The sequence below is a fragment of the Nicotiana tomentosiformis genome, chromosome 5 (genome assembly GCF_000390325.3).
Source record: "Nicotiana tomentosiformis chromosome 5, ASM39032v3, whole genome shotgun sequence".
In the NCBI taxonomy this organism is placed as follows: Eukaryota; Viridiplantae; Streptophyta; class Magnoliopsida; order Solanales; family Solanaceae; genus Nicotiana; species Nicotiana tomentosiformis.
In genome coordinates this window covers 93,353,901-93,425,989 of record NC_090816.1, presented here as the reverse complement: position 1 = coordinate 93,425,989, position 72,089 = coordinate 93,353,901, and the positions used below count along the sequence as shown (strand labels likewise).

The 72,089-nt window shown below is 37.2% G+C and overlaps 2 protein-coding genes across 5 annotated transcripts; both read right to left on the bottom strand.

Annotated features, from left to right (window-relative positions):
* Positions 1-8,754: 8,754 nt before the first annotated feature.
* Positions 8,755-9,300, bottom strand: LOC138892801 (uncharacterized). The gene has a single exon (XM_070176541.1). It carries the CDS (start codon positions 9,298-9,300, stop codon positions 8,755-8,757), a length of 546 nt encoding a protein of 181 aa, XP_070032642.1.
* A 7,433-nt stretch (positions 9,301-16,733) lies between these two features.
* LOC104118972 (vacuolar protein sorting-associated protein 53 A) lies at positions 16,734-44,830 on the bottom strand. Of its 4 annotated transcripts, none has more exons than XM_070175101.1 (25): positions 44,633-44,830; positions 41,939-42,033; positions 40,673-40,729; positions 40,366-40,516; positions 36,756-36,826; positions 35,826-35,950; positions 34,723-34,883; positions 34,479-34,620; positions 33,951-34,014; positions 22,272-22,457; positions 22,127-22,168; positions 21,388-21,492; positions 21,247-21,306; positions 20,924-21,001; positions 20,339-20,446; positions 20,186-20,251; positions 19,813-19,890; positions 19,601-19,734; positions 19,426-19,519; positions 19,213-19,290; positions 18,931-18,993; positions 18,337-18,405; positions 18,154-18,249; positions 17,269-17,603; positions 16,734-16,906 (listed from the first exon to the last, which is right to left on the bottom strand). In XM_070175101.1, exons 1-24 carry the CDS (start codon positions 44,688-44,690, stop codon positions 17,301-17,303), a joined length of 2,484 nt encoding a protein of 827 aa, XP_070031202.1. In that variant the 5' UTR covers positions 44,691-44,830; the 3' UTR covers positions 16,734-16,906; positions 17,269-17,300. The 4 variants fall into 4 exon arrangements, with proteins under 4 accessions (XP_070031202.1, XP_018634057.1, XP_009628652.1 ...); XM_018778541.3 differs by lacking the exon at positions 16,734-16,906 and adding an exon at positions 43,364-43,442 and having other exon boundaries at positions 17,113-17,603; positions 44,633-44,757; XM_009630357.4 differs by lacking the exon at positions 16,734-16,906 and having other exon boundaries at positions 17,113-17,603.
* Between the last annotated feature and the right edge of the window lie 27,259 nt (positions 44,831-72,089).

The following is a 72,089-nucleotide window of genomic DNA, read 5'->3' as shown; positions in this document are numbered from 1 at the left end:
TACCTAAAATGCACTTCCACATACTTGGTTGTTTATTTATACTTCTAAAATTTATGCTATTGTTTGTAAATGTAAAGCTATAGAATGATATTTTTGGTGTTGATGTTTTTCAAGTTTATAAAAGATCCAGGGCTGTGACTTCCACCTAGGTGGTTACCTAATATGTTGTGGGCTTTAGGGTATGTTTCGTTGGTCGGGGTATAATATAGTAATCAACACACAATTTCCCACTCGATACCTCTTGGTAGTTAGAGTGGTTTTGCCCAATTTGGCTTTCTCAAGTCTAAATGGGTAATTCACAAAACCGTTAATATATGCTCAAGTTGGGTATTACTATCTCTAGATTCAACCCTTTAATTGGGGCTATCAATTTTTTGAGTTCATCCCAATTTCTTGTTAGCCAAGTTTTACTAGACTTAGTCTCCTTTTCTCAAGTAGAGACTAAGTCAATTAGGCATGAATCAATGTTTGCAACCATTAATTCCTAAATTCAAGTAAGAACTAGGCTAAATATCATACACCTAACCTTAAACAAGCCCTAAATCAAACATCCATTAGCTACCTACACTAGGGTTAGGTCATAACCCTAGCTAGTGATTTAGCTACTCATAGGCAAAAATAAAGAAATTGAGGAAGAAAATAAGATTAAACTCATAATAGATGATAAAGGGATGAAAATCCAATGGTAAAATGATAAATTAATACAAAATTTCCCAAAGCAGTAAAGGAAAAACGGCTATCTACTTTTTAGAGTTCAAACTTGACCTAAATTTGACAAAAAGAATTATTTATACACAGATAAAATTATCGAACAAAATTGCCCCTGCAGAGGTTCGGCGGCTGCACAATTATGTGTGCGGTCCGCACTTTGAAGTTGGGCTTGACAGGATGGAATTCTGCGGCCACACAATTCTGGGTTGCGACTGCATGTCTTCATATTCTGTGGACCGCACATTTCTTAGTGCGACCGCACTCTTGAATTTGAGCTTGATAGGAGGGACTTCTGCGGACCGCACATTTCTGAGTGCTGCCGCGCTCTTGACTTCTCTGGCCGTACAATAATTGTACGGTCCGCACTTCTTCATGGACTCAGAACTCCATCTCTCTGAACCTCATCTTCTGCGGCCGCACAATAATTATGCGGTCCGCACTCTTGAATTCTGCGGCCGCACAATAATAGTGCGATCCACACTTCTTCATGGACTCAGAACTCCATCTCTCTGAACCTCTCTTCTGCGGTCGCACAATAATTGTGCGGTCCGCACTTTGAAAAGGCATTCTATTAGAGGTCTTTCATAGTCTGCGGCCGCACTCAATATTGTGCGGTCCGCACTTTGCTCTTTTTTCTTCGTTTTAGTCCTTGTCCAAAAATATTCCTTCTTGAGTTGAATTTCATTGTTTGGCTCTTTTTCCAATGCTCCTACAAGTAACCGCATTTTATCAGTTTTCAGGAATACCTTTATGCATTTTTGAGCTAAAACTAAAGTAAAAAAGTGCTAATAAGTAGTCAAAATCCTTACTTATCAACTCCCACAAACTTAAGCTTTTGCTTGTCCTCAAGAAAATAAAGTAATTCCCACCTCCACAAGAAAATAGCTATTTTAGCTGGCCTAAGTTGCATCAAACACATTGATTGGGACCAACAATTACCCACACACTCATGAATTATCAACAAGGCTATGTTTTGAATGTTAAAGCAAAAATAGCTCTAATATGACACTTGAGCATCAAGAGTTGACTTTACTCATCAAGGAAGTTTGCACTTTCATATAGGTCACTATGGATCCCAAACTCCTCCTCCTATACTCTCCGTAAGCTCATCTCACTCAAGAATGTAGTACTCAATTCAATGATTCGTGAAAGGTTCACTCATCACTCTCAAAAGAATGTCAAAAGTGCGGCTCTAAGTACCATATGCTTGCCCCTCATGTAGATCACCACTAATGTAAGCTTACTCGGCTTGAAATCACGTAGGGATTTTTCGGCATGTAATGAAGGCTTTTGGACTAAGGAGGGAAATGTTAGAATGGAACAGATTCATCTTTCCTTTAGCACTCCATTTTCTCTTTTTCGCTCATACTTTGCCGACTCTTTAAGTCATTTTATTTTTCCTTTGGGGAACTAGAGAGACTTGACATCACTCTTTCTTGGTCATGATATTCATATTATCCTTCTTTTGTTTTCTCCATGCTTTGCACTTTTTCTTTCTTTTGAATCCTTTCAACCCTTAAAATTATTCAATTTCTTTTTGTGTTTTTCTTTTGTTCTTTCTTTCTTTTTCTTTGACTTTCCTTTTCTTCATTTCTTTTCTCTTATTGTGCCTTGATACCACTTTCAAACTCCTCATCTCTCCCCCAAACTTATGTTTTTGTCATTTATTTCTCATGAGTGATAAGGAAAGCTTGGGCCAAGAGAGGGTTACTATAAAATGGGTAAAGGCTTATAACATGGTTATCGAATGAAAAAAGGCTATAGGCTCAAAAGGTTTGACTAAGGATAACATCATTGGTGGGCCATGGAAGGTTTAAAAATGGGTCAAGGAGAGCCTACAATCACTTCTCAAGCCAAGCAAACTTAGAATTTTGCCTAGAAACACATTCGGGGCAAGTTCTAGACCATTCGCACAGGCACTTAGACTTGTAACAAAATATATCACCTCTCAACAACCAGATTGTTAAAGAGGATAGAGTCCAGGGCCCACAACAACTGTATTAAAAATTGAAGATCGCTAATGGTTCAACTAAACCACCCGATGAATGCCTAAGTCAACACAAGAGTCACAAGGTCACTAATTAGAGCCATTTTCTTCCAAAATCTTGTTTTTAACCATAAGCGTGTAGTTAAGTGTGTTGGTACCAAGTGAATCATGCTTGACCCTTTTTTATTCATTAACACTACTGGTTCTATCTAAACATCAAAAACATACTCAATCCCTTAAGAAGGTTGTCACGCCATCCATCGTTGGGAAGAGCCACCCGATTCATACAAAACCCACCTTTGGTTGGCATTAAGAAAACCAAAGGCTTATTGCTCACTTAAATATAAAAAGAAGTTACCTAATCAAAAAGAAGCTATTAACATAAATAAGAAGCTAGACTACTAAGAAAATAAAATATAACGACCCGACCGGTTGTTCTGAACCCCGACGCGTCATTTGGTAGTTCGAAGGCTTGAGTAGTTTCACTTCAGGTATTATGACTTGTACGCGTGGTCGGGATTGAATTTCGGGAAGTTCGGAGTTGAAGTAGAAAGAAAATTCTCATTTCGAAAGCTTTAAGTTGGAAGAATTGACTAAGATTCAAATTTCAAGTAAACGAACTCGGAATCGGGATTTGAAGGTTTCCGCAGGTTCGTATGATTATTTTGAACTTGGGCGTATGTTCGGATCGAGTTTTGGATGCCCCGGGAGAGTTTCAGCGCCTATTATGGAAGTTAGCATTTTGAAAGAATTCCATAAATTTGGGTTGAAGTGCATTTCATTGTTATCGACGTCCGTTTGGAATTCCGAGTCTGGGAATAGCTCCGTATGGTGATTCTGGTATTGGGAGCGTGTCCGGAAGTGGATTTGGAGGTCCGTAAGTCATTTTGGAGTCATTTGGATAAGGCTAGAAAATTTGAAGGTTTTAGAGAAGTTTGATCGGAAATGGATTTTTTGCTATCAGGGTCAAAATTCGATTCCGGAAGTTGGAATAGGTCCGTAATGTCAAATGTGACTTGTGTGCAAAATTTGAGGTCAATCGGACGTGATTTGATAGGTTTCGGAATTGATTGTATAAGTTGAAGTTTCCAAATTCATTAAGTTTGAATTGGGATGCGATTCATGATTTAGATGTTGTTTGATGTGATTTGAGGTCTCGAGCAAGTTTGTCTTATGTTATGGGACTGGTTGGTATGATTGGACGGGGTCCCGAGGGCCTTGGGTGTGTTTCGAGGTGGTTTCGGACCAAAACGGAATGATTTGTTGATGCTGTATCTGGTATCTAGTTTCCTTCTTCGCGAACGCGAATGGAGTCCCGCGTTCGTGAAGAGGAACTTTGAGGCTGCTGGGATTTGGCCTTCATGAACGCGAAGGCTGAGACGCGAACGCGGTGAAGAACTTGAGGAACCTACGAGAACGTGGGTGGTGAGTCGCGAACGCGTAGAAGGAAATGAGGACTGGGCCTCAGGATGTTTGGCCTACACGAATGCAAGGGTGGGTATGCGAAAACAAAGCAGTGAGGGCGGAAAGCTTCGCGAACGTGTAGAGGAAATTTTGGGACAGTGTGTCTTTGGCCTTCGCGATCACGATGGTCTTTCCGTGATCGCGAAGGAGGGCAGACCTGGGCAGTGAAGTTTTATATACGGGATTTGGCTATTTTCCTCCATATTTCATTTTGGTTGGGCGATATTTAGAGCTTTTGAAGAGGAGATTTCATCATCTATTATGAGGTAAGTAATTTCCGCACATTGTGAGTTAAATACATTGTTTATATATGGATTTAGACACGAACATTTGTAGAAATTGTGGGGTTTTGGTAGGAAACCTAGAAATTAGTATTCTTGGATTATGATCACGAAATTGGGCATGAAATGGAGAATAAATTATATATTTGAGTTCGTGGAGTTATGGGTAAAGTTTATCTTCGAAAAGTGTCGGAATCCGGGCATGTGGGCCTGAGGGTGATTTTATGGACTTTTCAAACGGGGTTGGAAATTTTGGTAAATAGGATTATAATGAGTATTTGAGTATATATTAATGGGTTTGCATAATTATTGACTAATTTTGGAGCGTTGGGCATCGGTTTGAGTCGTCGGAAGGGCTTGGGAGCCAGTTATGGATCTTCGGAGCGAGGTAAGTCTCTTTTCTAACCTTGTAAGAGGGAATTAACCCCATAGGTGAATTAAACAAATGTTTGTGCCTAATTGTGGGGGCTACGTACGTACGAGGTGACGAGAGTTAGTACGTAGCTACTATTATGCTATTGTCCGGATAGTTTAGGACCCGTATCATGCTATACTTGGAATGTTTGTGCCCGTACTTGCTAATATAATCACTTAGTCATGATAGAAATTGATAAAAGAATTGTATAAAGTTAAATTCACTTACTTGAAGGTTGGTACGAGATACTTGACTGTAAATGAGAAACTTGTATTTTCTTGAAAATAATTATTATTTGTGGATCGGGCCAAGCGCCTCGGTAGTAAATAGATAAATATATGGTTCATGCCATTCGACCCTCTGGCAGTGAACAATTTAAATTTTTTTTGGATCGGGTCGTACGACCTCGACATGATTTGCGCATGCTTGTATTGCTTGCCTTAAAATTTATAACTAACGATATTGCCTCCCTGGTATGAGATAAATTGATAATTTGATATGGCCTCATTGGCAGAAATTTGTGCGGTTCGCACAATTTTGTGTGTGGCCGCAGAATGGCCTTTTCTCTGCAATTCAAAACTTTAGAGAGTTGAATTTTTGGGTCTCCAGTTGTGCGGCCGCAGATTCTTCTCTGCCGTGGCATACAAAATTGTGCGCCACATTTTTCAACACTTGGCCAATATTTATCGAACATAATACCTACAATGCATACTCATTCTTGCAATTCACTTCAAAACCAGTTAGCTCAATACAATACCTACCTAAAAAGAAGAAAATAAAAAATGAAAAGAAACGTGGGTTGCCTCCTAAGAAGCGCTTGATTTAACGTCACGACACGCTGCAGATTACCATCAATCACTTGAAATGAATTAACGCCACGACGTGGCCATCATCAACTTTGCCAAAATAATGCTTTACCCGATGACCATTGACTCTAAACACTTCATCATTTTTGTTCTTCAAGTCTAATGCACCAAAGGGTGTCACTTTCACAACCTCAAACGGACCACTCCACTTAGACTTCAACTTTCCCGGGAATATTCGTAACAAAAGATCACCTTCTTTGAACTCCTTGTTCCGGATGTACTTGTCATGGAAGTACTTCATCTTGTCCTTATATAAGGACGAACTTGTATAAGCATGGTACCGGAATTCATCAAGCTAATTCAATTGTGCTACCCTTAAGTTGGCGGCAACATCCCATTCAAGATTAAGCTTCTTCAATGCCCACAAATCATTGTGCTCAAGTTCCACCGGAAGGTGACAAGATTTACCGAACACTAAACGGTATAGAGACATACCAATCGGTGTTTTGTAAGCCGTTCTATAAGCCCAAAGAGCATCATCAAGTTTCTTTGACCAATCAGTCTAGTTGGCATTCATTGTCTTTGACAAAATACTCTTGATCTCCCAGCCGGAGACTTCTACTTGCCCGCTTGCTTGAGGATGATATGGGGTCGAGACTTTGTGAGTGACACCATACTTGGTGAGTAGGGTATCAAAAGCTTTGTTGCAAAAGTGCGATCCCCCATCACTAATAATGGCCCTTGGAGTGCCGAATCTTGTGAAGATGTTCTTTTTCAAAAATGCCACCACACTTCGAGCTTCATTGTTGGGTAAAGCCACAACTTCCACCCACTTTGACACATAATCCACAGCTATCAAAATGTAAGTGTTCCCAAAAGAGCTCACGAACGAACCCATGAAATCAATGCCCCACACATCAAAAATATCAATCTCCAAGATGGTGGTGAGGGGCATCTTATTTTTCTTAGATATCCCACCGGCCCTTTGACATTCATCACAATGCTTGACGAGATCGCTAGCGTCCTTGTAAAGAGTAGGCCAATAGAATCCACAAATCAATACTTTTGTTGCCGTTCTAGCTCCACCATGGTGACCACCATATGGTGAAGAGTGGAAAGCCTCAAGAATTTTCACTTGTTCTTCCTACGGTACACATCATCGAATCACACCATTGGTATAAATTTGGAAGAGATACGGCTCATCCCAATAATAGTCTAGGCAATCCCGTTTGAGCTTTTTCTTTTGGTTTGAAGAGAAATCATTCGGTACAATACCACTCACAAGATAATTTGCTAAGTTGGCAAACCATGGCATCCCGGTCATTGAAATGGCTAGAAGTTACTCGTCGGGGAAGAAATCATTTATCCGAAGGTCGTCATGTGGCCTCCCCTCCTCTTCCAAACGAGACAAATGGTTTGCCACTTAGTTTTCACTACCCTTACGGTCTTGAATCTCTAGATCAAACTCTTGCAATAAAAGCACCCACTGCATTAACCTTGCCTTTGAATCCTTTTTTCTTATTAAGTACCGAAGCGCCGCATGATCGGTGTGGACAATCACCTTTGTACCCATCAAGTACGGGCAGAACTTCTCCATAGCAAAGACAATCGCAAGTAGCTCTTTTTCGATCACTGTGTAGTTGACTTGGTCATCTTTCATGGTCTTGATAGCATAATAGACCGTATGGAAGATTTTGTTAATACGTTGCCCCAAAACTGCTCCAACCGCCATATCACATGCATCACACATGAGCTCGAAAGGCAAGCTCCAATCTGGTGCGGTGATAATAAGAGTAGTAGTCAATTTAAACTTGAGCAATTCAAATGCCTTCATACAGTCCTCATTGAAATGGAACTTGGCATCCTTCTCTAACAGTTTACACAAGGGGTTCACCACTTTGGAAAAATCCTTGATGAATCGGCGATAAAACCCTGCATGACTTAAGAAGCTCCTCACTCCCTTCACGGATGTAGGGAGTGGGAGTTTAGAGATCACATTTATTTTGGCCTTGTCGACCTCAATACCATGCTTTGAAATTTTGTGGCCGAGGACAATGCCTTCCTCGACCATGAAGTGACATTTCTACCAATTCAAAACCAAGTTTGTCTTCTCACATCTTGCCAAGACCTTATCCAAGTTGTTCAAGCAATCATCAAAAGAATTTTCGACCACGGAAAAGTCATCCATGAAGATCTCAAGAAAATCCTCCACCATGTCAGTGAAGATGGCCATCATACACCGTTGAAAAGTCGTTGGTGCATTTCATAACCCAAATGACATTTGCGAGAATGCGAAAGTACCATAGGGACAAGTGAAAGTAGTATTCTCTTAGTCCTCCGGAGCAATAAGAATTTGATTGTAGACGGAATATCCATCAAGGAAACAATAGAAAGCTCGATCGGCCAACCTATCAAGCATTTGATCAAGGAACGGGAGTGGGAAATGATCTTTCCGAGCGACTTTGTTGAGCTTCCGATAGTCCATACACACTCTCCACCCGGTCACCGTTCTTGTGGGGATCAACTCGTTCTTTTCATTTGTGACCACAGTTATGCCCCCTTTATTTGGGACACATTGCACCGGAGAGGTCCACGAGCTATCGGAAATAGGGTAAACAACCCTGACATCCAACTATTTTATGATCTCCTTCTTCACCATCTCTTACATTGCTTTATTTAATCTTCTTTGATGTTCAACGGAGGGTTTGGCATCCTCCTCCAAAATAATCTTGTGCATGCAAAAGGCGGGGCTTATACCCCGAATGTCTGCCAATATCCATCCTATAGCTTTATTCCTCTTTGTAGCACTACCAAAGTGGAGTCTACCTACATGTTAGTCAAACAAGAGGAAAGAATAACCGGTAAAGTAGAACATGGCCCAAGAAATTCATACCTGAGATGTGTAGGAAATGGCTTTAACTCCAAAGTGAGAGGCTTCTTGATTGAGGGCTTTGTGGGAGGAGTCTTCCGGTTCTCAAGATCTAAGGACAATATTCGGGGTTCATAAGTGTATAACCCCATTCCTTGCAATGCATTTACACATTCCACATAGCCTTCCTTCTCATCATCATCAGGATTAAGCAATACGGCCTACAAAGTATCATCAACATTCATCATGGCACTAGTATCATCAACAATCACCTCGATCACTATGTCCACAAACGAACAAATGTCATTGCTATTCGGTTGCCTCATAGATTTGCATACATGGAAAACCACCTTTTCATCGCCCACCCGGAAAATGAGCTCATCGGCTTTCACATCAACAAGAGCCTTCCCCTTAGCAAGGGAAGGTATACCAAAGATAATAGGCACCTCATAGTCCACTTCGCAATCAAGAATCACAAAGTCCGTCGGGAGGATGAATTTATCAACACGAACCAACACATCATCAATAATACCCAATGGTCTCTTCATAGTATGATCCGCCATTTGTAACCTCTTAGATGTGGGTCTTGGTTGCCCAATTACCAAAGTTTTAAATACCGAGTAAGGCATCAAGTTGATACTCGCCCCTAGATCACATAGAGCTTTGGCAAAGTCGGCCCTCCCAATAGTGCAAAGGATTGTGAAAGCGTCGGGATCTTCCAATTTCGGAACCATTGAGTGCACAATAGCACTCACTTGATGTGTCATCTTGATAGTCTCACAATTCATTGATATTTTTTTTGTCACCAAATCCTTCATGAACTTTGCATAACCGGGCATTTGTTCCAACGCCTCAACCAATGGCACATTAATGGATAAGCTCTTCATCATGTCAATAAATTTCTTGAATTGGTTCTCTCTATTTTTTTTTTGACGAACCTTTGAGGGTATGGAGGAGGAGGCCTTGGCATTGGTGCCTTGACCTTTGGCACTACCGGTTACGGTATGTCAATCACATGGTCCCTAGACAAGTTCACTTCTTATTGAGTCTCCTCCACATTTTCATCAATATTAATTCTCACTTCGTCATTATCTTGGACCACATCGCTTGGAATTTCCTCTTCTTGAATCACTACATCATCATCCATAATTCTTCTTTGGTTTGAGGTTGTTGCCTCCCCACCTTTTCCACTCCTTGTGGTTACAGCCATGGCATGTCCCATGTTGTTCCCACCCTTCGGGTTTACCACCGTGTCACTACGTAGTGCCCCCTTAGAACGACTGTTTAAAGCTTGCGAGATTTGCTCTAATTGAACCTCCAAATTGCAGATTGAAGTGTTATGAGAGGCTAGTTGAGCATCGGAGTCGGCATTTTTCTCCATCATTTATTTGAACATATTTTCAATCTGTCCCATCTCATCATTGGAAGAGCTAGAACCATGAGACGGATAAGGAGGCGGGTTGCTTGGTTGTTGATACATCGGGGGCTTTTGCAAGCCCGACCCCCGATTCCCTTGGTTATTATTCCAACCCCCTTGGTTGTTGCCTCCCCAATATCCTTGATTGTTTCCACCCCAATTTCCTTGCTTGCCTTGATTATTCCAATTGCCTTGATTATTGTTATTATTCCAATTACCTTGATTGTTGTTACCACCACTCCAATTGCCTTGGTGGTTTTGATTATTCCAATTTCCTTGATTTCCTTGAGATCGCCATTGTTGTTGATTCGGGCCTTGAGAGTTGTTTCTTTGCCCTTGGTAGTTGTTCACATATTGCACTTCTTCCTCTTGCTCATTATATGATTCGTCTTGGTCAAACCCACTATCATCTTGCACAAATTGTACCACACGGTTTTGCACTTGTTGACCATTTTGCCTTTGCTTGTTCTCCATCATGTTGACACCTTCCATTGCATTTACTTGCTTAGGACCTTGAACTTATTGAAGTTGAGCTTTGTCTAATTGATTCATTGTTGTGGTTAACTCAGTAATTGCTTGCCCATGATCATGTAATTCTTTATGTAGGTGAATCACATTTGGGTCACCTTGAGGAACATTAGATCTACTTTGCCATGACGATGAAGTATCCGCCATTTCATCTAAAATCTCACAAGCTTCGTCATATGGTGTTGTCATGAAATTCCCACCGGCGAGTTGGTTGACCATGCATTGATTGGTAGTATTGACCCCCCTAGAAGGTTTGTTGAATCATAGCCTCAGTCATGTCATTATTCTGGCACTTTTTCACCATAGTACGGTATCTCTCCCAAATATTGTACAAAGGCTCATTTGGTTCTTGCTTGAATACTAGAATCTTGTCTCGAAGAGTAGCCATATGCCCGGGGAAAAAGAACTTGGCAATGAATATTTTTGCCAATTCATCCCATGTATGGATAGAATGGCTTGGCAATCTTTCTAACCAATCTAAGGCTTTCCCCCATAGATAGAAGGTAAATAGCCTCAATCTTAGAGCATCCTCGGAGACGTTGGTCTGTTTACTCCCCCAATAAGTGTCCACAAACCCCTTCAAGTGTTTGTATGCATTTGACTCGGAGTCCCGGTGAAGAATCCCCGTTAATCTAGAAATGTGAGCATAATATTGGTGATTTGGAAGTTGCCCGCCCTAATGCGGGGCGGGACTATGGCACTTGCATATCCTTCGTTTGGCAACACCCGGTGTAGGGCCGCCTTTGGTAGAGGTGGTGGAGGGATGGGAATATTGTCCTGAGGCGGTTGGCCTCGCCTATTTTCTTGAGGTTCAAGAGCAACCACATCACCTTAGTCATCGTCCATTTCCTCCCCCAAAGGCAAGTTTCCGAGAGGATCATTGTTGAGAGCCATTTTTGTACCTATAATCGATTCACAAAAAGGTTAGTAACTTATAAAGTAAAGAAGCCAAGTCACACACAAAACCAAATATATAGCTAAATCCGTTTTTAGCTCCCCGGCAACGATGCCAAAAATTGATGTCACCCAAATTCACACCACTTATTGGGATTGTGAAGCGGTCGATGCAATTATAATTACCCAACTTTGAGTCGGGATCGATTCCTCAGAGAACTTATATTGGATTAGGTATATACTTAGACTAGGTGCATGACGTGCCTAAAATGCACTTCCACATACTTGGTTGTTTCTTTCTATTTCTAAAATTTATTCTATTGTTTGTAAATGTAAAGCTATAGAATGATATTTTTGGTGTTGTTGTTTTTCAAGTTTATAAAAGATCTAGGGCTGTGACTTCCACCTAGGTGGTTATCTAATGGGTTGTGGTATTTAGGGTATGTTTCGTTGGTCGGGGTGTAATCAACACGCAATTACCCACTCGATACCTCTCAGTAGTTAGAGTGGTTTTGCCTAATTTGGCTTTCTCAAGTCCAAATGGTTAATTCACAAAATCGTTGATATATGCTCAAGTCGGGTCTTACTATCTCTAGATTCAACCCTTTAATTGAGACTATCAATTTCTTGAGTTTACCCCAATTTTTTGTTAGCCAAGTTTTCCTACACTTAGTCTCTCTTTCTCAAGTAGAGACTAAGTGAATTAGGCATGAATCAATATTTGCAACCATTAATTCCTAAATTCAAGCAAAAACTAGGCTAAATATTATACACCCAACCTTAAACAAGCCCTAAATCAAACACCCATTATCTACCCACACTAGGGTTAGGTCACAAACCTAGCTAGAGATTTAGCTACTCATAGGCAAAAATGAAGAAACTAAGGATGAAAATAAAATTAAACTCATAATAGATGATAAAGTGATGAAAATCCAATGGTAAAATGATAAACTAATACAAAGTTTCCCAAAGCAATAAAGGAAAAATGGCTATCTACTTTTTGGAGTTCAAACTTGACCTAAATTTGACAAAAAGAACTATTTATACACAACTAAAATTATCGGATAAAATTTCCCCCGCGGAGGTTCTGTGGCCGCACAATTATGTGTGCGGTCCGCACTTTGAAGTTGGGCTTGAGAGGATGGACTTCTACGGCCGCACAATTCTGGGTTGCGGCCGCACGTCTTCAGATTCTGCGGACTGCACATTTCTGAGTGCGGCCGCACTCTTGAATTTGAGCTTGATAGGAGGGACTTCTGTGGACCGCACATTTCTGAGTGCAACCGCACTCTTGACTTCTGCGGCCGCACAATAATAGTTCGGTCTGTTCTTCTTTATTGTGCGGCCGCACTTTGCTCTTTTTGCTTGGTTTTAGTCCTTGTCCAAAAATACTCCTTCTTGAGTTGAATTTTATCGTTTTGGCTCTTTTTCCAATGCTCCTGCAAGTAAGCACATTTTATCAGTTTTCGGGAATACCTTTAAGCATATTTTAGTTAAAACTAAAGTAAAAGAGTGCAAATAAGTAGTCAAAATTCCTACTTATCAGTGGGTCCCAAACATATCGGCACGTAGCCTAATCATGATCTTTAATACGAGTCTCAAATCAGTTTCCTAACACGTGAAGAATATTCGGGGTAATAACATCATTCTTTAATTTTACAACTTCACAGAATTTATTCAAGTCACAATTTCTATGCTGCACGTCCACACGCTCGTCACCTATCGTGTGCGTCACCTTCAAACAATTTATATAACACCAAATTCGGGGATTCATACCCTCAGAACCAAGTTTAGAAGTGTTACTTACCTCGAACAAGCCGAATCTGCTGCCGAGCAAGCTAAACAATACTCCGAAAATTCCATTCCGCGCGTATCAACCTCCATATGCCTTCCTATCTCCTCAACTCAATCCAAACGATTTGTATCTATTCAAACAACATGCAAATTAATCAAAATATACTACAATGCTTACAATTTAACAATTTATAAAAATTTCCAACTCCGATCGAAAAATCGGCAATGGGGCTCACGTCTCGGAATCTGACGAAACTCACAAAATCCGATAACCCATTCAATTACGAGTTCAACCATACTAATTTCACTCAAATCCAACTCTGAATCGGTATTCGAATCCCAAAAATTCGTTTTATGAATTATTTTCAATTTCCTCCAAAATTTCATCTCAAAATACTGATTAAATGATGAAAACAATGATATATTCATGTATATTAACCAAATCCGAATTAGAATCACTTGCCCCGATGAATTTCTTGCAAATCCCACGAAAAATCACCACAAACTGAACTCTCAATGTCCTAAAATAAAAAATGAGATGAAACCCTCGTTCATATAGCACAAAATCTGATCCCCATTGTGCTGACCGCACATTTTTTTGTGCGGCCGCACATCCCAGGTTCTGCGGCCGCAATCCAAATTGTGCGGCCGCACTGCAGCAGCTCCGCACTACCAGGCTTCAGTAAATTGACCATAACTTTCTCTACAAATGTCCAAATGATTAATGGTATACCTTTATGAAAACTAGACTCAAAGCGCTACAACTTTTTTTCGAATCATATCCAAATTCCTTATAGAATAAAAGATATAAGCTTCCGAAGTCACACCATCGAATCTGCAGAAATCTCAATTCTGCGGTCCGTACTTTTCCTCTGCCTCAGCACTCCAAAATGTGCCCCCGCACTTCCAAAGTTCCAGAACAACATCAGAGTGCCGAAATGGCCAGTCTCGCTCAAAACTCACCCCGAAACACATCCGAGCCACTCGAGACCCCGTCCGAATGTACCAACAAGTCTTAAAACGTCATACGAACTTAGTCGAGCCCTCAAATCACATCAAACAACATTCAAAACACAAATCGCACTCCAATTCAAGCCTAATAAAAACTAACAATTTTTAACTTCTACATTCAATGTCGAAACCAATCAAATCAAGTCCGATTGACCTCAAATTTTGCACACAAGTCATAAATGATATAGCGGACCTATTCCAATTTCCAAAATTGAATTCCGACCCTGATATCAAAAAGTCAATTCCCTGGTCAAACTTCCAAACTTTAACTTTTTGTTTTAGCCATTTCAAGCCAAGATCAACTACGGGCTTCCAAATATTTTTTCGGACACGCTCCTAAGTTTAAAATCACCATACAGAGCTATTGGAATCATCAAAACTCCAATCCGAGGTCGAATACTAAAACTCAAACTTGGTCAACTCTTCCAACTCAGAGCCTCAAACATGAAAATTCATTCTTCCGAACAATTTCTGAAACTCCTGGAAACGCAAACCAACAATTCACACAAGTCATAATATATCGTATGAAGCTATTCAAGACTTCAAAAAGTTGAAAGGAGTGTAAATACTCAAAACGACTGGTCGGGTCTTTACACAAAATAAAACATACAACACAATAAATAACATCTAATAAGCATTTTATATACATGAGTGTTACCAAAAAGTAAGTCGGAATACCTCAATTTAAAATTTTTTGAAATGTGAAAATTTGATGATTTGGAAGCCGAAACGAGCAATAGACAAGATCCACTACACGACAACGCCTTGGATCCGGTGTTAGCTTGCTAAAATACAGAGAAAACACAATTTTTGGGGGACGGGTGGGCTCCAATGGAGTTTTTGGTTAAAAAATGGGGGGGGGGGCATTTTTTCACCTTCTGCTTCTGTCTGGTCGGGGAAGGAGACAAACCCGATATTTTATATAGGTATAGTGCATATATTGGATGCGCTATATCTACCTATCTTTTCAACTTCTGATATAGCGCATCCTGCATATGCGCTATATATATATATATATTTTTTTTTTTTGCCCGCCAATTTAAAATTCAAATATCGCACATGTAACCCATGCGCTATACCTTAACGGACAAACGTGTCGTTAAGGTATAGAGTATTAAAGAAATGCGTTATATATAAATTGGTCATCAATTCGTTTTTTAATCTATTTTTGTGCTTTGAGTCCAAAAAAGCAATATTTTGGTTCCATATCCTATATTTCATTAATTATTTTTAGTAATCGAAAGAGGTTAGTTGAATTATTATTTAACCGTAGTTAGGAATCGTATGTTACCACTAAGCTTCAATTGTAAACTATGATCCCGATATATTAGGAAGTAAGTTTTAATACACAACATCATATCTTTAGCCTTTAATTTTCTTACTTTTTGTTTTGTAGTGTTTAAATTGACCTTATTATATATGTTATTAAAAGCGGAATTTAAAGATTATATACTTCTGATATAATTTCAAGGTAATATACTTAATAAACGAATTTACAGTCAAATACTTATAAATATTTAATAAATTTTTTAATACAAATAAAGAGTTTGAATAAAAGTTATTAAATTCGTGTTCTAAACATGCCCGGGTTATAGCTATAATTTTTCGAAACTTATTAACATTTTAAGGCACTCTAGCGCTGTAGAATGTCTGTCATATTTATTACCGTCATCATTTATAAGAAGAAACTATTAGGTAGACTGTACGGTTAAGACTGGAGAGCACAATTTGCTGTGGTCCTGTGGACCATCAAAAGCTGAAGCTATAGAAAATTTGAGTCAGCTAGATCTGGACTTTCAGAATAGCAATTAACGACCCCATATTAGCTCCGTTCAAAATCGAACCCAAATCATTAACCGAATTGATGACTTATTGGCTTATTGATATTAGATTATCGGGATAATGGATGATGAACTAATTGAGATTTTATAATTAACGGCTTAACAGTTTAGGGACGGATTACTCAATTTTCTTATCGGATAAACCGTTAACCCGTTAAGAATTTTTATATTTACATTTTTACCCCTATGTATATAAAGTACTATTGAAATCCTAAATGGCTAAATCCCTAATTTCTATTTTCTAATTCTCAATTGTCTGCAGCCACCGGAGGCAAGAAAATAGTCAGTCTCGTCTCTCTTGAACTGAGAAGTCAAAAAATCAAAATCTCAATAATTAATACGTATATGTCTGTATGAGTAGTCTTGATGGTATTAAAAATTTGATTAATACGTGTATGACAGTATGAGTAGTCTTGAAGACTCTTCAATTAAAAAAAATACCGTTCGCTTAAATCTTAGATGATATTAAAAATTTGGCATTGATTTGAAACTGGTTGGTATTGATTGAATGATTGTTCAAAAAATTTCTATTTGGTTTAAATGATAAGCCGCCCGATATACGCCCAATAATTGTTAATCCGATACTAATCCGCCCGTTGTCTTATTGGATGGTTAGCGGATTACTACATTTATAATCCGATAACTGTTAAGCCGAACCGTTAAGCACCCCTACCGCATAGGCCATAGATCAGGCAAGATCGAAAAATGAAAATGAAAAAAAGAAGAAAAAAAAAAGGGTAATTCTCCTTCACATGAACAAAGTGTTACTCCTCCTCATGAGCATACACCATCAGATTCCATTCCGCAGTGCTAAAAGATGAGCGACAATTGTTAGAAAACAGTTTGTACCAAGACAGAAGCATCTGATCCATGGATGACTTTACAATACTGTCCACAAAAATCACTATCACTCATGAGTGGGAATGAATAAAGTACCTTTCTTGTAGCCAATAGACCTAATTACAAAGTGAAACAATTAAGATTGTCTTGTAAATGAATTTTCCGAAATGTGCCTGGTTGGTTAGGGAAGATGATTTTACTCGAAGAAAACAGTATTCCAGGCGGTACATTTTGGAATTTTTTTGCACTAAAAGTGGAAACAGCTCTGAAATCATTTTCATAATTTTGATAAAACTCTAATTTACAATCTACACCGCAAAAATGTACAATAGCTTTTGCTATTCCTGGAAAAAAATTTAATGAACAACAGTTGATATTACAATAATGGGGAAAGTAATAAAGGAAAAGACCTGCCAAGAATGATGAGCTCAGAAATTGGTACTTATCCATTGAATAGCTTCCTGAATGGTCCATCCTTGCGATCTTTTGCAGCTTCTGTTAAAGCGAGGAATCTCTTAAAGCCAGTAGTAGCTGCACCTCTTCCAAGTGCAGCTGCTCTGGTCAGCACATCTTCTCTTGAAATGATGGCCCCAGGTGATGATGGTACGTTAGTTATGGCCGGTGCTATTGAGGTGTTTGGAGCAGATGGTACAACTGAAGGGGCCATAATGGTCGACTGAGAGATACCTGACCCACGTTTGTTGAAGTCATCCAGTATGCTCTGCTGATCAGCCTTTTTCAGGCCCTGCAATCACAAAGTGCATTCAAGATATTGTGTACAAATGAGAAAAGCATGAGAATCGACCAACAAAAAGTGAGCAGCTAGCACAATAGCTCTCGTACCCCAGGATATGAATGAAAATTCAAGATCACTATAAAGCTTTCTAAAGTAAATTGATTGACTTGTCAGAGCTTCTTGCTGCAACTTATAGCCTTTATACTGAAGATTAGAGTCTCCGTATCATTGACACTAATTTTGGGTTATAATCTCTTAAATAATCTTGAAGAGCACTCTGTCAAAGTTAAAAGCAAATAGAGTATGACCAAGCAAAGCCATGTCTAGGGCATATTCGTCTAGCATGTTAGGCACCAAAATCGTCATTTAGAGTTATATAGAGCACTCAGAGCTGAAGGTAACAGCCTAACGTGATCATCTAATTTAGAAATTTAATCCCAGTCCCATGCTCTAAATGGAAAATAAAGAGTTCCACCAAATTGCTAATATCTTATAGCAACCTCAGAAATAAAACATTTTAGATTGAGAAAACGCGGGAGAATAAAATGAAGAGTGGAACCTTAAGCTCCAAAAGCCGCTGAAACTCTGCAAGTGTTCCCTCTGGCAGCAGTGCACAGTATGTATCTGCCACAGAATCTATTGGAGATAGTATGACCTAAAAGCAAGCCAAATTCAATATACTATCCGGACCTTCAATATACAAGATCATTTTTGAGACTAACACAGCTCATCAATCACTGACCTTCAATAATGCTTCTGCTTTGCTCATCTCACGACTGACAAATTTAGAATAGCTAGCAGCTCCTGCTGTCTGTTCAAAATAGAGAGGTTCACAAAAAGTTTAAGCCAATGTTGTTGTTTTAAGTTTTGTACCAAGGGCATTCAGAGATTTAGCAATGTTTTTAGTGGAGCAATAACTTCAACAAGACGAACTCAGTGCGCAAAATATTAGTGACAATGGAAAAGACTTCCTGCGAGGATTGAGAGATATTATAACTGTTTTTTCTGTAACAGTGTCGTCTCATATTCATCAGGAGACTGAATGTTTCAAACAAGCAATGGTCAGCTTTGCTTATTCAGCTTTCTACGACCAATCATATGGACAGTTTCAGCTATCAGCCACTTTATTTCATCAAAACTACATATTACATTATTACTTCAGGAATGAAGTGCAATTACTTGCTTGCCCTAAAGTAAAGAAATGGAAATTTATAGAGGATGACAGAGCTGGGGAAAAAATGTCAGTTTAAAATATAATTAAACAGAAAAAGAAAAAAAGAAAAAAGGAAAAAAATCAATAGAAGGATCCACACTTCAGAAATGCTGGCAAGCTTACTTGTTTTCCAAGAGAAGGAATTTCCAGCAAAATAGTCTTTACTGCTTGCGTATCCAAAAGCATCTGCAATAATGCCGTGCCAGTTAAATTAAAATTACATTAAGATGATCACCATTTGATAAGCTACAAGGCGCTGACATTGCAAAAATTATTAAGGCGTGCGCTAGTGAGCTCAAACTGCTCTAGTAGTAAAAGAGCCAGCTTGGCTCACCCCACAGTCAAGATTTTTGCTGATGAGTAAAACTTTATATTGAAGTGATAGTAAGTCAAGATTATCAGTACTTGCTGTGCTCCAGTCTCTGATATCTGTTTGCATTTGAATATATTGTGAAAGAACCGTGGACTGAGAGACGACGCAAGCTGCATAATGATGAAAATGTGAGCTTTTTTTTTTTTTTTTTTTTTTGCGAAATGATGCAGAGATCAAGGTATTTACACAGGTAAGCCTTAAAATTTTAAAAATAAAAATTGCTTGAAATTGAAGACAATTTTTACCTTATCCAAAAAGAATTGGAAGTAAATGGGAGAGAGAAGGCTTCCGAGCACAGGAATGCTACTGGTAAGGATCGAATTTATGTCATTGACGTACCTGCAGGAAATTTACAAGCTTCAACAAATCATAAGAAATGTTTTTGTCAGAAGGTGGAAATGGAGGAGGTAATTAACGTACTCGGACTGATCACCAACACTTTCGAGAGTACTCCATGGAACACGAGTCATTGCAGCCATCTCAGAGTCAAACTTTGTTTCTATTCCGTGCACTAGTGTAATCAATGATTTTGTAATAACTGCTGAAAATTCATCCTGAAAATGCATTCAAACACTAAGCAGTGGCACCATCTAAGAAAATTTACAAATCAAACTAGTAGAGCATTTTTGTACCTGTACTTCAGACATATCCACTCTATCTGCAAATTGAGCATCAATCATCTTTGAGACATTATCTGCTAATTCACCACACTGGTAACATGATAAAATGGAGTTCGGCATGAGTTTGAAGAGACAACAGAAAAGAAAAGAGTATTAGGAATTTCTCTGTTAATTTCTATGATGACTGTTCCTCATCACCTTAGCTTGTAAATTATAATTTCATTAACCCTAACGAACTCAAAAAAATGCTTCAAGGAAGGTCATCTAGTTCTGGACCTTTTCTGGTCATTGATTAATGGAATTCTGATTGAGCATGCATAAGACGCATAACTGGATGTGTTATTAAATAAAATTCCTAAATTACCAGTACAAGGAGAAAACTGACCGTTTTGTGACAATACTCTGCAGTATTTACTATGTAGCAGATCACCCTTTCATCCTTGTCCGATGTCTGGAAACAATGTTTCATAAGAAGTAAGTGGAGAATTTAGTAGTAGAAAACGATAACTAAGCCTCCAAATGAGAATTCAGAATATACCTTTATCTGTCCTTCAATACCTGTGGCAGCTGCAACAATTCCTGTACCACCCTTTGGCAATCTAGAGAAAAGCTTGGTAGCATAAGCTTTAAGAACTTTTTGAAATGCCTATTACAAAGAGATCAAGGGTATTAGCTAATGTAGACCCTTGGCCTAGTCACTAATCTGGAAGTGTAAAGCCTCTTCACTCATTCCAGTTTTGGGACATTACATCAATGAATATATTCTAGAGGTATTGTAAATTTATGCTAATGAATGACATAAGGTGTCATTTCAAGTTTAGAAAGGCTAGGGTCCTAACCCTTTGTTACCAAGGTGAATCCATGCCAAACGTGATCATCTGACATTTCATTTGTATGTCAAAATGGATTAAACTCTCCTCCTCAAAAAGATAAACTACCCTCACTCTTCTTTTCCTCAATTCTCTTTTTCCTTCCCTTTTTGTTAGCCTATAAGAGGGAACATGGGAGATCACAATAATTATAGAGAGGTTCTAGTCAGCTCTTAAATTATTATAAACTTTCACAACAGAAGAACGTATACTAGGCCAAGAGGCACACAGCAAGCATATTATTTTAAAAGCACCTTAAAGAGATTAAACAATGTCTGGTTTTTCGTCAAAGCACTGCATCGCTTCAAGCTCCTCCTGATGATTACAAAGACCTTAAGAAAACAAAAAGAAACAAGTTAGTGCAAGCAGAACAGGTGACCCAAAAAATTGTCTAATGTACCATCTCCGCAATCGTATCTTCTCTATAGATTATGCAACATTTCTGTAATATATTTGCTCCATAGATGATGCAGCATTTGATGACATAGAAGCTCAACTAAATAACAAAGTAATCCCAAAAACTGTTTGAATTAATGTGCACCAGATGCGGCACTACAGCAAACACTGAATACTTTACCTTAATGCTGCTAGATAAAATATTAGTCTGACTTCCCTCCTCAATTTCCCATGTCTCTTCCTAAGTATGAGAAACAAATATTAATTAGTAGGACAGATCTATTTAAGGAAAAGTAACTGTTATTGCTATTGACACTTATACCAGTATTTCTTTCTCCAAACTGTCCATAAGAGTCTTCTCTTCCAGCTCTACATAAACTGACAAGTGAGGTTCAAAGCACGATGAAATGATCCCTCGGAAATTGAACTGCGATGTAAAAAACATAATATCATTCACCTGCTTGAAATCCATAGAAAAACAAAACTGGAAGGGTGATGTTTAATGTCTAGAAAGCAGAATAAGAAAACTTCGGAAAGACTATTAAGTGCGCATGCTCGCAGAGCACCAATTTGTGTTCCATATAATATGTCCAAATAAATGTAATACTAGAGATCTCTGCATGCACTATGAAAGCATGTCTGCCTTCCCCTTTCATCACAGCTTTTGTGCAGTAAAATGTTACTGAAATGGATTTTCCCATCTCTGAATTGACGCAATTTATGAAATCAGCATCTCTTATAGCAGGTTAAGACTATTAAATTATCAAATTCTGACTAAACGAATGTGTTCAGGAAAATTATCAAAAATCTTGTGCAGAACGCAAATAGGACAATTAATGAAAGGAAGGATGCCCCATCAGCATATCAAAACTTTACTGTAATGGTCCAAGTAGTTCATCCCTCTCATAAGTCAGAAGGAATATGACAGAAGATAGAGATGGAGACAATCATGCATCTGAGTCTAACAAAATCCTAGTATTGTATGACTACATGGGTGATCAACAGTAAACCATTTGTAACACCAACAACCAAGTTGTCAAGAACCCAGAGAAAATACATACCCCAGCTCCCGGCACCGATGTATCTTTTTGTCCATCTTGTTCCTGACAAGACACACAAGGCAGTATAAGCGTCTGTACAAGTTAGCATTATCATATCCAACTTGCCATGATGCTACAACTAAAAGAAAGAAACTCAGACACATACGCCATGTTGACTACCATCATGAGCAGCAAGCTTTTTCTCATACTTTTTCCGAATGTCTGAAACTGTCTGGCTCTTGTTTCCGCTCCTTTCTGTTTCTTCACTGTCATCTACAGCATCTTTACTGCGGGTCCCACCACCAAATTTCTCTGCTAACTCCTCTTCAAATTCCAAAGTACGCTGCAGAGCCTAGAAGTGCACCCACAAGATTTTTCAAACAATACAAGTGAAAAGCAACATAAAGACAAATGTTGATGTGTAAATAATATGTAAAAGATAAAACAGTGAAATTGCTTTTCCACCTTCCAATCCAAAGTTAATTTCCTCTGATGAGTGATCCGTATTATATGTCTGCTGCCAAAAATGGAGGAAAAGAGAACTTTCCAAAAGGGAAAGAGAAACAGGTCTTGGCGTGTTTATGCTTCCATTTTGTGAATACCGAATGTGTTGATTGATCGGTGGATAAGCGCAGATTTGGTAGGGCTTAAGGAATAAAGTACATATGGACAGTTTTATTAAGAATTACCGTTTTCTAGTTTTCTGAAGGCTCGGTAGCGCGTGGTAGCAAAAAGTAGTCCATTTAGCCAAAAGAGCCAAAAGCTCGTATTTTCTCTAGCATCAAATATATATCAAAGAAGGATTTCAAGAATACAAGAGAGCTAAGAAGCTACAATGGAGATTAGAAAAGCCAGACATAATGCTTTAAACAACCTGTATCAACAGCTAGAGATGTGGGAAGTGGAGACAGAAATGTATAAACTAGCACGACCTAGCCAAAAGAAGGGTAAAGACTTTAACCAAGCTAAGAATATTAACGAAAATCCCCAACAAGTATTGACGTGATATAATAAGATCAAAAAGAAAGATGGAAGTAACTTGCTGAATTGCTCAGTACATTTTACGAAGATAACTAAACAGATCTTTATCCATGACAATGAGAAACATTAGTTACATTTGTAGAATTAGGTCTGCTAAAGTGAAGTATAAAAAAAAGGAAAAAAATATAAGGGTTAGAAAAGCATGTGGTCTAAATAGTGCTCTGCATAAGTGCCTTGGAGTAGATTGGCTAACCAAGCTACCAATGTTATATTAAGGAAAGATGCCTATTGACGGGAAAAAGTACCTAGCTATCAATAAACAAGATCAAAGGAGATCTCTAAAGTTGAGTGCAATATCATGGTATTGAACTTATGGATCATTTTTTAATTGAGAATTTTACGCTCTCAGTCACCTGGCCCAAGCTTATAACAAAAATGAACCATGTTTTTCAGCCTTACCCGGATTAGCCCATATTTTATATAATTTGAAAGCTAGGTCACTTTCCCTATTTCTCTTCTTCAACCCAGCCATCTCTTGATTGTTAGTTGACAAACTTGATAATTTGTTGTGTTTGGAGCTCAAATTGTGGTTAGGGTATTGATTTTATAAGATTTGGGTGGTAAAAATTCGACTAAAAAGGTAATCCATCATTATTGTACAAGCTTGAAGAAGTGGGTTTGAATTTTGCTGATTTTTGTGATAAATTTCGAGTGTGTTGTTTAAACTTGTTGGAAATAGTCTAAGAAGGTTGTCTACAAAATTTGAAGTCATTTGTTGGAGATTTGGACTGGTTTTGAACAAGAATTACAGCTGAAAATTGCAAAAAAAATGTTCGTCTCTACAACTACCGACATGTTATACACTATTATAAAAGGTTTACATTGTTTTTAGGGCTTTTAATACATTTGACCGCTCGGCCAAATATATTTACAGCCCCTAGCCAATAAACATATATATTTTTTATTTTTTTGAGAAGGTAACAACTGACCAATATACATATATTATACACTAATTATGAATAATCAATAATTTATACATTTGCTGACTTTTTTTTTGAGCGAGCGGCTATTTAAGTTAATTTCTCTTGTTTTTTACAGGTGTATAAGTACTGTACAAATTGTAATAATGTATAAGGGTGTACAAATACTGTTGCAAATTGGCTATGCGAGTGTAAACTGAAAAGTGTGGCTACGTGAGTGCGAAGTGCTGTGTTGGCTGTATATATTGAAAATTCCCCTTTTTATTAAGGGTATTAAACTTATAGCATACAAAGAAACTTTGGGGAAGTGCGATAGAGCATAGGCTAAGTGCTAGCCAGCTGAATGTACATAAATTCTGATCGGAAACCTATACCAGACGTGATCCAGCCAGAAAAGGCAAGTAACCTTTTGGTCTAACATACTGCCTTCAGTAGCTTTTAAAGTCAGTTTCATCTCTTTAATTATGTTAGGAGCAGCAAGTAGTGTTTACTTTTGTCATATCAAGTAGTTCCAGTAAACTCTAACCCATCTGTTGAAGTGTCTGTGATCTTGCTGCGCCTTTAATTCCTTTAACGTGATATTTTATAGCCTTAGAATCATTTGATCAATGTCATGCTATAAAAATAGGGTACCACGTCTTGGAGACAAAAAGTCATTTTAGGTCTCTAAATCATTACCTATGCTTCTAAAATCTTTAGAGCAGATTATGAATGAAATACTTTGGTAGTGTTAAATTTATCCTTTGGGAAGTGTATCCACCCTCGCCCTTTCTCTTGATTACCCCTAGTAACCATATCTTCCTATATGTTCACTTCATTCTTTCTACCTAAGTTGCTCGGACCCTGATGCGGGTGTCCGATACAGGTGCAAATCTAGAGGTCGGATCCTTCATAATCTAAATTTTAAGATTCGAGCGTACGTACAGATGCGGGTGCTGGGATTCGGCTAAAAATGATTCAAATATCTAAAAATAGAATTATAAAATTATGTCTACATTATGAGACACTATGTGGAAAACTTAAAATGTATTCCGAGAAGGAGAAAATATTGATCAAAAAGAGAATACGGGAAGGAGATAAAAAGGAAAAGGACCGACAAAGAAATTTCTATATACAAGGTATTCCATTTTCTTCAACTTCACCTAGCTTTTATGTTGATTTCAGAAATCATTGCATTTGTTCCGGACTTCTCCGTCGATTTTGGTCGAAGTACCCAAAATCGGTTAACCATATCCGATATGGATCACACACCCACACCCATGTCGTGTCTGTGAGAAATATGACAAGGGAAAATTATATTATTAATGTACATTAACTATAATACAAGTATCCATATTTATAACAATACACAATACATACACTACTCATATTGCATGTAGGACTACGCTTATTTACATAACAACTAACTAACACTCCCCCGCAAACCGCTGCATACAAATCATATGTACCGAGCTCGTTACACATATAACTAATACGAGGACCAGTGAGAGACTTGGTGAAAATATTTGCAAGCTGGTCATTCGACTTCACAAACTTTATAACAATATCTCCTGAGAATATTTGACAATCTCAATGTGTTTAGCTCTCTCATGGAACACTGGATTTAATGCAATATGAATGGCAGCTTGATTATCGCACACAAGTTCCATCTGGCTGATTTCACCAAATTTCAACTCCTTGAGCAATTGTTTGATCCAAACTAGCTCACATGTTGCCATAGCCATTGCTCGATATTCTGCTTCCGCACTAGACCGAGCAACTATATTTTGTTTCTTACTCTTCCAAGACACCAAATTGCCTCCTACTAAAATACAATATCCAGACGTAGAACGTCTATCATAAGGTGATCATGCCTCATCAGCATTTGAATATCCAACGATCTGCTCATGACTTCGATTCTCAAACAATAACCCGTTACATGGAGCCGATTTTATATACCGACGAATGCGGACAACTGCATCCCAATGACTATCACAGGGAGAATTCATAAACTGACTTATAACACTCACATGAAAGAAAATGTCAGGTCTAGTCACTGTGAGATAATTTAATTTACCAACCAGCCGTCTATATCTTGCAGTATCGCTAAGTGACTCGCCCTGTCCTGGCAAAAGTTTAGAATTCGGATCCATCAGAGTGTTGACAAGTCTAAGGCCTGTCATTCTTGTCTCATCAAGAATGTCTAAGGCATACCTCCATTGTGAGATTACAATACCTGAGCTAGATTGAGCGACCCTAATACCCAGAAAATACTTTAATCTGCCCAGATCCTTAGTCTGAACGTGTTGAAAGAGATGTTGCTTCAATTTAGTAATATCATCTTGATCATTGCCGGTAATAACAATATCAACATAGACTACCAGATAAATACAGAGTCTTGAAGCAGAATGTCGATAAAACACGGAGTGATCAGGTTCACTCCGAGTCATGCCAAACTCCTGGATAATTGTGCTGAACTTACCAAACCAGGGTCGAGGAGACTGCTTTAGACGATAGTGACCGGCGCAAGCGACATACAAGGCCACGAGACTCCCCCTGAGCAACAAAACCAGGTGGTTACTCCATATAAACTTTATCCTTAAGGTCACCGTGAAGAAAATCATTCTTAATGTCCAACTGATAGAGAGGCCAATGGCGAACAACAGCCATGGATAGAAAAGGCGGATTGCTGCTATTTTAGCCACGGGAGAGAAAGTATCACCGTAATCGAGCCCAAATATCTGAGTATATCCTTTGGCAACAAGATGGACCTTAAGTCGATCAACCTAGCCATTCGGACCAACTTTGACTGCATAAACTCAATGACAATCAACAGTAGATTTACCTGAAGGAAGAGGAACAAGCTCCCAAGTACCACTCGTATGTAAAGCAGACATCTCGTCAATCATAGCCTGTCGCCAGCCCGAATGAGACAATGCTTCACCTATAGACTTAGGGATGGAAACAAAGGACAAAGAAGATATAAAAGCATAACGGGGTGATGATAACTTAAACCGACATAATGGGGATTAGGATTAAGTGTGGTCTGTATACCTTTCCGAAGTGCAATCGGTGTACTAGGAAGAGACAAGTCTGCAGTAGGACCAGGGTCAGGTGCAGGACATGAATCAGCTGGGCCTGATGTTGGGCGCGAATGACGATGATAAGTCAAGAGTGGTGTTCGTGTGGTTGGGGATCTAGGACGAGCAACACTAGACTCTTCAACGATTGGTATGGGTATGACTTTTGTGGTTAAAGGTGGAGGAGGAGGTATCGTAAACTCCTCAAATGTCGGTATAGGTAAGACCTCAGATATCTCATGGTGGTCAGAAGAGATAAAGAAAGGTTTAGACTAAAAAAATGTGACATCAGCTGACATAAGGTACCTACAAAGATCAGGTGAGTAACAACGATATCCCTTATGAATACGAGAATAACCAAGGAAGACACACTTGAGAGCACGAGGAACTAACTTATCTTTCCCAAAGGCTAAGTTATGAACGAAACATGTGCTTCCAAAAACACGTGGGGGAAGAGAGTATAAAGGTGACTAGGGAAACAAAACTGAATACGGAACCTGATTCTGGAAGGGAGATAAAGACATCCGATTAACCAAATAACAAGTTGTGAGAACTGCATCGCCCCAAAAATGCAACGGAATATGAGATTCAATGAGAAGTGTGCGAGCAGTCTCAATAAGGTGCCTATTATTTCTCTCTGCAACCCCAATTTGCCGAGGGTATAAGGACATGATGTCTAATGAATAATTCCTTGAGAAGTCATAAACTGCTGAAACTGAGAGGATAAATATTCTAAGGCATTATCACTGCGAAAAGTGCGAATATAAACACGAAATTGATTTTTGATTTCAGCACAAAAATTCTAGAATATAGAAAACAACTCAAAATGATCTTTCATTAAGAAAAGCCAAGTACATCTTGAATAATCATCAATGAAACTAACAAAATAACGAAATCCCAAGGTTGAACGGACTCTACTAGGACCCCATATATCAGAATGAACTAAAGAGAAAACAGACTCTACATGACTCTCAACACTACGCGGAAAGGAGGCTCGAGTATGTTTCCCAGGCTGACACGACTCACAATCTAATGTAGACAAACTAGGCACCATGTTCTAAAGCTTGGATAAACTCGGATGTCCTAAACGTCTGTGAATTAGGTCCGGAGGATCTGTAACTAGACAGGATGTGGAGAGACTGAGTGAGTTAAGGTAGTAAAGTCCTTATGATTCACGCCTTGTGCCAATCGTGTATCAAAGAATCATCAATAAAATATATACCACAATGGACGGCACGAGTCAAACGACTAACAGAGCAAGACTAAAGAACAGAATCTAGAGTGACAGAAGATAGGGGATTAGCTTATCCAATTCCTTTTGCTTTAGTTTGAAACGCACTGGCTAGAGTAACAGTGGGAAGAGACTGCGAATACATAATATTCGACAAAAGTGATTTATCACCAGAGATATGATCAGAAGCGCCCGAGTCCATGACCCATAGTCCAAGAGTATTAGACTGAAAAACACAAGCAAAAGAATTACCAGCAACAGAAGTATCAGTCTGAGCAACTGAGGCTACTTGTGGAGATGTCTGCTTACTTACTCGATACTGAAGAAACTCATTATATTCTCCTTCAAATAAAGAAAATTCCTGATTACCTGTAGTCTCGGTCTGAGCAACATAAGCATTTTTGGGTGGTCGACCATGTAAAGAATAGCACACTTCACGAGTGTGTCCAAGTTTATGACAATAAGAGCACTTGGGTCTAGATATTCCAAAACGACCTCCTGCTCGTCTATTCTCCATAGTTTGAGATGTCAGATTTTCCATTGTCTAGGATGCAAGAACAGAGGAGTCAAGTATCTGTGATAAGAACATTTAGTGACTTGGTACTGCAGCAAGGCGAAGTAATCGAGAGAATAATTCATCAACTGTAGGGATAGTCGGACTAGCAACAATCTAGTCACGTACTGAATCAAGGTCATTAGGAAGTCCAGCGAGTATAAGAACTAGAAATATCTTCTGTCGTTGCTCTTATTGTTTTTCAATACTAGCAAAAACCGGGATCAATTTCTCAAATTCGTCCATGACTGCCTGTACTTGTCCTAAGTAAGTAGACATATCCAATTCCTGTTTCTTCAAGCATGTCATTCACGATATTACATCAACGAAACGAGATATGTCATTAGTGTATAAAGTACGAGCCTTTTCCCAAACTAAATAACATGTTTGGAATAGACAGAACAAGGGCATCAACTTGGAATCAATAGATCGTCACAGGATACTACATAACTGAGCATCGACCTTCTCCCAAAGTGCATTGGCCTTGTCATCTCAGTCACTAGCTAGCCTTTTTTGTTAAATGATCTTGAACACGTTGACCATTACACCACAACTCGACAGACGAAGCCCAAGCTAAGTAGTTTGAACTTCCCATTAAAGGTTATGAGGTAATCATAATACCGGAACTTCCAGAACGCGTGTTTTGAGACCCAAAAACATCAACTCCCAAAGACATTGTTGGATTGAAAAGAGCTCTAGCAAATTAGCACCAAATAAAACAAAGAAGCCGGGAAAAAGTACTGTAGTTGCCGGAAATTTTTCAAAGTGCGAAGAATCAAAAAAATAAAATTACGGGTAGGCTCGGAATTACAAGGCGGTCCAACTATTCTGAAGAAGGTTTTGCAAAAAGTGCCGGAAAGGGCTCCACGCGCCGGCGCGTGGAATAGATCTCGCCGAAAAAAATGTCTTCGGTCGGCGCATGGCGGCGCATGAGACGTTGACTGCCGGAGGTGTTTGTTGGGGTTTGGTCGCCGGGGGTTGGGGGACCTTGTGGTGGTGTTGGTTTTTGCACAACATTGATAGAAATTGGTTTGACGAAAAACAACCCTAAAAGGTCGCCGGAATTGAAGCACGGTGACTGTTTCGGTTGAGTTTTCTTTCCCGGATGTTTTCTCATTGCCGCTCTGATACCATGTGAGAAATATGACACAAGAAAATTATATTATTAATATACATCAATTATACTACAAGTACCCCTATTTATAACAATACACAATACCTACACTACTCTTATTCCATGTAGGACTACGCTTATTTACATAACAACTAACTACCAGCGTCAACACGGGTGCGGCACCGAAAATGAGGACTCCGGGCAACTTAGCTTTCTACAACTACATCAGCTTTCCTCGCAGTTTGCTATTGTCTACTACCGCCCACTATAATCTTGTTTCTGAAAGTATTGTGCTAACTATTACTGGTAATATAATTGTTGTCCAGAAGCGACTGGTGCATCATTGTTCCTTGTCATGTTTTATACATACAAATGTTACCCAAAGGCACAGTTGGGACGAATGTACCCTATGTAAGATGAACACATTTACAATTTTCTAATAATATTATATCTATGAAAAAATATTGAGCATGATGTTAGTTTTATTTGATTTTTACTCCCATTAACAAGATGTATAAGCAATATGATTCTATTTTTTTTTTTTTTTATAACCGTAGTATCCGGGCCAGGTTGCGCGCACCTCGACTAATTCCACGGGATACCTGCCACCTCCCACCAGCAACAAGTACCAAGTAACTCTATCCACTAAGGCTTGGATAGATGGGGAAGAAATCACCTAGTATTTGCCCCCGCTGGAATTTGAACCTGAGACCTCATGGTTCTCACCCAATATGGTTCTATTTTAATCCTCTATTATTGGGCCTTCTTCAGTGGTAATAGCCTAAGTTGCTCGGACACGGGTGCGGATCTACAGGTCAGATCCTTCAAAATTCTAAGATTCGGGGATATGGATCCTAGTACGAATACATGTGCGGGGATCCGGCTAAAAATAATTCAAAAATATAAAAATATCTCTAAATTATGAGAAATTTTGTGGATACTTGCGTATAGCTTGTAAAGTATGGATTTCTTTTTTATTCTCAAGTAGTAGATAAGTGAAAGATTGATTTCCTAGATAAGTTATGCTATTTTATTCAAATTTACCCTAGTTTTGGTTCTGATTTCGGGAATCAAATTGTATTTCATCTCGAATTTTTTCGTACGTTGTGGTCAAAGTACTCAAAATTCTTTGACCAGATCCGGTACGGATTCCATACCCACCCATACTAGTGTCATGTCGACATGGGTGCAGCACCTAAACTGTTCTGTCAGAGTAACTTAGGTAATAGCATACAATAACCCGTTGAAAGAACCACATTATGAGCTAAAATAAGAAAACTCAAAATTAAAGGATGTCTTGATCACATTCTCTAACCAAAACTAACCTACGAGACATGGCTGCCAAATCCACCGTCCCCCCCCCCCAATCTCCCTCCCTCTCTCTCTCGTAATTAAAATGAGGTTCTTGCAGAAGGATCCTGACGCAGCCGAAAGTATATCCATGCACAGAAGCCTTTTCTATCCAAGGATATGATTGTTCTGAACATGAACGCCACATTTGATATATCCAAATCATTTCTACATTTGCTTTATCCAAAGCTTCTTCATGCAGTCCATTTTCACCTTAAATTCCTATTTGTTGCCTCAAGGAAAGGCTAGGTAATAATGGAGAATAACACCCATACTATTTCTTGAAAACTCAAAACCTCATTTGGGTTTTATTATGCAATAGTCTTTTGTTACGCGCTTTGCACGTGTACTCTAATTTAATGAATATATAATTTTTTAAAATTATATAACCAAAGTATTTGTGTTTGAGTTTTACAATAAAAATTAAAGAAAAAAGTGTAACTTTTTGAAAATGACGAATGTTAATCTTATTTAGTTAGCTCAACACAGAAAAAATGGGCCTATGATTACTTTGTGTATAAATTAAATGTTAGTGATCATTTTTATGAAATGTTTTTTTTTAAATGAAGTTAGTGATCTTTTCCCTCTCTGGCTTTGTTTAAGGAACAATCGGCCACAATTTTAATCCATCTAACAGATGTTTGCCACCTTCATTATTTTATAAAGATTTTCTTTTATGCTTTATTTTCTATTTCATATAAAAAATGTTATAATATATACGTGTAATTAAAATTTATCAATTTTGTGTAAAAGTTGAGTCCTGATTCATAATTAAGTTACAATTTGTGTTGGTTAAAATGATAATGTAAACTTTGAATAAATTATTATTTAAGACTTTGAAGTAAATCATGTATTTTTTGCTCCTATTCCCAATCATGCAAAAACAAATAAGAATCCCGATTGGGGTTAGAGAAGCACATTTATGGAAAGGAAAAAAATACTTTTGGCAAGTTGGCCGCATCAAAAACAAATTAAAAGCATATTAATTATCGATCCTATATCAATTTTAAAGTTCTAAAAATTAGGACTTCTTACCTAGTTTAATAAGGAACGAAGTAATAGCCAAAATTTTAGTTGATTTTAAAGTCCTAAATTTTAGGAAAGTAACTTAAATTATAATTTTGTCCAATTTGAAATCTGTTTTAAGGATAAAAAAGTCGAACAATATTTTGCTAAGGGGCTTCGTGCTTCTATAGATATAGATTTATACTAATAAGGGTATTTTGAAACAGATATGAGGATTTCATCTTAAACGTCTCATAAATTGAAAGACATGGAGGAAAACCGAAGACACAAGGAAAATCCAAAAGGATCTAAAAGGGCAATAGTTCTTTTCGTTATTATTTCTCTATGACAAGTCTTAGCACCGCTTCTTAAACAGTGTGTCCAAGATGAATTACATTAGAAGCCAGTAAAAAGCAGACCAAAGGAGTATGAGATGAGCTATGTGTGAATTAGGTATTCATTGCCAAGTTGCGATGCAGTTACATCAAACATCAAAGTTAACTGACAATCTAAGTTGCTCGGACATGGGTGCGGATCTAGAGGTCGGATCCTTCGAAATGTAAATTTTAAGATTCGGGAATATGGATCCTAGCACGGATACGGGTGCGGGGATCCAGCAAAAAATAATTCAAATAAAATGAAAATATAAAAATATCTCCCAATTGTGAGAAATTTATGGAATACTTACATATAGCTTGTGAAGTGTGGATTTCTTTTTTATTCTCAAGTTGTAGATAAGTAAAGGATTGATTTCCTAGATACAACAACAACAACCCAGTATAATCCCACTAGTGGGGTCTGGGATGGTAGTGTACGCAGACCTTACCCCTACCCTAGGGTAAAGAGGCTGTTTCCGATAGACCCCCGGCTTACTCCCTCCAAGAGCTCCCTACCTTGCTCTTGGGGTGACTCGAACTCACAACCTCTTGGTTGGAAGTGGAGGGTGCTTACCACTAGAGCAACCCACTCTTGTCACTCTTTCGTAGATAAGGTATGCTATTTTCTTCAAATTTACCCTAGTTTTGGTTTTGATTTCGGGAATCAAATTGTATCTCGTCTCGAATTTTTCCTTCCGTCATAGTCAAAGTACCCAAAATTGTTTGACCAGATCCGGTATGGATCCCATACCGACACCCATACTAGTGTCGTGTCGACACGGGTGCAGCACCTAAACTGCCGTGCCAGAGCAACTTAGCTGACAATAATGCTGACAAAACAAATGGATTTCACTCTACTTGTATTGGCAGGTTACTTGACTGAAAACATCAAAGTTGAGAAGATGAACATCAAAATTTACAATTCAGCTGATGGAAAAACGACTGCTAGCAGTGTTAAACAGCAGCAATGATTGAGGAAGTAGAATTAGTGTCAGATGATATTTTCATCAGGACTAGGATTTCCAGGGAAACAATTAAATATGATACAAATATTAAAAGTAAGATTCTACATTTTTCATACACAACTTTAGAAACAAGTTAGATTTTGCTAGAAGGCCACAGTTTGAATTCATGCACGTAGCATGAAAAGAGAGAAGTTCAAAACGACTTAAGCCCACAATTGAGAGAAACTTACCATCAACAAGGTCGCAACATCTGGCTTTTCTTTCATACTAACAAGGATTTCCACAAGTTGAGACCTAGAATACAAATAAGAGAGTGAGATAAAAGAGAGGTTGAGACAGTAAGAGGAAAGCAAAGCAGATAACACCTTATTAAGGAAGAGTATGCAAATAAAAATCTTTACAAAAAAGTTATTGTGGTTAAATGTTATTCTACTAATGATAAAAGGGCATTATCAGTTTGAATAGGGAAAGTTGTGCTGTTGGAATCAATGACAAGAGACTGCGTTTTTGCTAGTAATAACCATGATGATACCATGGAAAAGTCCTTTGCAAGGTTAACGAAGCAATGTAATTTGAGAAAAACAATTCCAGGAACATGTGAGCTTTTAAGGTATATAAGATGCTGGCAAGGAATCACACAGGAGAATTCATTTCAGCATGGTTTCTCACAACTGCTTAGATTCATCATATTATTCATGCTTTCTCCGAGAGGCAAAGAAAAGAAAAAGATAAGGTGAAAAGATAATAAAATATCCGACCTTGTCAACTTGCAGAACTGGATACAAAGCAAATAATCGACATGCCATGAACGAGGGAAAATTTTCCAAATCTCCTCATTTGTTCTTAGACGACGCTTGATCCAAGCATATCTTCTTTCAGTCTTGTCCAACTTAGCTAGTTCTGCAGTTGCAAACGCGATAGGCTATAAGAACCACAGACATCCAACATGTTATAGATCAATCAAACTTGGCAATAACAAAAGATAAAGTAAGTTGGACAAGCCTGCTCCTTCAAAAATCTGCTGGTACGAGGTAAGCTCTCTATTACAAAAACTTTTCACCAATTCTTCTCTAACAGAAGGTTCGAGAGCATCAACAACTAAGCATGCATCTGATAACTGCTGTAGTAGATTACTTTCTTCTGTCTCCTTCCCTGTGCCTAAGCTGTAATGATGAAAGGAAGTTAAAAGACCATGGAAACAAGAAGGAACAAAGACATGCAAAAAATCCCAACTGAAACTTTCACTTTATTCATTTCTTGAAAAATATCAGAATAAAACTGTATCTTTTGTCATTATTTTTTTCTAATTACAAGTATCTTTTGTGATTAATATCCCCTTACCAATACTTAAGCAGAAGCATTTCTTTTACAAGGTGCTTCACAAACTGGTGAGGCTGGAATGCGAGTGGTCATGCTACAATATTTAAGAACAAGAATTTAGAAATTTTAATGAGCTCTGATTACTTTAATTTGGAGAAAAGAATGCCAGAAACTTTAGTCACCGTCTTCTTATACTAGGTGCTTCACAAACTTGGCAAGACTGGATGTGAGTGATCATTCAACGGTACTTGAAAAACAAGAACAAAATTAAGAGGTTGGGAGCATTTTACAAGTTTTGATTACTTTAATTTGGATAAAAGAATAACAGAAACTTTAGTTTAACTCAAAGAAACAGATTAAAAGAATAACTGGGGCATTTCCTATGAGTGTCATACCACCAGAATCTGACAACAGAAAATTCCATGAGTTCACGCACAATAGATAACCACAGATAAGCCAGATGAACAAGTTTAACTAGACATGGAAAGTTAGTTAGGTAACTACAACTACAGTAACTTTATGGAGGAGAAAGAAAAATCTTTCTTCTGTCTTTCCTTTAATATGTGAGAGCTCTTATCCAGAAGAACCTACCACTACAACTTTTAAGAGAAGTACACATGCACAGAATGTTGATTCTTGAATTGACAAAGGTACATATGAACTACCAAGGCGGATAAGAAGACAAGTTCATTAAAGCCAATCTAATAAAGTGCCATATTTTCTTTTCTAAGAAGTATTTGCCAATCACGTTCAAGAGTAACATTACAAGAGTTTCGAGTACACACCTGGAGAAATCAGAGAATACATGTGACTTGAGGACTTGTTTGATGCTCTTAAACTTTTCTCTAAGTTCTGTAATTTTAGGAATATCCCTATAGGCTTCAAAATGACTACATAGCTGGTTTACAGCCTGAAACATCACAAGATAGGAATTAGAAGCATATCCATACTATTTGTGGAGAAAGACGGCATTAGAAGATTAGCACGAGAAGTGTGTGTTTGTTAGTTGCTGAAAGGCATTTAGTGATATGTACATCTTCATACAGTTGTTTCAGCAAACACAAATTACAAAGAGATAAGCTGTATCAAAGAAAGATAATGAACGTTTGCTAATATATCAGTATTCAAGCTAACCTATTGCACACAACTTAAATTCTCCTCACAAAGAGGGGAAAAGAAAAAAAAAAAGGGAGGGGGGGGGCGCTCAAAAGAACAAGTGCATTTTTGAGATAAGTCAAATATAGGAGTATTCTCAAGAAAAGTTTACCATACAATTGTAAGGATTTTTAGTGGCGATTAAACTAGAGCTCCAACTCATTACAGTGCAAAAATAACGTTTGTGTAGAAACGTATAATTTTAAATCACCAGCATCCAGATGAAGCGTTAAGACGAGTGAAGCCTATAATCATACACTAACATTGACCACATAAACGTTAAATTTGTGAGCTGAAATAATAAAATGAAACAAAAACCTCCTTTTATACACCACAGTACTGTAAGAACAATGGGTCAACACAACACTTTTCTTATAGGATCCAGCTCCTCTGGTTTAGCAAGCAGCATAATCTTTCAATAATAGAAGTTTCAAGTATGACTAAAGCTAGTGCAGAACATGCATAGTTGTTCCAACAAGCAACAATTATAGTAGCATATTGGCAGCGATGGTAATTGGTGAAGGTTAGTGAAAAGGTTACGACGAGCAACAGACAAATACCTCAAGCTGTGCAGCTGCCTCTTTATAGTGACGTTTTGATGCCATTACTTGAAGTTGCTCTACCGCAGAAACTGTCATAGGACAAATGAAATGTGTTGAGATGATGTATCTATTGGACTAAAGTAGGCATGCATAGATGCTCTTCGTTGGTAAGTCAAATTACATAACGTCTATGATTAATAAAAACAGAAATTTATTTTCCTTTTCTCGTTATCCATGATCTGCTTTTGTGAGGAAATTTGTGTTAGATCATGCTCTTTAATAACACATACACTTGAATTTCTTTGTCTTTCCACGGCTAGTAAAGTATCTGATGCTGGGGAACGTGATGTCACAGAACATAGATAAAGATCTTTGTGCAAATGAACTATGGGAAAACAGTCTTTAAAGTTTCCATTCATTCCGCTTATCTATTTACACCTACAAACCTTACCTCTACGAACTTTAATTTTTTAATCAACCATTTAACCAAAGTAAATAGCCTTTAAAATCATACCAAGGTGATTCAAATGTACCAAAGTGCTAGATGAGCCGCTTCGAGTAGTGTTCCAAATGGAATAAGATTGTTATGTCATATGGCATGTGGGATAAAATAACCAAACAATTTGTTCTGATAATTTTATCCTACATATGGTTGAATTTTCGCTTCAGGTATAAGCAATCATGGGATTAGTTACACCAAAATTGTGGTATTACTTTATAACACACATTCACATTCTGTGGTAACGATCCCAGGATTACTAATCCCGGGATAAAACAACAAAATCATACATTTGGCTTCTTCAAAGCTTTCTTCCAAAGTCTATTAAGAAAGCCAAGGTTAAAATTGAAAATAAAAGTTTATCCAAGTTTATATAGTGTAAAACCAAATACATGTTTTATATTATACCCCGTATATCCCATTTTTAGTTCAATGAACCAAGCATCTACCAATAAAAGTATATATTCACTAAATAATCCTGTCATTATTTGATTCTTGTATTATAATACCGTCATTATAATCCAGGGATGACTTGTTCCCAACCACACGACCCCTAAGAGTGCAAAAAGTCAAACTACGCATATTCCTTTGTTTTTCTTTTTCATAATCACTCCAAAAACAATACTACAACAATATAAAAAATAAAATAAAAAGTGTAATCCCACCTTGTCCCTAATAACTTCGTTCCTAATTTTGTCTTTCCCGGTGTGCCCGCACATCCATCTCAACATCCTCATTTCATCTACCTTCATCTTCTAGACATGGGACTTCTTGACGGGCCAGCACTCCGCCCCATACAACATAGTCGGTCTAACCGCCACTCTATAGAACTTGCCTTTAAGTTTTTGTGGCACATTCTTATCGCACAGAACCCCACAAGAGAGCCTCCATTTCATCCACTCCGCTCCAATGCGGTGAGTAACATCCTAGTCAATCTCTTTGTTGCCTTGGATTACAGACCCAAGATATTTGAAACTATCCCTTTTGGGGATGACTTGTCAATCAATCTTTACTTCCCCTGCTACTTCAGGCATCCCATCACTGAACTTGTACTCCAAGTATTCTGTTTTCGACCCACTCAACTTGAAACCTTTAGACTCCAGCGTCTGTCTCCAAACCTCCAACCTTGCATTAACCCCATTCGCGTTTCATCAATCAGTACTATGTCATCAGCAAATAACATACCCCATGGAACCTCTCCTTGTATGCGTCGCGTCAGCACTTCCAACGCCAGGGCAAACAAAAATGATCTAAGATCAGAACCCTGATATAACCCCATCTCCACAGGGAATTGTTCTGAGTCACCCCCCAAAGTCCTCACCTGAGCCTTAGCTCCCTCGTACATATCCTTAATCACCCAAATGTACGCTACTGAAACACTGCTAACCTCTAAACATCTCTATAGGACCTCCCTCGGGACTTTGTCATAGGCTTTCTCTAGGTCAATGAACACCATATGCAAGTCCTTTCTCCCCTTCCGATACTGCTCCACCAATCTCCGCACAAGGTGTATTATGGCTTCGGTAGTTGACCTCCACGGCATAAATCCGAACTGATTCTTGAAAATAGACATACTTCTCCTCACCTTCCTCTCCATCACCCTCTCCCAAACTTTCATAATGTGACTCGGCAGCTTGATACCCTTATAGTTGTTGCAATTATGGATATCACCTTTGTTTTTGTACAACGGAATCATCAAACTCCACCGTCAATCTTTTGGCATCTTCTTAATCCTGAAAATAACATTAAACAAACCAGTAAGCCACTCCAAGCCTGCCCGACCCGCACTCTTCCAAATTCTACCGGTATCTCGTCAGGCCCAGTCGCCTTACCTCTATCCATCTTAAGCATTGCCTCCTCAACCTCCACAACCTTAATACGCCTATAAAACCCAAAATCACTCTGACTCTCTAGTTCTCCAACTCACCGAGCACGATGTTCCTGTCTCCTTCCTCGTTCAAGAGTTAATGGAAGTACGTCTGCCACCTATGCCTAATACACGCCTCGTTTACCAATACCTTGCCATTTTCATCTTTGATGCACCTCATTGTGTCCAGGTCCCAAGCCTTTCTCTCTCTAATCTTGGTTAATATGTACAGGTTCCTGTCCCCACTTTTCCCCGCAAGATCCTCATACATCCGTTCAAATGTTGCAGTCTTAGCCGTCAGGACTGCTAATTTCGCTTCTCCTTTAGCCTTCTTATAACACTCCCTATAAGTTCTCTTCTCCTCCTCGTTCGTGCTTTCTACTAGCTTTAGATATGCCGTTTTCTTGGCATCCATTTTTCCTTGGACTTCCCCATTCCACCACCAGTCCCTTTTGTGGCCCCCCGAATATCCTTTTGACCCCTAACACCACTCTAGCAACTTCTCTAATGCAGTTCGCAGTCGTGGTCCATATACTACTCGCCCCCCCCCCTCCTCTAGGCCCCCATGGCCAACAACTTCGACTATCACTTTTCTCCTCTCTTTTCTTTTTTTAGAGTCCATCCCTCTCTATTCCTCTCTATCAACCCAAAACATCCATAAACGAAAGTCAAAGTATTTTCTCGTTGCACAATAACACGAATGAGCCATCTTTACTTTCTCTCTATGAGAATAAGTTGTGATCCAGCCATCTAGCAAAGTCTTGAGCACTTAAAAGGATATAGAGATTAAAGGAGGTGCAGAACATTTCACTTACACTCAAAGGGTCTCCCCTAATTCCTGAAAAATATGGACAAGATTTGATTTTACACACTCATCGAAAAAATGAACGCTTAAGTCTCTAAATAGAAGTCTCTCCACACCAATTCATTATCCCATAACATCTACCTTGCTTAAAAGGTAACAAACCACATGCTCAAAATTCAAAATATATTTTTACCCAAACAAGCGTAGCATCTGAAGAAAAGCTTGTGCAGACAGAAGATTCCTATTCTATACATAATAAAATAATAAAATTCAGACACCGCTTTCCACAGATAGCAAAGTGCATATAGTATCTGAAATAATAAAAGATTTACTTGTTGCTTCAACAATATGCTTTTCAAGCATGGAGAAGGAAATGATTTGCCAGCAGTCTTTTTACAAGTGCAAAGCCAAAAGAAAATGCAAAAGAAGAACCTTCACAATGAAAGATGACACTAACCTAGCATGGTAAGGCGGTGAAGGGCAGTAATCGTGGTTGTTATGTGCTTCTTTGCAAAATCCAATTTTTTAATATCGCGACATATTTCTTGAACCATTGTTTCACTTTGCTCTGCTTTGGTTTTAATTTCTCGAATCTTATTCATGAGTTCCTGGTTTAAAAAAGTCAAATAGTGAATAAGAAACCACCAAAATACAAATAGTAATATAAGATGATTTTACTATATCTAGAGCCAGTAGATTTTATTCTTCACACAGTTAAAGTTTCTGCCATACAACAGAGACGAGAGAAAGTCTAAAGAAAAGACCTGCACAGCACTCGTAGCTGCAGCAAGATCTTCTCTGGCTTTGGTTCCAGAATTACTCTGAAAAAATGAAAGGACAAAATATAATGAATACATAAATCAGAAAGCAAATATCATGAAGCTTCATCGATCAGCAGAAATATTGATAGCAATTTATTAATTAGGTGATCTAGCTGAATTTAACATTCTAAGTTTCCCATCTCTCCTATCTCTCTTTCTCTCTTACCTTCAAATTGACCAAATAAAAGAAAAATAACTAAAAAGAAATAAAAGCATCATACGATGTGGTGAAAACATTAAAGTACTTTTAACACAATCTCAGAGGTATAGAATTTACTGTCCAACCTGCATTCTGGTACAGATTGTCCAAGAAAGTTTTCTTTTGATGAAGTAATACTTTCATTGATGTGTGGGAAAAACACCCTATATAAAAGTGGTATACAAAAGGTAGTGAATCTAAACAACAGATTGTCCAAAAATATTCAGGGGCAATCTTCTTTTCTTATAATTTTCTATACTTGTGAAAAAAAAGGTGAATTACAAAGAACTGAATACATGATCTAAAAGTCTTTTCTGTCTTAGCCTTGTCACTACGGCCACATTGTTAGCAACAGTGGGCAATCAGATAACCACAAATTGCATATAAGGACCTCAAATAAATGCAAACTGTTTATACAGTTTATCTGACAGTTGTTACAAATTCATCTAGCTTTCGTCATTCATGAAAATGTTTGAATGTTAATCAAATAGCTTCAATTTTCACTTGATAATTGTCAACCATGATCAGAAACAAAAATGGAACCACATATGATGGATGTTCAAAATAACTTATCACCTTTTTAACATTATCACTTATCACAATACGGAATGAATTGGACATGAGTAGAGTAGAATGGATATAGAAGATTATACTCCCCACCATCAGGTAGTTTGGAATTGAGGCATAGTTGATTGATTCATAGCTTGTTCCAATATGACAATGAAACTTTTTATCTTTTAATTTTACATGGTGTAACATCAGAGAGTAGTTCTTCTAAATTTTAAGAATAGTCAAGATTTTGTCAATTAATTAAGTAAAAGAACAATGAAACTACTGATGGGATTTTGGTGTCTGTTTACAATGAGCTTTCTACTTGAGGCATCAGCTTTTGCAGACTAAAGGTTATAATCAGCATTCATATAAAATGATGTAATCATATGTTAATATTTGTACCCAAAGACAAGCAAGGCAAAGGATAGAGAAAGATATATAAGTGACAAGAAATTCACCTGTTGCCGAACAGCAGTCAGTATTTCAGTATCAACACGACGAATTTCACTATGTATCTTCTGCATAAGGGGCTCAACGCCAGATAGAGATGCTTCTGCACATCATTCATGTGTCAACTGATTTTTGGAGAAACCGACAAATTTGACTAAGATAAGCATGCTTAAGCTTAGCCAGGATAATGATATCAAGTCTTAAATTATATTTGAGACATATGTCATTGAGTAGTTGTTCAAAAACTACACCTAGCTCTCTAATATTTTGAAACTTTAAGCCTTAGTGGATCACCAGTAAGCTTTTAATTCTTACATTTCAGACATTTTTTGTTTCCATTAGAGGAACATAAACCTTATGCAGTTATATTGCCATTTTACAGGTTAACTATTACTGGTCGAGAGTAGATGTGGACTGTAAACCAAATTTATTGCCATTGCAACAGGATTCCGGTGGTCAATGCCCAAAACTCAACTTCTTCTCCACTATCCACAGATACTAGTTCCTTCCGGAAATAACCATATAACGCTCTCATACATTTCCGGCATCAATTATATTAGAAACAAATATTGTCACATTGCAATTATGGATAGCTCGCCAGAAGGAACTGTATTAGTGATTCATTTGCAAAATGTCAAAGACACTCTTAAGATCAACTTCAAACTCCCTCTATACTTTAACCCTTTTAGTGAATATCCTCAAAGAACTACCACCTAGATCAACTTCAAACTCCCTCTATCCTTTTACCCTTTTAGTGAATATCCTCAAAGAACTACCACCTAAAAGGAAAAGTCCATTATCCATTTAACTTTGCCGCTATGTGGGATTATACTGGGTATGTTGTTGTTGTTGTATATATCATACGAAAGAACAACTACAAACTCCAGAGAAAAACATTTTAATCCGTCCTTAAATGAGCAAAGACTAATCTTCAGGCGACACAACCCTGTACTGAACATTCAATGCATATCTAATGCCTCAATATTCCTTCAAAGTCCAACTAAACTCAAGGCAAGGAAATGAGACTTTCAACCTAATCTTGAGAAAACTACTTCTACTTTTACTTTCACACCATCAATTGGTACAAATAAATGGTCGACTTTATGAATCCCCCAATGCTTGTCTCTAACGTCTACTTATTACACCTCTTTTGTCACGCAATTTTATGAATGGATTTACTGCAGTTATCCCAAAGAAAAAGGAAAAGAAGGGAGCAAAGAGAAATGATTTCAGCAGCAAAACATATAACTGGTGAAATGGATCAAAGACAAATGTGAAACAGAAAAGGCTATAAATTGATGTTTGATCAATAAAACAAAGATCCTTATCATCATACTATCTATAAATTATTAACGCGAGTTTGAAAAAGAGAAGGAAAAGTAAACTAAGTAAATCTAATGTAATGTGGCAGGAACAGTACTACAAATGGTCACCTTTTCTCTCTGTTCCTATACAAACAAGCTTGTAAAAGTCATCTCGTCATGTAGTCACTCTTGTCGACCTGTCACATCTCTGGCAGATAGTATTATTGTTTTAATTGATTGAATAAAAGGGAAACATTACTATAGTCCAACTTCTAATAAGAAATTGCATCTTCATATGTGATCTGTCCTCTAAACTCTAAAGTGGTTCTCCCTTAAACCTTGAAGAGTAGGGATGTGCATGTGGTTTTCTGGTTCGCTCTTGTGCTATTTCAGATTCATTTTTTGGTTTTATGAATAAGCAAACTAAACTGAAGTGTAGTAAGTTTGGTTTGGTTCTTTTAATATGAAAACACGGGTTCTTCATGGGCTTTCAGCTGAATTCAGAATCTTTTTTGAAATTCCACCGACCTGCTTCCAGTGAAAAATAAAGACTTACTTTTATTGGAAGTAGCTTTGGTTTACAGTCCATTTCAAATTCTTAGAGAAAGTTCCTTTCAAATCTTCTAAAGTATCTGAGCCATCACCTTGACACTTGTGGAACTTATAACTTATGGTTCCTTCCAAGACTCTAGTATCCATTGATCTAACGAGGGTGAATTTCTTCTGTCCTTTTCACATAAGACAAGAAAAGCATTTGCAATTCCTCTACTATGGACTTTCTAGGCACATCATTTCTCTATATTCAACAATGTAACTAACTCAATAACATTGAAGTTGATAGTCTCTTGTTGGATTTTTTTGGTTGATGTGAATTTTTTTGAGAGTCCTCTATTTGGTTTCAATTTAAAATCTGGTTTAAAAAGGCTACCCAATATTGTATAGATTGTTAGGGCAAATCTATACTGTTCAACGAGATACCAAGTTAGCGTGACATATAACTCCAAAAAGTAAAATAAAATAAAATATAGTTGCTCATGCTCAATCAGTCAATAGTGCCAGCAATGCTATATGTCCCAGCTACAAATCAAACACTTCAAAAAATTAATACATATGCCACCATTTGATAGTGAGGACAATCTAAAGTGAGACTTTATAGATATAAATCTGATATAATTAACCTGAAATGGGGAAAAAATTAAATTTCCTGCAGTTCAAACCGAAATCTCAACCAAAACGCTGTAAATTCAGATTTTTTTCGTAGAAGTCTAAATTCAGAAATTAACTACGTCAGATTCAGATAGGGAACATTCAGAACATCAGCAGCATTGGCCTAAAACCCTAATTCAATAAATCTGTATAGTAAATTAAGCTTGAGAATTTTAAAAAGTAAAAGGTTACCAGTGGGAAACATCTGGTTGATGTAATCCAACGTGTTCTGCTTATCGGATGTTGCCATGATTATGATTATTCACTCCGAAGGAGAGATCACAAGAGAGAATGATTGAGGAGTGAGTGGGACTATTCTATAAACACAACAGAGTATACCATCATCTTCTAGCTTCCATGAAAGAGCAAGATCCAAAACACTGAACCGGAGTCTCTACCCATTTCTTCTTTTTTTCTTTTTTCCTTCTTCGGTCTTTTTTATTTTTTCTATTTATTTTATTTGGAGGCAACTGACCGGTAAATATACTTGCAAATTACTAATTTCTACCTCTATTAGTATTAGCAATATACATGAGCTATTTGGATTATACGTAAATAATTTTAAAATTCAAATTTTTTCGATAAATATAGATAATTATTGAATATTAATTATGAAATATTACATGAAAAAATTTAACTATTTCTCAAATCTTCTAATTATAAATCTATTTTTTTTGTATCATTCTCGTCGGTGTCATTGAATACTAAAAATAGTGAGGAAGCAAAATAATAACTCATATTTTTGGCAAAATAATCAAAGGTTGAGACTATGAATGACTCTTTGGATATGACTTGACTCTTTCACTATTACTTGAACTCTTATTTGGTGTGTTGATATCTTTCAAAAAATATTTTTATTTTAAAATTTCAGTTTCTAAAACTTTATTTTTCAATAATAATTATTTTTATAATAATGGAACTGAAAATATTATCCTTCATTCAAACTCATTTTAGTCGGCTATCTAAACATTTACAAAATTATTTAGCTAGTGAACTTTTTTCCCTAAGTATGACTCCATTTTGATATCTGACATTAACCATGTTATATATGTGAGTTATTTGAATTATATGTAAATAACCTTAAAATTTAAATATTCTATATAATTATAGATAACCGTTAGATATTAACTAAGAAGTACTAAATGAAAAAAGACTAACATTTTCTCAAATCTTGTAGTGATAATTTTAGTTTTGCACCATTATCATTGGTTTCATTGGAACTTAATAGCCACAAAGCGAAATAATAACTCGTATTTATGGAAAAGCACAAAGGTTGATATAATATGAACGATTTGGTTATGACGTGACTCTTTTATTACGACTTGAACTCTTATTTAGTATGTTGTTATCCTTCAAAAAATATTTCTATTTTGAAATTCCAATTTCTAAAACTTTATATATATTTCAATAATGATTATCTTTATAATGATGCAAGTAAAGATATTATCCTGATTTTAAAATCTACTTTAATCGGCTATCTAAAAATTTCTATGATTCTTTGTCCAGTGAAATTTTATTTCAGTATGACTCTGTTTTGAGTTTATCGATATCTCTAGTCACAGATTTTAAATTTTGAATATGTTATGCATACAAATTTTTTGTTCTTTGAATCATTAAATGTTAAATTAGTTGATTGTTATTATATAACACTGCATACATTATCTTAAAATTGCCAACTAGTTTTTTCTCGACACCATACTTGGCTTAACCTCAATGCAGACTACTCAAATTCGAATATCATATCAGTTTGTTAGTAATAGTAATTTTTTAAAAACAACACATAATGTACATTAAAAAATGTATTCTAAGATATCCTTATCTTATAATCTATGTATTTGAGTTGAAAAAAATAATTGAAATCGATGAGATCAGCTTTCAAATTTTTATACTCAACAAAGATGAAACAAGAGAAGAAATTCGTTGTTATCTCTTATTTCTGATTTTTAGTTTTTTCATACATTTTATTCTATATTTATTTTCTTTTATCTTATTTTTATGTCTTTTTTATTTTGTTACAAAAAAATAATTTATTTCTCTATAAAAGGATGAGTTTTAATAGAAATTATCCACATAAGAACTTTATTTATATTTTTAGTCTTTGGTTGAAATTCTTTCATATTTTTCTTTTGGCTTTATCTAATCAACCTAAATAGGTGCTCACCCAACCACTTAAATTAAAAAATTGAAGGATGTGTAATTTATATATAAGCCATATATAATATGTGTATAATCGTGTGTGATATCATCTATGTATATTAGCTATAAAAGGTAAAGAATACATCCGACCAGATATTTATGTAAATATTCCATAGGATTTCGGTTTCTTGATTTTATCCATGATATGACTTCTATTATAATAATTTTAAAAATTCTCTACTAAAATTCAAAAATATCTTATCTTTTTATTTTTAAAATTAAATTATATTTTAAAAAATAATCTCCTTTTGAATAATATTTTTACATTTAAAAAAAATATTTCACGTCATACAATATTTTTTTTAAAATATACTTCTTGTTACACTTGAAAATCGCTATAGAAACTATCAATTAGAAACCAATACTCCTTTTGTTGAATTCGAGAAAAAAAACCTTTCACACAATCTAATGATGAATTCGAGAAAAAAAATCTTCACACAATCTAATGATTCAAAACTAATATTCTTCAACGAAAAAAATATTATACCTTTGCAATGTTGGCTTGACTGCAGCTAAATGAAGAGGTTTCAGCTTATACCCTTCAATTCCTAGAAGGTGCTAAATTGAAATTAATGATAGCAATTGTATAGCCAAAGTTTTGTTATTTGTTTGATGTACATTTATACAAATTGACTCTTCAAACAAACATTCTTCAAAAGAAAAAAAATATTTTTTTTTTAGTATTGACCGATTTTTGTGATGTTTTTTTCTCCATCATGTAGGCTTACTTCATTATATATGTAAGTAAACTTTTGTTCAATTTTTAAACTACTTTTTGTTATCTAGATAAACACACACACACACACACACACACACACACACACATATATATATATATATATATATATATATATATATATTACATTTATTTTAAAAGAAATTCGCTTTATTCAAATCTAGTTATAGTGTTTTAAAGAACTATAATTATAGGGTTTTAAATGTGAAAGAGTTTTATAGTTATATGAAGTAGTTTTTTTTTCTTTTTTGCCAGAGCCGAAGTAGTATTTAAATAATTAGAAAAGATAACAAAAGTTCCTCACACGATTGCATATGAGCATAAACTGAATTAAGTATGATAACATGATAATAAAAGATAATTTTTTTTATTTTAATTCAAATTTAAAAACATTATCTATAAATTCAAAATTATCCTTTAATATATATATATATATATATATATATATATATATATATATATATATATATATATATATATATATATATTTGACTAATATAGTCAAATATAGAATAAAGTTACCATATACTATTGGCATTTATTAGCTTGCCACTTGACTTAACCACAATGCCAATTATATATGGTAACTTTATTCCTTTAATATATATATAGATATAGATGAGTGAAAAACTTTTAGCCTGTTTGGGCATGCAATTTTTTCACTTTTTTCAATATCAGCAACAAAATTTCTAATTTTCACTCGAAGATAAATTTTAGAGTTTTTTTTCAAAATATTCACTCAGATAACTCATAAAAATTCAAAAACAGCCCAAAATTATATTAATGTCCAAACACAACTCTAATTTTCAAATACCATTTTCACTTGATTTTTTTTTTACCTTTTTTTTCGAAACTTTACAATTCTTATGTCCAAACGCTATACCATGTATTTGACTCGGTCAACAGAGATAAAAGCCTTTGGAGGTTGTGACGTGTCAATGTCATGACATGTTGACCCAACTCTAAAGGGTCGAGTTCATGCAAAGAAAGCAAATCGTCATCGAGGACGAAGTGGCTTGTTAGAGGACGAGGATGAGGATGAGTGCCCGCCTTCAATACGCAGTAACGACTAGTTTAAGGATTTAGATGTCCTAGAAGAATATTCTAGCGAATATTCTTCTCTATTGTATTATCTAGAGTTTTGTGTCCCATGTAACCTTATAAATAGGAAGAGATATAGTTTTAGAAAGGGGATGAAAGATTTTTGTAAAGAACAATATTGACATTCTCTATGAAGATTCTCTTTGTTGAATACATACAAAAATTACCATTACACCTCTTTCCCATCCAAGAAGAATCGGAATATTCAATCACTTATCATCATCCATCATTGTTAGAAAGCTCGGTGGAAAATCTCACCCTTGTCGGGTGAACCTTGTTCCATTTATTACTTAAAATCCATTTATTATCATTTGTTGTTATATTTCACATTCTTAATCCATCATTGCTCTAAGATACTTTTTTCCAACAACACATGTTTAATACTCTTCATAAAAATACTATATCTGATACTTGGGAATTAATATTGACTTAGATTAACCATTTTTCTATAAATCTAATTGTATAAAAACCTAGATCTAAATTTGGGTCATACAGTTTCGCACCGTTTGTGGGAATTTCTTAGTCAAACTTTTAGTTTCCATCCAGATCTATAGCTTTCGTGACATGTTAACCTACTGTATTATAGAGCTACTCTTTCTCTCTGTGTATACAACGATTCCATAGCAGGTAACCAAGGAAATGGAGCAAAAGCAACGGACAAAATCTCGTCCAACCTCATGAGCGTCATCGACGAAGGGTATGACACCCAAGATGAGGAGGTAACCACCAAGACATCCCCCATATTAGGGAAGTCGCCTACACACTTCTGCAGCACAACCAAACCGAATGGAAATGGGGCTTCCACATCCGCAGGAGAGGGGGCGCCACCCACTATGAAAAAGCTCAGCTAAGCTTGTCTAACCGACACTCTGGTCAGCATAATGAGCAAACAAGCCCCATGCACGACCGTGGAAACCACAAGGATCCATGCAACACAACACAGGAACGAATGAGACGACCAATGAAACCCTCTTACCTCAAGTAACACTCATACAATTGTTGAGAACGCAGGTGACAACATCTTGTCATGACCCTAATTTCCCTTCCTAGGATGTCGTGAAGGAAATTATTCTCTACGACTAGGTAATCCTAACATTTAATTAATAACTTAACATAAATAATTAACAAAATGCCAAAGCAAGTCCGATAAACTGATATAATCTTCCGAAACAAAATCTCAACAACACACTCCTCAAAACCAGTGGAGCTGAGTCATAAGCTCTACAAAGTTATACTAGAATGTCTACCACATCATTGTCTGAATGTAAATACAACAGAAAGTAAAGATAAGGGAAGGTAACTCTAAGGCATGCGGACACCGAGTAGGTATACCTTGAAGTCACCGTAAAGCAACTGATAGTAGATCATAACATCCGGCACGAGCAGACGTACCTAGGACTGCATAAAAAGATATGTAGAAGCGTAGTATGAGTACACCACAATGGTACCTAGTAAGTATCAAGCCTAACCTCGGTAGAGTAGTGACGAGACCAGGTCAAGACACCTACTAGGATATAAATAAACAATATGAAAAGATAATAAGGATAAATGATGGAAGGCGGAGAAATAACTAATACGAAATAAGTCAATAGCATAAACTAATACCGAAATTGTAAGCATGGAAACAACATAAAGAAATCAATTAAAGAGAACCACAATGAACATATACGAGCAATAACTGATGGAACAAGGAAGAACAAACAACAAGAATCACAATGAGGTACTGCCTCGTGTACAATAAGAATCACAACCGAGGTACCGCCTCGTATTCACAATTCACAATCTCAATCATAATCTTTCCTTATACTGTCGCGTGAGCCTTACATTATTATAGTCGTTTGGTCTACCAGCTGCAAAGATATGGGTGCAGACCTTATCTCTTTAATCTCGTTCTCCAGTTTCCTGTAAATAGATAGAGACATTAGATTAATTGAGGCACTAGAATCACATAATGATTTATCAAAATTAATAGTTCCTAAATAGCAAGGTATAGTAAAAACCCCTGGATCTCCACACTTTTGTGGGAGTTTGTTTTTCAATATCGCACTGCAAGGCTCTGTGAGCTTGACCACTGAAGTCTCTTCTATCTTCCTCTTCTTTGTCATGATTTCCTTCAAGAATTTGGCATAAGCATGCATTTGTGAGAGCACTTATATGAATGGTAAGTTTACATGAACTTGTTTCAGCACATCCAAAAATCTCCCAAACTGTTTGTCCAACTTTTCTCTATATAACTTTTGGGGGAAAGGTAAAGCATGCATATGCTCGCTCTCATCATGTTACTCCCTTCTCGAAGTTTCTCCCTTTTTCTTTTTCTCAAATTTTATCTGTCTCTTCTTCTTTTTATCAACATCTTTCTTCAGTTGCTCCCCACTTTATTTTTCAAGTTTCCCATCGTTTTGGACCAGGGTGGGATCTTTCAACACTTTCCCACTTCTTAGAGTTACAACATTCACTTTTTCTTTAGGAATTCTCGCAGTATCAGCTGGGAGAGTGCCTGGAACCCTCTCAAATAATATTGTTGCAAGTTGCCCAAACTGTTTCTTCAGGTTTCCAAAAGATGTGCCCAATTCTTTGATAGATGCACTATGGGCGTCCAGCCTCTCATTTGTCTTGATAATGAAGGCCTTCATTAGATCATCTAGACCAGGCTGAATGGCCTGTTGAGTCTGATATTGCTGCCTCTGCTGATTTTGGAATGCAGGAGCTCCTTGTCCATGAGGTCTAGATGATGAGCGCAAATCACACACTTAAGTATGCTCGCTAGTCGAATATAGTTTAATATAATATCAAATCCACAGGGATTGGAGTTAAACACTATTATCGTAGTTGGTATCTAGATTGCTATCCCAGATAATCAACAGTTTAGAATTATGTGATTAAAATCTAAAATTAACTAAGAATCTAAAGCTAATTGACGAATGACAATCGAAACAAAAGTAAGCAAGGAAGATATCAATGGGAGAAAATAGGGGTTGATAGGATAGGTGCATGATAATTGTTTGGGATCTAACTCTAGATAATTCACTTCTAATGTTCAAGTGAGTCTCTCGAATTCACTCAATTACTAGTTCAAATGTTTAGTAGAAATTCCTCTCTCGATTAAGTCTCAACCTCACAAGATGAATTAAGTTATGCTCGGTGAAGATATGCAAGAATTCGTAATGGATTGGTCTTTCAGAGAACCTCTCTCGATTATCCTCCTAACTAGGTTAATCAACAATTCAACTAGTCTATTCGATTACTAAAAAGAATCAATGAATTCAACCAATAAAATAATGCAAAGATATCATAAGTTATGTCTCTCTCGATTACATGAACATGTGAATATAGATGCAACTATTAAAATATTCAAAACAATTCAATACATAAAAACTAGAGATATAATCCGCAAATAAATATCAATACACCATATCCATCAAACCCTAAAAGAGAACTATTCCATAGATACAACAACAACAACAACCCAGTAAAATCCCATTAATGGGGTCTGGGGAGGGTAGTATATACGCGGACCTTACCCCTACCCCGAAGGAGTAGAGAGACTGTTTTCGAAAGACCCTCGGCTAAAAAAAACAAAAAGACAAAAGGACAGAAAGGAGACAATATTAGTATCACAACAGCAATCATAGGAAAAATCGGCACACCATGAAATCCAGAAGAAAGATGCAAAGCAAAGGGAGACAATATTAGTATCACCACAACAATCATAAGAAAAATAAGAACACCATGAAATCTAGAAGAAAGATGCAAAGCAAAAGCGATAGCTAGTAAATAGGACCTGCACTGAAAAGCAAAATGGTAAGACACAACATTGTCACTAGCTATCTTAGACAAAAACCCTACATGGCTAGTCCCACAATAGTACGAAGTAAGGCACGACTCAACTATCTCCTAACCTATAGCCCTAATACTCGACCTCCACATCTTCCTATCAAGTGTCATGTCCTCGGAAATCTGGAGCCTCACCATATCCTGCCTGATCACCTCTCCCCATTACTCCTTAGGCCGCCCTCTACCTCTTATTGTGCCCTCCACAATATTATTTCATAGATATGGAGTAATTAATCACAAATATGTTTAAAGTAAAGGAAAATATAAAATGATTGAATGATGAACTCCTTGTGCTTTTGCTTCTACCTCTCCTCCTTAGCCTCCTTAGGTCTTAGATGTGTCAAAAGTCCCAAAAATAATGTTTTTACATGAATTTATACCAAGTAAGGTCGGGCCCAGATGGAGCACCTTTTCCTATGCGAATAGGATTCTAGCACTGTAAAAATTGTACAGGCGCATTGCATGGGGTGACGCGCCATGCAGTGGGGAAATCCAGAGAGCTAGTTCTGACTTGCAACATGACTTTTGTATAGGCGCGACGCACCACACGCCTCCCCACGCGCCGCGGGTGAGTTATTTTCTTAGAGTATAGATTTTTCTTTACTTTTTGATATCCAGATGTGGTTTTCGACCCACGAACACGATCCCGACTTAATCTCTTAGGCTTTTACTCAAACTTCAAAGCTCCAAATCACTCGAATTCATTCCATAACATCTACATAGCTCGGAATGCTCCTACAAGGCATAAAATACATAATTAGTGCAAAACACTAGCAATTAAAGCTCAAACTCAATTAAAGTGCAGTAAATTTGAGTACAATAAGCGACTAAAATACGAGATTATAGCCTACCATCAACACCCCAGACTTAAACCATTGCTCGTCCTCGAGTAATCAAACTACACTTTATAAAGACACGACCTTTTTAAACAACTCTCCTAACTCATCATACCAAGAATAATTAACATAGATTAAGCACAATATTGTAACATCCTAGCCTTAATATTTGACTCACAAGTACCATGAATTATTTATAACCCTCTCACTTACTCCAACATAGAGGTCAAACATTACCTTTCTTTCATGAATCAAGTGCCCTCACATAACAATATAAAGTTGTTCCCCACACAGTAAAATTAAGAACAATTAGGAACTCAAGATAGAAAGGATTCACTCACTCTCAAAAATAACATTCATATGCCACAAAAGATACACCATAGGCTTGCCCATAGTTTACTACTCTACTAATTGAGCTCATTCAGTCAAGGATCAAGTAGGACTTTCACTGGTTGTAATATAGGCTGCGGGATGAGTATGACATATTTATATATAAGAGTGACTACACCTCCATAAGCACTTTAATACATATACAATAACCATTCAAAACCCACACTTATGTCAAACCATAACTCTACCTTCACATCAATATACATTTACTCTCTACTTTCTTAAGCACAATCACATCAAGAGTCCACTATTAAGGAATTTTTTGCACAATTATACACTTATTTTTTTTCTTTCTTTTTCAATTCAAGTGGCTCTTACTTTTCCTCAAAACAGTGTATCTCCTATCTTATTTCAATAGTTCCACTCAAAAGCCATACCAACCACCCCACACTTCAACCTTTACAAAGTTCATAATAATTTCAAGTGCTCATGAGAGGTAAATGGTTCGAATAGAATGTCAATTCAGACAAATGGGTAAGGTTTGCAATATGGTTGCCAAAAAAACAGGATTACATGCTCAACGGGGTTAACTAAGATACATAAACAATTAGGTGGGTAAAATATATAACTGGCTAAACAAAGAAATGCCTAAATCACTTTCAAGATTGAACAAAACTACCATTTCACTTTGCAAACACATGGGGCAAGTTCTAGACATCAAATGCAATGCATAGAATAACACAAAACCTCACACACACATGGCACATAACTCACTCAGGATCGGGCTTATCAAGACACTCTAGTCAAAGCAGTTAAGCAAAGTTAAGATCATACAGTTTAAGGCACTTTTACAAGAGTAAAAAACGGAGCCTAAGCGTCACAACTAAAGCACTCACTATTCTCAAGGCATAATAAAGTTAAAAGATATTGCTTTCAATTCAATTCATAGTACAAGGGTTCCTACTCCTAACCTATAAAAATTAAAACTAACTATACCCGGTTCAAATAAAGCCCCTGAAAAAGAACCGCGACACAAAGAAAAACCGGAATTATTACACTACCTACAAAAGAAAATCTTTTTCTTTTTTCTTTCTTTCGACTTTTATCCCTCAAGAACCCTGTCGAATGATATCCATCTCTCGGGAAAATTTGATTTTTTCAATTTTTATGATTTTTTTTCTATTTTTCCAACTAACAAAATTACTACAACTAACAAAACTAACACATATACATACAACATATCCCCCACCCCACACTTTAAGTTATGGTATGTACCCATGACACACAATTAAAAAGCATAAGGTAAAGGAAACTTCCCCGAGCTTTTTTCTTTTCCGAGAACTTATGAACTCCACCCCTAATTCTGAATTCATTCCTCGTTTACGCTCCTTGGGATTTTTTGTGGAGCTCATTAAGCCCAATTCTTCTGAGGATACCTGCAAGACCCGCTCTTTTCTTTCTTTCTTGTCCTCATCTTGAGCGGTGAATTGCTAGTTCATGATGATCCTTAACTTGTTTCTGCATTCTTTTATAGTATCAATCCATACATATTCCTGTAAATCCCCAAAATAATCCACATGATCAAGGTTAGAATAAGAAAACATAGAAGAAAGGTCAAGTGAATATTCCTCTGGTATGTCCAAGACCATTTGTTTCTCATTCTTTTCTACTAAAGGTTGCAAATGTGGAAAGGTGGATGGGGGTTTGAACTCTTCTTCCATTGCTTCACACTCAACCACAACCTTATTTTCAATCATCTCAGTTGAATCAGAGTCTTCTTGAATAGTGGAAAGCTCTATTTGTGGATGCTCATCCTCTTGAGTAAGTTTGTTCTCACAAGGTATCTCCTCCATATATTCACCATTATAACGCAATGAGATTTCTGAAAGTATACTTACTAATTGACTCACTCGCGTTGTTAGGTACTTAATAGCTTCATCATTTTGCATAAACCTTTCTTCAACACTATTCATGAACTTATACATAAGTTCTTCTAAACTATCATTCTCCTCTTGAGGTGGTTTTCCCACTTTGCTTTCATTCAAGTCATAATAAAGGTATTCATCTCAACCAGAGTCAGAATTATGCCCATATGAATCCTCATACATATACGAACTAGAAACAGAGTGAGACTACTCAAAATACGAACCATACGAAGAACACATATCTGCTTGAAAGTCAACCCATAGATGATTTCCACCGCATTTAAAACACACAGCAGACCGCTAATAATGTTCAACTGCTTACTCTTCAACCGTTTTCTTAGGCTGGTTGTACTCCATCTTCACAGGATTTAGAGTTCAAAATCTACAGTATCTTCTCCAACTTGTTAGGTACTACAAAACAAATCTTGAAAAGAAGTTAATTAATAAAGAAAATAAAATAAAAAAGGGAATATATATATATATATATATATATATATATATATATATATATATATATATATATAACTAAAACCTAATTCCTGAATTAGCACCAAAAACTATTTCAAACACTATTAATTGCCAATCCCCGACAACGACGCCAAAATTTGACGAGTGCAAATCACACGCTTAAGTATGCTCGCTAGTCGAGTATAGTATAATATAATATCGTATCCATAGTGATTAGAGTTAAACAATATTATCGTTGTTTGTAGCTAGATTTCTATCCAAGATAATCAACGGTTTAGAATTATGTTATTAAAAACTAAAATTAACTAAGAATCTAAAGCTAATTGACGAATGACAATCGAAACAAAAGTAAGCAAGGAAGATATTAATGGGAGAAAATAATGGTTGATAGGATAGGTGCAAGATAATTGTTTGGGATCTAACTCTAGATAATTAATTTCCAATATTCAAGTGAGTCTCTCGAATTTACTCAATTATTAGTTCAAATGTTTAGTAGAAACTACTCTCTCGATTAAGTCTCAACCTCACAAGATGAACTAGGTTAAGCTCGGTGAATATATGCAAGAATTCGTAGTGGATTGATCTTTGGGAGAACCTCTCTCGATTATCCTCCTAACTAGGTTTAATCAACAATTCAACTAGATTTATAAGATGTATAACTAAAATTAACTAAGAAGATAAAGCTATTGACTAATGACAATCGAAATAAGGAATAAGCAAAGAAGGTTATCAATGGGAGAAGGTAGGGTTTTGATAGGATAGGTGCAAGATAATTGTTTGGTATCTAACTCTAGATAATTTATTTCTAATGTTTAAGTGAGTATATCTAATTTACTCAATTATTAGTTCACACGTTCAGCAAAAACTCTTCTCTCAATTAAGTCTTAACTTCACAAGATGAACCAATTTAAGAACGTGAAGATATGCAAGAATGCATAGTGAATTGGTCTTTAGGAGAACCTCTCTCGATTATCCTCCTAAATAGGTTTAATCAATGATTCAACTAGCCTCTTTTGATTACTAAGAAGAATTAATGAACTCAACCAACAATATAATGCAAAATATCACAAGTTATGCCTCTCTCGATTGCATGAACAAATGAATATAAATGCAACAATTAAATAATCCAAAAAAGCTTTAATACATAAAACCAGAGTTATAATCTACAAACAATCATCAATACACCAAATCCATCAAACCCTAAAGAGAACTACTCCATAAATATGGAGCAATTCATCACAAATATAATTAAAGTATAGGAAAACATAAATTCAATCCAAACTCGGGTCTTGAGTGAGGAAGGAATGATGAAATCCTTGTGCTTTTTCTCCTCCAACTACTCCTTAGCTTCCTTAGGTCTAAAGTATGTCAAAAGTCTAGAAAATAACGTTTTCCCATATATTTATACCAAGTAGGGTTGGGCCCAAACGAAACCACCTTCTCCTAGCCGAAATAGGATTTTCAGTCTGTAAAGATTGCACAAGCGTGCCGCATGGGGCAACGCGCCATGCAAGGCATTAGTGGGGAAATCTAGATAGTCAAAATCTATCAAGCAGCATGAAATAGGTAGCCGCATCGCCCCACGCATCGCGGCAATGAGGTTTTCTCAAAGTACAGCTCAAACTTCAATTTTTGACGTCCAGACTTGGACTTCGACCCTCGAACACGATCTTGGATTAATCCCTTGGGCTTTTACTCATACTTCAAAGATCCAAATAGCTCGAATTCATTTTATAACATCTACATAGCCCGGAATCACTCCTATAAGGCATAAAACACACAATTAAGTACAAAACACTATCAATTATAGCTCAAACACAAATAAAAGTGCAGTGAATTAGAGTGCAATAAGCGACTAAAACACAAGATTATAGCCTATCATCAATCATCAGATCCTGATACATGAAGAAGATGCAGAGAAGACAACGTTCACTACACATTGGGGAGTTTATTGCTACTGAGTAATGCTATCCGGCCTCAAGAATGTTGGTGCTACTTACATGAGGTTTATGACGACCATCTTCCATGACATTATCCACAAAGAGATCGAGGTATATGTAGATGATGTCATTACCAAATCTCGAAAGAGTGAAAAACATTTGGATGACCTGAAGAAGTTTTTCGAACACTTGCGGAGGTATAATTTGAATTTGAATCCTGCAAAATATGCATTCGTAGTCCCTGCTGGAAAACTATTGGGTTTCATTGTAAGAAGGAAAGGGATAGAATTGGATCCTTCAAAGATCAAAGCCATTCAAGATTTACCACTACAAGAGCAAAAAGGATGTGATGAGTTTCCTTGGTAGGCTAAATTACATCGGTAGATTCATAGCCCAGTCTACAATAATTTGCGATCCTATCTTCAAGTTGCTGATAAAGGATGCCGCTACAAAATAGACAAGAGAGTGTTAGAAAGCATTCAATAAGATCAAGGAGTACTTGTCAAATCCACCAGTGTTGGTTCCTTCCGAGCCTATGAAGGCATTATTCTTATACCTGTCGGTTCTGGATAATGCATTTGGATACATGTTTGGACAACACGATGAGACCGGAAGAAAAGATCATGCTATCTATTACTTAAGAAAGAAGTTTACACCATGCGAAGCCAAATACACTCTGATAGAGCTCACCTGTTGTGCTTTGACTTGGATAGCCTAGAAAGGCATTACATATCAGCACACATCACACGTCTAATATCCTGGTTCAACCCGCTTAAGTATATCTTTCAGAAGCCGTTGGACATAGGAAAACTTGCCAAATGACAGATTATTCTCAGCGAATTTGACATTATGTACATAATGTAGAAGGCCATCAAAAGACAAGCCTTAACTGACCACCTTGTAGAGAATCTAGTGGACAAGGATTATGAGCCGCTCACTACATACTTTCCAGATGAAGAGGTATTGTTTGTTGGAGAAAAAATTGTAGAGTCACACCCAGGATGGAGAATGTTCTTCGAAGGAGCAGCAAATTTTAAAGGATTCAAAATTGGTGCAGTTTTAATTTCAGAATCGGGACAACATTATCCGGCATCAGCGAAGATAAGGTTCCCCTGCACCAATAATATGGTCGAGTACAAAGCGTGTATCCTCGGGATTAGGATGGCGGTCGACATGAACATCAAGGAGCTTCTAGTCGTAGGAGATTCTAATCTGCTGATACATCAAGTTCAAGGAGAATAGACTACCAAGAATGTCAAGATCCTTTCGTACTTGCACTGTGTAAAAGAGTTATGCAAGAAGTTCACAAAAAATCGAGTTCAAGCACATTCCTAGGATCTAGAACGAGTTTTCCGATGCTCTCGTAACATTGTCATCAATGATCCAACATCCAAATAAGAATTACATCGACCCCTATTGAGATAGAGATCAGGGGTCAGCATGCATACTATTTCCATGGAGATGAAGAGCCAGACGATAAGACATAGTACCATAACGTCAAAAGGTTCTGTGAAATAAGAGAGTCCCGAGAGCGCCACCAAGGTTCAGATCGAGCACTCATAAGGACAGCCAATCACTTTTTCCTCAATAGGGAAGTCTTGTATAGGAGGACCCCAGACTTGGGTCTATTAAGATGTGTAGATGTTGCTGAAGCGACCAAATTGCTAGAAGAAATACATGCAGGAATATGTTGACCCCACATGGATAGCTTTACCTTAGCCAAGAAGATTTTAAGAGTTGGATACTTTTGGATGACCATGGAAAGCAATAGTATCTGCTATGTGCAGAAGTTTCACCAGTGCTAGATGCACGGGGATTTCATCTGTGTTCCACCTAATGAGTTAAATGTAATGGGTTCGTTTTGGCTGTTTGCCGCTTGGGGCATGGACGTAATCAGGCCTATAGAACCTGCTGCATCAAATAGACATCATTTTTTCTTGGTAGCAATTGATTACTTAACCAAATGGGTTGAATATTCTACACACAAAGCCATCACAAAGAAAGTAGTGGCAAATTTCTGTAACAACATAGTCTGCCGATTTGGGATACATGAGTCAATCATTACTGACAATGCAGCTAACCTCAACAGTGATCTCATGAAGGAAATTTGTGAGAAGTTCATAATCAACCACTGTAATTCTACAGCCTACAGATCGCAAATGAATGGAGCAGTCGAGGTAGCCTACAAAAAACATTAAAAGGATTTTATGAAAGATAGTGGAAAATCATAGGCAATGGCACGATAAATCATCCTTCGCCTTACTGGGTTATCAGAACACCATGAGAATATCCACTGGGGAAATGCCATACATGTTGGTATATGGCACTGAAGCCGTGATACCCGTAGAGGTCGAGATACCGTCTTCGAGAGTCATTCAGGAAGCCAAGTTAGATAATGCAAAATGGATACGGGTCAGGCAAGAACAACTTGTGCTCATTAACGTGGATGGTATGGACGCAGTGTGCCATGGTGAGCTGTATAAAAATAGGATGGCCAGTTCATTCAATAAAAGGGTGAAACCTCGCCAATTTACACCAGGGTTGTTGGTTTTGAAGAAAATATTTCCTCATCAAGAAGAAGCCAAAGGAAAGTTTGCAACAAATTGGTAGGGGCCTTACGTGGTCAATCGAGTTTTGTTGGGAAGAGCTTTGATCTTGGAAGAGATGGATGGAAGAGTTAGCACAAAGCCTATCAACTCAAATACAATCAAAAGATACTACATTTGAAGATATTAAAGTTAGGTTTTGGTTGTAACAGAACTACCCCCGACCTGACTTCCAATAGAGGGATACGTAGGCATCCCATGTAGTGTCTGGTCTCTTTCCCCCTCTTTTGTTGTAATAGGAAATGCAAATATCATCTTTGTATGTATTCAGGACTACACCATGACTTGATTTCCTTTAGAAGGAATACGTAGGCCATCCTCATCGGATTTAATCATCTTTTGTAATTGAACTACGTTCTGGCCTGATTCCATTTAGATACGTAGGTAGTCTGAGTCAGACTCGACCTCTTCATTTTCAATCTCATCATTTTGCATCTACTATAATTGAACTACATTTTGACCTGATTCCATTTAGATATGTAGGCTGCTTGAGTCAGGATCTGTCATCATCATAGTTTCTTTATCGTTGCCCATAAACTACATTCAAACCTGATTTCGTTTCGGATATGTAGGCAACCTAAAAGGTTCGGTCATAACCCTAGGAAAACCCTTGTAACTCATTAGTTTCAATTAGGATGCAATCACAACAGTAAGAAGCCATATCATCAGAAGCATCTCAGAGGATCAACATCAACGAGACAAAGTCTTTCAAAAAAACAACGTTTGCGTCTGAGGAAATTTTCTAAACATGTCATAGTCCGGAACAACGACATTTTCCATAAGATAAATGATTTTCAAAATGTTTTATAAAAACTATCATTCCACCTACGAAATTTCATGTCATAACCCCACTAAGCCCGGGACAAAACCATTACTCTACAGTCGATACAAACCAACCCCCCCACCCCCGGCTAAAAAGTTTTCTTTGAATGTAGGACCAACATGATGTAAGGAAATGCTAAAGCATGCTGGGGAAATGGTGGATCTGCCACTCTCTCATAACTATAATCTCTCTTTCATTATTCTAAATTTTCCTCATATAACTAAAAACTAACTCTCAAATCCTTTGCAGGTATTTCGGAACCAAGCTGCCGATGCAAGCGGAGCATATTGTAAATAGCAGACGATCTGCTTAACCAAGTGGAGCATGTTGTATATATCGAGCTGCTGTCCCCACCAATCGGAGCCATGTATATAGCAAAACGACTGCTCAACCAATTGGAGCATGTTGTATATAATGAGCCGATGGCCCCGCCAACCGGAGCCATGTATATAGTTGTAACGACTCGACCGTTCGTATTGAGTATTACAACCCTGTTCCTCTATTTAATACTCAAATTATGATTTATAGTTGTTATATGCCTTGCCAGGATAATTGGTTCGGGTCTGGTGAGGACTTGGAATGAATGAGAACACTTAGTTCTAAAGTTTGAAACTTAAATTTAAAAAGTTGGATGGATGTTGACCAATGTGTAAATGACCTCGGAATAACATTTTGATAATTTCAATAGCTCCGTATGGTGATTTTAGACTTAGGAGCGTGTTCAAAAAATTAATTAGAAGTTCGTAGTTAAATTAGGATTGAAATGGCTAAAATAAAAATTTAAGTTTGGAAGCTTGACCGGGGAGTTGACCTTTTGATATCGAAATCGGAATCCAGTTCTGAAAATTTTCATAGTTCCGTTATGTTATTTATGACTTGTGTGCAAAATTTGAGGCCAATCGAAATTGAATTGATAGGTTTCGGCATCGAATGTAGAAGTTGGAATTCGTTAGTTTTCGTTAAGCTTGAATTGGGGGTGTGATTTGTGATTTTAGCAGTGTGTGATATTATTTGAGGTTTCGACTAAGTTCGATGTTTTAGGACTTTTTGATGTATTTGGTTGAGGTCCCGGGGGCCTCGGGTGAGTTTCGAATGGTTAACAGATTGAAATTTGGACTTAAACAACTGCTGGAATTTTTTGATGCCTGTATATGGTTTACTTCATCGCATTCGTGAGGGGAGTCTCGCGTTCGTGAAGAGGAAATTTGGACTGGCCCATTTTGTGCTTCGCGTTTGCGACCGAGGGTACGCGTTCGCGAAGGGTCGAGGGGCAAAGCAAAGTGTTCGCAAAAGGGAAAGTCGGCCCAGGCGAAGGAGGAAATCCGGGCAGCATAATTTTGTGCTTTGCGAACGTGAGGAAGCTTCCGTGTTCGCGAAGAAGAAATGCCTGGACAAAAACTTTAAGTTCTGAAAATGGGATTTTGTCCCATTTTCCATTTTTGACAAATTGGAGTGCGGGAAGAGACGATTTTTGGGAGATGTTTAAGGAAAACAACGAGGTAAGTGTTCTTAACTCAATATTGGTTAAATTACCTGAACTCATGGTTGTTTTTAACATTTAATAGGTGAATTGAGTTGGAAAATTTAGAAAAACCCTCTTGGTTTAATTTGAAAATTTGAGGGTTGAGTTGATGTCGGAATTTGGTAAAATTTGTATGGTTGGACTCGTGGTTGAATGAGCGTTCATATTTTGTAACTTTTGTCAGGTTTTGAGATGCGCGGACCACATGCGATATTTTAGTTAAATTTCGAATTTTGTTGGAAAATTAGTATTTTCATACAGAATTAATTTCAATAATTTGTATTGGCTGAATCGAATTATTTGTGACTAGATTTGAGGCGTTCGGAGGCCGATTAGCAAGGCAAGGGCATAGCGGAGTAAGAAATTACACGGTTTGAGGTAAGTAACGTTTCTAAACTTGGTTATGAGGGTATGAATCCCCGAATTTTGTGTTATATATATTATTTGGAGGTGACACACACGACAGGTGACAAACGTGTGGACGTGCACCATAGAAATTGTGACTTGAATAAATCCTACGAAGTTGTAAAATTAAAGAATCATGTTATTATCCGAATATTCTCCATGCGTTAGGAAAATCAGTTGAGACTCGTATTAAAGATCACGTTTAGGCTACGTGCCGATAATTTGGGACCTAAAGGGCCGTATTGCTGTTGAATTTAATTATTTTAAAATATATATTTCATACTCGGTCATGTTCATCAATATTGAGGATATTTATGGGATCGGAACTGCCCTCCTATAGCAGGCCATATCGGCTTTATATCACGATTGAGCTGAAGGAGCCCCTTCGGAGTGTGCACCCCCACAGTAAGCATAGATGAGTTATATACGGCATGGACTTCCCAGGGCATGGACTTGCCTTACTTATTTATATTTGTGATAAATTTCCTTGGACACGAATCTTGTCTGAATCATTTACATTTGGGGATAAATTACCCGAGGGCTAGATTGGACTTATATGATACTGAGTGACTGACTGTCAGTCAATGCATATATTTATACGGCATGGAACATCCTTAGGCTGGATTGGCCATAAACAACACCGAGTGCCCGAGTGATTAGTGATCGTGAGTACACGAGGTTTTCCACTGAGATGTCATATTCCTCATATCATATAGTATTGATCTATCTTACTTATACTGAGTTTAACTGTCGAACTTGAAAGCATGCCTACATTTCTGTACCGTTATTTCTATACTGGACTGTACCTGTGGAGCTCGTCACTACTTTCAGCCCAAAGGTTAGTCTTGTTACTTATTGAGTTGGTTGCATTCATACTACACTCTGCACCTCGTGTGCTGATACAGGTGCTTCCGGACATGTCGACTGTTAGATCTCAGAGTGTTATCAGTTGGAGACTATCAAGGTAGCTGCCTAGCGTCCACTGACCTTGACTTCCTTCCTTTCAGTTTTTGTACTGTTATAAATTTTTAGACAGTGTTTTTAGCAGTCAGACTTTGTTATCATTTAGATGCTCATGTCTCAGTGATACCAGATTTTGGGAGTGTATTTATATCCAGTATTTGTGGGATTTTATCTTAAACTTAATTATTATTTTTTCAGTATATAAAAGAAAAATGCGGGTTATTGATGTTGTTGGCTTGCCTAGTATTGAGATAGGCGCCATCTCGATAGGTGTGATTTATGGGTCGTGACAAGTTGGTATCATAACCTAGGTTACATAGGTCTCACGAGTCATGAGCATGTTTAGTAGTGCCTTGCGAATCGGTACGGAGACGTCTGTACTTATCTTCGAGAGGCCGCCGAACCCTTAGGAAAGTTTCACTTTCTTGTACTCTATCGTGTGAATTTATTGATTTTGGGAACTAAATTTATGTTATTATATTCTCTCATATATGGTGAGGACACATACTACCGGATCAGACGGTTAGCCACCAGTGCCACTAGTTAGGGCCGCGAGAGGCCGGAGCCGTGGTTGAGGCCGGGGCCGAGGTAGAGGTTGAGGTGTAGCTGATACAACAGTTGGAGCAGCACCTGTAGCACCACCAGTTGCTCCAGCTCTGGAGCAGATTCGAGATATAGTTGAGCCAACAGGACTAGCTCAGGCACCATCTGTGCCCATTGTGATTCCAGGCCTTCAGGAGTCTTTGGCCCAAATATTGACAGTTTGCATTGGCCATGCTCAGGTGGTATCAGAATTGAATTGATAGGTTTTGGCATCAAATATAGAAGTTGGAATTCGTTAGTTTTCGTTAAGCTTGAATTGGGTGTGATTTTAGCGTTGTTTGATGTGATTTAAGGTTTTGACTAAGTTCGTATGATGTTGTAGGACTTGTTGGTGTATTTTGTTGAGGTCCCGGGGGGCCTCAGGTGAGTTTCAAATGGTTAACGAATCAAAATTTAGACTTAAATAACTGCTGGAATTTTCTGATGCATGTATCTGGTTTCCTTCATCGCGTTCGCGAAGAGGAAATTTGGACTGGCCTATTTTGTGCTTCGCGTTCACGACCGAGGGCACACGTTCGCGAAGGGTCAAGGGGCAAAGCTACGTGTTTGCAAAAGGGAAAGCCGGCCTGGGGGAAATTGGTCTTCGCGTTCGCGAGACCAGGCTCGCATTCGCGGAGGAGGAAATTCTGGTAGCACAATTGTGTGCTTCGCGTTCTCGAGGAAGCTTCCGCGTTCGTGAAGAAGAAATGCGTGGACAAAAACTTTAAGTTCTGAAAATGGGACGAGTCCCATTTTCCATTTTTGATAAATTGGAGCTCGGGAAGAGGCGATGTTCGGGAGATTTTCAAGGGAAACAACGAGGTAAGTGTTCTTAACTTAATATTGGTTAAATTACCCGAATTCATGATTATTTTTAACATTTAATTGGTGAATTGAGTTGGAATATTTAGAAACACCCTCTTGGTTTAATTTGAAGATTTGAGGGTCGAATTGATGTCTCAATTTGGTAAAATTTATATGGTTGGACTCGTGGTTGAATGGGTGTTCATATTTTGTAATTTCTGTCAGGTTCTGAGATGTGGGTCCCACGGGCGATTTTTGAGTTAAATTTCGGATTTTGTTGGAACATTAGTATTTTCATATGGAAATAATTCCAATAATTTGTATTGACTGAATTAAATTAATTGTGACTAGATTTGAGGTGTTCGGAGGCCGATTAGAGAGGCAAGGGCATAGCGGAGTAAGAAATTACACAGTTTGAGGTAAGTAAGATTTCTAAACTTGGTTCTGAGGGTATGAATCCCCGAATTTTGTGTTATATAAATTGTTTGGATGCGACACACACGATATGTGATGAGCATGTGGACGTGCACCATAGAAATTGTGACTTGAATAAATCCTACGAAGTTGTAAAATTAAAGAATCATGTTATTATCCGAATATTCTCCACGCGTTAGGAAATTGAGCTAAGACTCGTATTAAAGATCATATTTAGGTTACGTGCCGATATTTTGGGACCCATAGGGTTGTGTTGCTGTTGAATTTAATTATTTTAAAATGTACATTTCATACTCAGTCATGTTCATCAATTGTGAGGATATTTATGGGATCGGGGTTGCCCACTTGCAACAGGCCATATCATTTTATATATATATATTATTATATGGATCGGGGCTGCCCGCCTGCAGCAGGTCATATCAGCTTTATCATTATATGGATCGGGGCTGCCCGCCTGCAGCAGGCCATATTGGCTTTATATCACGCTTGGGCTGAAGGAGCCCCTCCGGAGACTGCACCCCCCACAGTGAGCGTAGATGAGTTATATACGGGATGGACTTCCTAGGTCATAGACTTGCCTTACTTATTTATATTTTTGATAAATTTCCTTGGAGATGGATCTTGTCCGAATCATTTACATTTAGGGATAAATTACCCGAGGTTGGATTGGCCTTATATAGTATTGAGTGATCGACTGTCAGTCGATGCATATATTTATACGGGATGGAACATCCTTAGGTTGGATTGGCCATAAATAGTACCGAGTGCCCGAGTGATTAGTGATCGTGAATACACGAGGTTTTCCACTAAGATGTCATATTCCTCATATCATGCAGTATTGATCTATCTTATTTGTATTGAGTTTAACTGTCGAACTTGAAAGCTTTCCTACATTTCTGTGTCGCTCGTTATTACTTTGAGCCCAAAAGTTAGTCTTGTTACTTATTGAGTTGGTTGTACTCATACTACACTCTGCATCTCGTGTGCATATCCAGGTGCTTCCAGACACGACGACTGTTAGATCTCAGAGTGTTATCAGTTGGAGACTATCAAGGCAGCTGCCTGGCGTCCGCTGACCTTGACTCCCTTCCTTTCAGTTTTTGTACTGTTCTAAATTTTTAGACATCATTTTTAGCAATCAGACATTGTTATCATTTAGATGCTCATGTCTTAGTGACACCTGATTTTGTTTATATCCTGTATTTGTGGGATTTTCTCTTAAACTTAATTATTATGTTTTCAGTATTTAAAAGAAAAATGTGGGTTATTGATGTTGTTGGATTGCCTAGTATTGAGACATGCGCCATCAGGACATGTGTGATTTTTGGGTCGTGACAATAGCAAACTGTCTGCTCAATCAAGCAGAGCATGTTGTATATAACGAGCCACTGGCCCCGCCAAACAGGAGCCATGAATATAGTAAACTGTCAACTTAATCAATCGGAGCGTCATGCACAAAATCGAGTCGTCGACTGAACCAGTCAAAGCCCTGTATATAGTAAACTGTTCTCTTCTCCAACGGGAGCGTTCCACACCTCCACTCCACCACATCGGAGATTAAAAGTAGATAGTTGCAAACCTCATTACCAACACTCTGCCAATCGGCGACCACAATTTAGTTTCACAGTCAAGAGTATCTCTTAGGCATGCTCCTAATTTATTTATTTTACCTCGAATATTTTGACGTTTTTCTCATGCAGCTTACAAGCATGATTACATTTTTCAAGTCAGAAACTCCTATTGTGCGAAGACACTTTATATTTCAATGCAACTACTCCCATCGTGCGGATATACATTCTACATTTCAATGAAACTACTCCCATCATGCAGAGATGCATTCTACATTACAAGTGAATTACTCCCATCGCACGAAGATACTCCCAATGTGAGGAGGCTTAATGCTATGACAACTGTGGAAACGGTACACATCCCGGCTCATAATCGAGTCAAATTCGAGTATCTTGTCATCCCAATCCCAAATAATGGCTAGACGATAGCCATACATCATCATTCTTGCATCATTTATATCACATCTTAACATGTCTGCATTACGATATATAAGTATGTGTGTATTCTTTTTGCAGGAACAAACATCGCAACATGAAACTTCCTCTAAGCAGCAAGCCAAGCTAAAATGCTATGAGGGACAACAAACTCATAAACAGACCAAGGATCCGAACTCAAACTCAAACTCAAATACGATCAGTGGAACTCTAATTCTTCAAATCTTTCAAATCAAGCCACAGTTCAGAGCTATCATAGGTACCAAATCTTCGGTCTTGCAGTATCGTCATAATACGATACTGGGCAATTCCTGTGAGCGTAGCCTTCTCCAAATCATCACTCCAGAACTACATGAGGCCAGATCCTCATTAAGCCCGAGCTATGTAAGCAATTCAAAGCCAAATTTTGGCCTCAACTCCCCAAACTTTCCCCGGAATCTTCCTTAATTCCTATATCTACAACTCATAATCTTCCTAAAATCCATATGTCGTTCCCTGCAATATATACCCGAGGTTGGGACAAAATTGGCCCTGATTCGATTTCTTTACCCGAAAACTCTTTCATCGTCTTCGGTCAAAGAGGGGCAACTGTTGACGACCAATTTTGACCCTCCCTTTATAATTAATTTACTTGCACTTAATGATTTTCAGTAAGTATATTGAAAATATTTTCTAATTAATGAATACTTGTTTTATATAAGTTAAGTAATTAATGGTGTTAAATTAATAATTTAGTATTATAATTATAAATGTATGACTATTACTATTTTGAAACTATTAAAATAACTTTTACATTCGTTACGTAGGTCTGTAATTAATTTAATAAGTTATTCCTTAATTTTGGTAAAATAGCCTACTATTTCTAAACAAGTCCGAAATTAATATAAAATAGGATGTTTAATTAACTAATTATAGTAATTAGTTGTGTATTTGATGATTTTAATTTCTATTATATTTTATTGAAATTATTTAAGTTTATTTAAATTAATTATAAAAGGGTTAGAGACCAAAAGACTACAATTGCAAAAACCTAATTAAATACAATGTGGCTATCTATTAAATCATTTTTAGCCCAATACCCAAGCCCAAACAAATCTGATCCAGTCCAAAACAACCCCATCTTATCCACCTTGGCGACCCACCCCCACCTCCACGAACCAACCAGATCGTGCCACATCGCTCGTCCCCATTTACTTACAAAATAAACACACACCATCCTGGCCGTTGATTCATATCATCAACGGACCGGGCTTAATCCCGTTTTTAGTTAGTTTTAAAAAGCCCTATTTTGTTTTATCTCCGTCGCCGTTGGATCCCAAGAATCCAACGGCCATTGAGTTTTCTCCATAAAATTATTTTTTAACTCCTAATTATCAAAATAATCGAAGTCACTGATCAAAGGATCCAACAACTCCCGTTCCATCTCCCACTTTTATCTCTAGAGATGACCAACCCCTACTCCAAAACCCTAATTCATTTCCCCTTTGACCTAGTCATCACCCTTTCCCCTTTCCTCTCTTTTCTCTCCATTCCCATAATCATGATTGTCAAGAATACCTTGCACAAATTCGTGCAAGGTCTCAAATCACCCAGAAAATCATACCTTTTGTCTCCAATATCCACGATCCTCGTTGAACTTTCCAATTTCCAGCTTTAAGATTCAAACGCCCTAATCCGAAAATCCTAGCATAAACATGAAACATCAAATCTCTGAATCCCTCTTGTGCTATGTTAAATCGAAGTATGCATGGAGCATATTCTCAGTCTCATGATGAAGATTATATACCCAGAGGTCAAACGCAATGACCTATGAGTTCCTGAGCTTTGTCCGCTAATTTAGCCTTCAATAGTCAATATTCCCCCTCTTAGGTAAAATTTCTCTCTTATTTCCCTCCGTCTTCTTAGATTTTCACCCGATTATGCTCACATCACTACCCCTCTGTCACCTTCCACTACTAGTTTGAATCTTGTTGAACCTAGAGGTATTTTAATGCCACTATAAATAGGAGCTTTAATTCTCTCAGCTAAAAGGAGAAGATACATACAAATCACTTAACAAACAGAAAAATATCAATTTCTAATCTTGAGTAGCAAAAATCAAGCTAGGTTTTTTCAAACTAGTTTCTGATTCTTTCCGATTCTCAGCACTACACTTGTTGGAGTTTGAGTCTCTGATTCTTAATGGTTGAGAAGGATTCTCGTTTGGTTTGCTTCCCAAAAGAAGGTCAGTGAACCTCAACTATTTTTTTCTTTTAATCGTTTAATTGAAAGTATGTTTGTTCTGTTATCTCTTATTAAATGGTTATATCTCCAATATGTTGTGATTGATTTTCTCTATATATTTTTTGTTAATCCATAACTGATCACTGAACTCTAAAATTATAAGCTCCTTAATGTTCTGAAGTTAGAGTCACACACTAATTAGTTATTCTGATAATCCTAATGAACATGTCTTTGGATGATTTATATCTATTGTTAAGCTTCTGAGAGTAAAAAAAAGTACTTTCAAGTGATCTCAATAGTTGTCTTAATCTTCTGATGTTCTGTTGTAGTTCTCATGTGTGCGGTATTAGTTTACCTTAGTGTTATTAGTATGATCCACTTGATACCTGGCCTAAATAGATATGAACACATGATGTTAAATATAAAGATATCATTTAATCAAAGCATGGAAGTTTATAATGCTTGAATTATTTCCTTCTTTAATGTGCTCTTTTGTGATCATGTAACTCTAGAAAATAAGTGTAAGAACCTTCTATCATCTTCCATAATTGTTTGATCACATCTGTGAGCTTCGCTGTATGAGATAATGCCTTAAAGTAACTGAATTAAGCTATAATGAACCTCTGCGCTATAGTTTTGTCTACTTCTATCTACTTATTTTAAGTCATGTCTAGAAACCTATTGAAATTGCACCTGCTATAGTAGAATACCATCTGATTGAATAAAGTATTGCAGAACTTCATAATGACAGACTAATTTACTTAACTTATAACTGAAACATGCTTACCTTGTATAAACTTTCACTATTCTGGACCACTGTAATGACAATATTAGTCTAATCCCATATTGTTTGGTACTCAATCATATTTTAATGTTGTAGTTTGGATAAAATGTAACATGTAGATATTTGAATGTCATCCATTGGAAGTTTTGTACTCATCCATGTCTCACATGGAAACTGCTGCTTTTACATCATGTTTGTAACTGTGTTTCCATATCATTAAAATCTACTAAGTTTACTACAATTTACCCAGTGACTTAGGAGAGGTCCTTTGATGTTTATCTACCATGTCTAAGTGTAGGACTGTATATTTAACTCTTAACCAACCTAGATGGAATGAAAAATCTCTTAGAGGTCACTTGTTAATGTATTTGTCTACCCCTGTCTCTTAAGAACCTTGAAGGGGACTATTAACTCTCACACTTAGTGAGAAATGAAGTGCGTGTTTGTATGTAGATTTCCATTAAGTGCATACATGATTAAGTACATGATTATAGCTAATGATCTTCCTAAGTATGAACATGCTAGTAAGATTATTGAGGTTGATACACTTGATATCTCCTATGCTCATTTGAGATGCATGACTTACTTATTCTAAGTTCTTATATTAATGTGTTAGTGTTTTCTCATTGCTTGCTAGCATCTACAACTGATCCTGTTAAATAATCTTAAAACCTGATAAAAGTACACGATAATGTATCATATGATTATGTGCAAACCATGATATGTTTGATGTTTTGAATAGTTATTTGCAAGAAATATACCCCTTCTTGTATATGGTCACCACTGTGGTATTGGGGTTTACATTGAGTGCCTCATTATCACCTAAACCTACAGGGAAGAGTAAGTGTGAGTAGTTAGGGATATTTGGGAGTAGAATTTAGTTCTTGGTTGAGATACTCTCCCTGACACAAGCATTGCCCGGGGTCCTTGAGACCCATGTGAACTTTGAAGTGCCAGGGATCCAAAGGGTATCTTGGCCATGAACGGAATTTTACCTAAGCCTTTAATCTATTGACATTTGCTAATCTTTATAGGTTTAGTGTTCAATGAAAACAAAGGATTTCATTGTAAACTGCTTTACTATATGTGACTTCACATTAGTTTTGCATTCTTAACTACTGCTGATTCTTACA

Coding starts and splice junctions, on each gene's coding strand:
- LOC104118972 (XM_070175101.1), bottom strand. CDS start 44,690: ATGGCAACATCCGATAAGCAGAACACGTTGGATTACATCAACCAGATG. Junction 21,307..21,387: donor GTTTGGAGAAAGAAATACTG/GTATAAGTGTCA, acceptor TCTCATACTTAG/GAAGAGACATGGGAAATTGA. Junction 20,447..20,923: donor CATTGTTTAATCTCTTTAAG/GTGCTTTTAAAA, acceptor TCTTTGTAATAG/GCATTTCAAAAAGTTCTTAA.
- LOC138892801 (XM_070176541.1), bottom strand. CDS start 9,300: ATGACACATCAAGTGAGTGCTATTGTGCACTCAATGGTTCCGAAATTG.